Source organism: Euprymna scolopes, chromosome 29, assembly GCF_053919585.1.
Source record: "Euprymna scolopes isolate OS-2025 chromosome 29, ASM5391958v1, whole genome shotgun sequence".
Classification (NCBI taxonomy): Eukaryota; Metazoa; Mollusca; class Cephalopoda; order Sepiida; family Sepiolidae; genus Euprymna; species Euprymna scolopes.
In genome coordinates this window covers 24,782,639-24,854,727 of record NC_136510.1, presented here as the reverse complement: position 1 = coordinate 24,854,727, position 72,089 = coordinate 24,782,639, and the positions used below count along the sequence as shown (strand labels likewise).

The 72,089-nt window shown below is 34.0% G+C and overlaps 1 protein-coding gene across 2 annotated transcripts; it reads left to right on the top strand.

The window, feature by feature from the left end:
- Positions 1-30,290: 30,290 nt before the first annotated feature.
- Positions 30,291-58,433, top strand: LOC145252550 (uncharacterized). Of its 2 annotated transcripts, XM_080112103.1 has the most exons (4): positions 30,319-31,271; positions 46,191-46,322; positions 49,440-49,670; positions 56,337-58,433. In XM_080112103.1, exons 1-4 carry the CDS (start codon positions 31,020-31,022, stop codon positions 56,496-56,498), a joined length of 777 nt encoding a protein of 258 aa, XP_079968229.1. In that variant the 5' UTR covers positions 30,319-31,019; the 3' UTR covers positions 56,499-58,433. The 2 variants fall into 2 exon arrangements, with proteins under 2 accessions (XP_079968230.1, XP_079968229.1); XM_080112104.1 differs by lacking the exon at positions 46,191-46,322 and having other exon boundaries at positions 30,291-31,271.
- Positions 58,434-72,089: the final 13,656 nt, after the last annotated feature.

The window sequence follows — 72,089 nt, the reverse complement described above, 5'->3', positions numbered from 1 at the left end:
TTCACCTCCGACTGCAATCATTTTATGGCCATGCTGAATGCCAGGTCGGATATTCCTCCACCCTGTATTAAATGTTCTTCAAATCTCAGTTACTTTGTAGTATTTTCATAAAAATCAGATGACGACACATATTTTTCTTTTTGTTTGTAGTGTAATCGGTTTCCAATCTGGTTCACCTCTGACTGCAATCATTTTATGGCCATGTTGAATGCCAGGTCGGATATTCCTCCACCCTGTATTAAATGTTCTTCAAATCTCAGTTACTTTGTAGTATTTTCATAAAAATCAGATGACGACACATATTTTTCTTTTTGTTTGTAGTGTAATCGGGTTCCAATCTGGTTCACCTCAGACTGCAATCATTTTATGGCCATGTTGAATGCCAGGTCGGATATTCCTCCACCCTGTATTAAATGTTCTTCAAATCTCTGTTACTTTGTAGTATTTTCATAAAAATCAGATGACGACACATATTTGAACTTTCTCTGGACACAATTAGAAGGTGAAGTAGAAATAGTTCCCACATTTTGACATGCGATCTTCTTAGTCACGCAAGTGCAGCTTCTGAGCAATCATTAAATTGCATATCAGTCTGTCCGATCAGACAGTCAAAAGTATGTTTGCGAGCTGAACGTGTGGAAGACTGAATCACAGAAAGACTCCCAGCTTGAATACTGTCTGGTCTCGAACTTGTAGTTTTGAAATTTGCAACCCATACCTGTATTGATTTTTCTATCTGGAACAGCTTCATGGCGACCCAACTCGTAATGAACTCGCAAAGCTCTTTCTCTGGTTTTTATGTTTTAATTGTTCGATTCGGAACAAAGGGAGATAACCATGAAATTTTCTTCAGATATGGGCTGAATCCTATGTAAATAAATTGGGCGGACGTTTAGGAAATCGTTCCCCCCCCACCTCTAAATTCCACAATTTATACCCTTCCACCCTCTCTTTGTCAAGTTAATCTCATCGATTACAAACTTAACTTTCAGATCAAAAAATTAAAAAAAAAACTTTAAAAAATATTTTTTATCACTTTTATCGTACGGGATCCGGTTCCAATTAAAACGTTCTACTAAATTGAATTCATACTTTGTAAGTATCATCGAGAAAAAATATTGTTTTTTTTTTAAGAAGTCCCCTTTTAGACTTTTATTTAAATACAATGAGTCAAACTCAACGATATATACGTGAAATGAAAATAAGAAAAAACATGGAATGATTTCACTGAAAGACTATAGTGTTTTTTAAATCTGTAGTTTTACTCAGTCAACGTTTAATTTAGGGGGGGGAACAGTGTACGCGTATATAAGGCAATGGCTGAAACCTTAGAAAATGACCTCCACTCTATAATGGAATGGGGAGGAAAATGGAAGGTAACATTGAATGCTCCTAAGACTAAGCTTCTATCCTTTAACAATTATAATAAACATTTTAAACCATCGATTGTCATGATTAATAAAACCCTCATCGATCAAACTCCTTGGCTTACATTAACAGGCAAGATAAATTGGAAGAAATACATTGAAGACATTGCCAAGACTGCTGCAAACAAGATGAGCCCCCCCCCTCTGCCTTACTCGACAACTACTCCCACCTGAGAGTATACTGTATCTCTACATATCCACCATCCGCCCATGCATGGAGTATTGTTGTTACATCCATCACTAGTCTCTCCCTATTAAGCAAAGTCAAAAGAAGAGTTTCCTGTCTATTAAGTCCCACACTGTCACTCAAGCTCTAACCACTGGCCCATCAACACAATGTTGCATCGCTGTGCCTGTTTTACAAGTGATTTAATGAAAAGTGTTCTGATGATCTCGTAGCACTTGCGGCTTCTCGATGTAAATATCGACAACTAATTTGACAAGCAGCAAAATTCCACCCCTTAACTCCCTAGGCGTCAGAAAGCCTTCTATTCTATGAGATTCTTTTCTCAAACTGTTAAACTTTGGAATTGCCTCCAAGTTTCCTGCTTCCATGACTAAGCTAACATATTGAAATTTAAATGAAACGCTTCTCAACTTCCTACATAATTCCTCGATAAGCATAGTCCCAACTATTAGCCCCTTACATCGACGTAGCAATATTTCTTTTTTTTTTGGGGGGGGAATGAATGAGAGTACAGAAAAAAGATGTAGAAGCAACTTACAATTCATAAAATAACAGAGAAACAAAATAAAAATGAAGTTAAGATAAAAATATCAGAAAACGAATTACAAAAATATTTTTTATTGATAGAAAAACAATACATACTGATATAATACTTAACAATCGATACAAAAATAAAATATATTTCGAATAAATTTATATAAAAAATTAATTTAAGAATAATATATGAAGCTTGAAACGCTTCAACTTTTTGAAATGACAAACATATGTCATTGTTGTGTACGCTTATGTAAGCATATAAAAAAAAAGTATTCACAATCCAAGACTTACAAATGTAGGCCATGGACGTGTGCGCGTACTGCGCTTAATAAACAATATCTAGAAATATTTACATCTTATCTCCTGATAATTAGTTGGATTACTCTAAAACAATTAATTTGTCCATTCACATTTCTACAACAAGGCTTTTGATATTTCGGTGAGTTTTTGTTGAATGGAGTTGACTTGATTGAGTGACGTATGCAACATTAGCATGACGAGCCATCGACGATAGAGAAATGGAAGGTTTTGCGGCACAACAACTTGACTGTCCACATTCACATTTGCCAACTCGGAATCGGAAAGCTGCAATAGAAACAAAAGAAAACACATTAGACTCTCAATCAATAAAACAAAACGAAAATCAGACGCCATCTTAACAGATAAACAGAGAATGTTCGGCTGGGAGCGGCAAGTCTTTTGAAGTTTTAGTTTGTTTTAAACGATGGTGGAAAATGGCTAAAATAGGTTCGATCAGTGACTTTTGTTAAATATTCGAGTGGATAGGTTAGCTAGTGGATATATTAGTGCACATTGTCGATTAAAAGGGTTTCTCCACGGAATACGTTTCCGCTGAATAATGGCGGTTTGGATTTGTTTATATAAATAGATATCAAAACGTTGAGATAGAATGAAGAAAGGGCAGTGCTGAAAACTTTTGGTTCATTTTTATTTTTATGTGTGTTTGAACCGACAATTAAAAACAGCTAAAATATGTTCCATCAACGGCTTTTGTTAAATATTCGAGTGGATAGGTTAGCTAACGATTAGCACGACGTAGATGTAAGGTTTGCGTTAAGCAAGCTGGTTTTCCAATCCGACAGCGTGTCGCCGTGAACGAATGTAAACACATAATGGCGATTCGCCTATCCTTTTATAAAGGGGATAACTCCACTTATGCAAAGTCTGAGCGAAAGGGAGATAACTCCTTCCTGGCCTCTACAGTAGACAGATCAGAAATGATAAAAGGGTGTGCAGGTCATAAATGATAAAGGCCTTAATGATGACTGTAGAACCCCATATGCTCAGATCTGAATATTTGGTCGAGGATACTAAAGGTTGCTCTGTTTTAAGTGACGTCGGAAAATGGCTTAAAGGGGTTCCTCAACAGACTTTGTTTCCTACAGAATAATGGCGGTTTTGGCTTGAACAAGAGACATTCAATCAATAATAAAATACCAATATAAGACACCATTAAAAAAAAAGGCTATTAAGCCCTAAACTCCAGTCATGTTAGATCAATTATTGTTGGTAATTAACATTGTAGAAGTTAAGTAGTTATTATCAAACTATCTGCCTATCTATTTATCTATCTCTTTATGATATTCTTAAAATAGTATTATTGGGAGTTATTTATTGTTTATAAAATAAACTGTAGCAATAGATTTTAACTGGAGATGTTTATATAAATTAGCTAGGTTAAATATAAACAAAATAACCTTGGGAAGGCAGACGTGGAAAGGTCACACGTAAGGGTTACGTGTGCTTTTGAATGATGACGTAACGGAACTGAGGTCAGAGGTCGGGAAGTTTAGTCGACAGTTGGAGTTTGATCACGAGAGGGAACAGATGAGAGAGTTGGGGTCTAGTCACACAAGTGAATAGACGTATTTGACGGCCAAGAAGAGAGCTGGGAAGAAGAAACATGTAGAAGAAATGCAGACCCTGTGAAATTATTTGAGATAACTGAAATAAATTTATATTATAAAAATATAGTGTTGTCTTGTGGTTTCACAAAAGAAAGAACAGATGTCTCAATTGGATGGTGCTAGTCGTTTCGTGGTTGCGCCACGGAGCTCAGCAAGTGAAGATACAAGAACTCTTCAAGAAAAAAAGCATGAAGCATATATTATTATTATTATTATTATTATTATTATTATTATTATTATTATTATTATTATTATTATTATTATATATGAACTGTAAAATATACTCGTGTGACAACTCTGATACACCATGACTTAGATTACACGTCAATATCATATCCTCCTGGCTGGACAAATATACGTACGATTTATACGTTTTTAATAATAAAAAAATATCATTAACAAAATATCAAACCCAACATATAACATATGACACATTTTATAATATATATCTCCCACCTGACTATATAACATTATTACACAAAATTCTCCATAACAATGTTTGTTATAATTTTTCTATTTTGTCCTATAAGCGTAAAAAATATGAACACGGTATGTATTTTAGGCGACGGAGTGAGAAAATGTCCACACTATATTTTTGTAAACCTTACTATTTAGAAAGGTTTCAATAAAAAAACATTATAATTTAAAAGTTATGCTAAATGTATTGCTTATAACTTATACCTATATCGTTGAGCCTGGGTGACCATTTGGAAATTCTAAGCGCTGTATATGCTCTCCGCTTATCTCGGCATTGTTTTCAGTCGTCCTTAACCTCCACTTGCCACTGGTATTTAACAATGCTTACTCAGGAGAGGTGTGGCCGAGGATTGCACAATTCTTGTCACAAAAATTCCACGCACAGGCACCCTTACAGTGAGTATCCATAGTCTGTCAAAACTGATGAAGACACCTACCATCTATGTAAGTTATTTTCTTTTAATTAATTCTGTTAATTAATTCTTTTAATTATTTTTTGTAGACTTATTGCATTTTGTTAGGACGATTCAAAAGTATAATGCGAAAGGGAGTAACTCTTTACTTCTTTGGGTAAAGTTGCCTCACCTTTGTCCGTAGTCCTAAACTTTAAATTCTCGCGATTCCTCGCGAGATCAACGACCGGAAGTATAGACAGTGACTTTCAAAATGGCGAAATGAACATCATTTCGGTTCGTTCCTGTTATCATACTTGGACATCTAACCTGTCATGTATTATGTCTGAATTGTCGTTACGTGCGCGCGTGTGCGTGCGTGTGTGTCTCTATAATAAACGTATATCGTCATGTAACAGCGAGTGATTTTCTTATTTGTTCATAATTATTCCATTCTTTTATCATGTACTGCATACATACATACCCACATGAAGTCTGGGCATCCTGCGGTAAGATATTTTATGTTATATTGGTTTTAACGCATCCCATGATATAACACATTTATTAAATAGTCCAATGTGTGTGTGTGTGTGTGTGTGTGTGTGTGTGTGTGTGTGTGTGTGTGTGTGTGTGTGTGTGTGTGTGTGTGTGTGCGCGCGCGCGCGATGTTCATTTCATTTTATGGGACTGTTATTCAATTAATAAAAAAAAAAATGTCTGAAAAACACGTAAATTTGTAAGGAATTAATATAAGAAGATTGTTGACACCCACCGGTAATTCGAGAATCGTTTTCAAGTTTTTCAGATAATGATAGGCGGCGTTGAGATTGCAGTACAAGATGGCGGAATCGTTGTCAGAAAGAGTGGAACAGAATTTCGGAAAATGGCATCCGGCTTTAATTTTTATTGCAGGCTCACAGACAATCTTATATTCCACATCCAAATGTTGTTTTATTAAACCCAGGTATTCGTTCACTGTTCGACTCATGTTCACTACTGCCGCCTGAAATAGAAAAAATAGTAAATAGTAAAAATAGTGAAATAGTACAAGGAAAATTATTTGAATTTTGATAAATTTTACTATTCGAAATATTTAAAAAGCGATCAAGCAAGCAGTCACACACTGTCTTTGAAATCTTTCTTTCTATGTTCTGAAAGGGATTTAATCTTAACTAGCGGGACCTGTGGAAATTCCATAGCGGCCTCTTTCATATGTAATAAATTGATGTTGGCGTTCTGTGGATGTTCAGTGTAAATGGAGACGTCATAATATTAGTGTTGCTTTTTTGTTAAAACTGCAGAAGTATTTATCTAAGCTAGCACGAACGCCCGGCAAAGTCCGGTCGTAAAGTACGCTACAATATGATATTTTAATTCTTGCAGATTTCATATATATTATTATAAACTTATTTATCTAAGCAAGCCTGGTCGTAAAATACGCTTAAATATGGTATTTTAATTCATGCAGATTTCGTATATATTATTATAGAGTCAATTTCCTATCGATTCATATATATTATAAAGTTGTGATTTCAATACACACACACACACACACACACACACACACACACACATATATATATATATATATATATATGTATATATATATATATCCATATGACTTGCGTGCATCAGCTTGAATAAAAACCAAAACCAAAACTTATAAAGAAAAAAAAAAATATATATATATATATATATATATAACTTGAGTTCCTTCGGCTATAATCGAAACCAAATCCAACACTTATGAAGAATTCTTCGTAAAATTATTTATTACAAGAAATGGAAAGTCATAATAATTAAACGATAGTCACTCGGAAGAAAAAAATGTAAACGCACACGCTATCGTATTAATATATAGATTATTTCTCTTGAAAGTTGACGAACAAATATTCTTTTTTCTTGATATTTGATCATTTGTAATTACTGCTAATATTGATAAAATTATTGCGCATATATATATATATACTAGCAGGGATACGCGACGTTGCCCGGGATTGAATGATATTCAACGAATATTTCACACTCCTACATTTTATTGTCATCGAAATCTGTGAAATCGTCCGGAAGGAAGCTTCACATGCCTCCATGCAGTAACTTAGTCCAAAATATCTTTCATAAAATTATTTTATGTAAACTTCTTTCCAGTTAACTAAAAAAGAAAAAAAGAAAGAAAGAAATTTACCTGCGGAGTTTGAACATACATACCAGGTCATGCAAAAAAAAAAAAAAAAAAAAAAAACACTATCAATTTACCCACAATAGAAAGTAGAATTTTCACAGCCCGTTGTTCTATCATTGTTGCTAAGCGACGACATGGAAAAAATGGCTTTACCGATGATAGATAAATTAAAATAACGGTTTCGATTATCGATTATCGGTAATTATCGGGGGTATTCTAAGACAAACCTTAACTAAGATCACTCCCAGACTAATACATTAAAGTTCTGTGAATTTTAAAGAAAATCTGTTCAGCCGTTTCGGAGTCTATAAGGAACGAAATCACACACAGACAAAGTTGTGTTTAAATAATTGTAGATAGATAGATAGATAGATAGATAGATAGATAGATAGATAGATTACTAAATTTACATTTTGAATTTGCATTTAATAACGCTTTTGTCACGGAGAAAACATATCCTTATATAAGTTTTACGTGCGACCGCGCGAATCTCCTAACCTGGACATTTAGTATATCACCGTTGATAAAAACGAGCGGGTCTCAAGTAGTTAATAAAATATGTTAAAAAAACACTTTGAAAAAGAATTAAAAACACATTTAATGTTAAAAAGAAAACACTAAATAAGTGGATAGTCCTTAATCTGCGGAGTTTCGAAGAAATACTTTCCTTCTCATCAGAGGGTAGGATTTAGCAAAATGCGGGATCGGATTTTGCTTGCAAAAGTATTAAATGAAACTACAAGTAAGTCATAAATCTTACTTGATAACAAAAAGTGAAGTAGATGGGAATGGGGTGAATAAAATGTGATTTCACTTTTTCTTAAACTTTTTCTTCTAGGGGATGGGACATCCAACCAGATGTCTGACATTTACCCCTATTTTAGTGAGTCCAACCAAGAGATCTTTTCAGGATTCTAGCCGTCCCTTTCAGTGCAATCGTTTGTATTTCACTTGCACTTGGTTCACCGGGTATGCTTGCTATGTACTTTTTAAAGTTCTTTTTCATAAGCCCAGTTGCTCCTATGATGACTGGTATAATTGAAACGTCTTTTAATTTCCAATTTCGTTTCATATCATACATAAGTCCTTGATACTTTGTAATCTTTTCCCTCTCAACTCTGTTAAGCCCTGTATCATTGGGTACACTGACCTCTATTACGGTCGCTTTTTTGTTTGCTCTGTCCAAAATCACTATATCTGGTTTAACAGCTGCATTTTCAAGATATGTAGCAGTAGGGATTATGTAGTCATAGTGAATGGATAGTCTGGTGAAGGGTAAAATCCAAAGATGCAGAATCCAAGAAAGTTAGTTTAAATTTTATATACATTTATATATATATATATATATATATATATATATATATATATATATAATGTGTATGTGTGTGTGTGTATGTATGTTTACATAGCCAGTATATGTTGCTACACAGTCACGAGCATGTTTCGGTCAGCTAGTTACTAGTAACTAGAGACTTCTTCAGGCGATACAGCTTATACGAAAGCAAAATGAAAATATCAGGTTTTTCCACTTTATAGGGAATCAGTATCAGGAGGCTCCGTCAAATGTTGTCAAAAGTAGGAATAAAGAACGAGATTTGGTTGTATGTGAAGCAGAACCAAATAGCGGTGTGGATTAGGGCCCGTATTGAGATATAGGATTAAAGAGAAAAGGATGGAGGGGTTAAAAAGAACTTTATTGATTTCTTTACCTCTGAAAAATAATAATAATAATAATATATATATATATATATATATATATATATATATATATATATATATATATATATATACATATAATAAAAACATTCAACCCTTTTTTTTCCCCTCTCTTCTTCTTCATTCGTTTTTCTTAATTACGCCTTGTCTCGACAGCCGTGTTTAACGCATATCTTATTTTTCTTTTAATAATATTATTGGATTTCTTTCCTCTTTTCCTTGTACCTATTTCTGAATTATTTCACGGATTTCGGCCTTTTGGATTATTTTGGACCATCTTCCAATTACGCGATTCCCTTGGATTTTACTTGTGCGAATGGAAATTTAACTAACTTTCTTGGATTTGCATTTTTGGATTTTACCGTCATTGGATACTTTCACCAGACTATCCATTCACGTGAAATCACCTTTTTCTTCACCATATTCCCTCTACTTCACTTTTTGTCAGTAAGACTTTGACTTACTTGCAGTTTCATCAAATACTTTTGCATGCAAAATCCGATCCCGCATTTTACTAAATCCTACCCTCTGATTAGAAGGAAAGTATTTGTTCGAAACTCCGCGGATTAAGGACTATTCACTTTTTTAGTGTTTCCTTTTCAAATTAAATATGTTTTTAACTCTTTTTCAAAGTGATTTTAACATGTTTTTTTTTAACTATTTGCTCTTATATATATATATATATATATATATATATATATATATATATATATATATATATATATGTATATATATATATATATATATATATATATATATATATATATATATATATATAATTTAAAGTTTTTATTTCGGTTTCGATCAAGGTAATTCACCCAAATCATATGGATACATACTTTTTTACTTTTTGAAATCGCAACTTTATAATATATAAAAATCGATAGAACATTAACTCTCTAATAATATATACGAAATCTGCACGAATTAAAATATACTGTACGGTACTTTACGGCCGAACTTTTCCGGGCGTTCGTGTTAGCTTAGACAATTACTTTTGCAGTTTTAACAAAAAAGTTACAATAATATCAAAGCGTCTCCATTTACACTGAACATCTTCAGAATGTCAATATCAATATATTACATATGAATGAGTCCCCTGTGGAATATCCACAGGTCCCGCTAGTTTAAATTAATAATACAGCGTAAAATTTTAAATTACTGTATATATAACTTATTATTTAAATTACTGTATATATAACACAGACGAAAGAACCACAAAACAGCTCTTTGGAGGTTTAATCTGCATAACTATATTTTAAACAGATTATAATAATTTATGCTTGGTTTTATTCATTTGTAATTTTATTGTTCCATTATCGTATATATATATATATATATATATATATATATATATATATATATATATATATATATATATATATATACAGGGTGTCCGTAAAGTTACTATACAGTCTTATTGTTTTACAATATCTTACTGTACTGTTAATATATTACAGGGTGTCTGTATAGTAACTTGTAAGACTGTATGGTAACTTTACGGACACCCTGTATATATATATATATATATATATATATATATATATATATATATATATATATATATATATATATATATATATATATATATATATAACTTAAATTCCTTCAGCCATAATCGAAACCGAAATAAAAACTTATGAAAATTTTTTGATAAACTTATTTATAAAAAAAGAAATAGATGACTTAAGTGTCATCAGTTATAATTTTTGGTAAAATTATTTATGACAAGAAATGGAAGTACATAAGAATTAAACGACCCGGATGTAAGCGTGACACAGAAAATAACACATGCTATCGTATTAATATATATATATATATATATATATATATATATATATATATATATATATATATATATATATATATATAACACTATCGAAGGGCGCCCGGCTTTTTCCGGTTGTAAAATACGTTTAAGTATGATATTTTGATTTGTATATATATATATATAATTTTAATTTACCTTGCTTGATTGGATATCTTTCCAATTCAATTTATTTTCGATAGCAACTTTTGGTAGTTGAATATCCGACCCACAATTCAACATGTCTATGAAACGAGTGCAGACGGAGGTGAACCAGATTGGAACGTGTTTGCACTACAAAAAAGTAAAAAATAATTTTTTTTAAATAAAAAAATCTTTCAACAATTAGTGATAATAATAAAAAAACTTTTGAGCCAACTCTGTATACTGAGTTCACGTAATTATGAAATGATTAAACAGATATTTTTAAAGGGATATGAAAATTTTTCTATTGGTTCAATTATTACGATATTTTCAGGGTCAGTGTGAAATTTTATGCTCTTTCCAATAAACCGAATATAATATTTTAGACAAACGTTTTTTTTTTTATTCACCCCCCCCCCATTTTTAAATGTCTATTCAAATTTAAATAATTAATTTACTCACCAAAGTTTTATATATCACAAATTGAAGATAAAAGATTAATAAATAAAATATTCTAATTTAAAACAAAAAAAGAAGTGTTTTTTGGGGAATTTATCTGTAAAGTCCAAAATGTAAAACCTTTTTTTTTTTAAATGAAAGCTCATGTTATGCTTATATCGTCAAGTAAATACCGGATGCTGACGACAATTTTTTCTATTTCATTCAATGTTTTCTGTTTTTAGATATTAAAAAAAAAATTCACTCGATAAAGTAGAAAAAAAAAATAATCAAAAACTCGTGTATTTCATTAAGAGAATTTTAAAAAATCGGTCGACAGTATTTTTTTGTTAAACGGCAAAAACTTATAAGTGAATGTGTGTTTTTTTTCACCCACGAGGCCCAAAAATACTAATTTTGGTTAACAGCCCGCAATAAAAAGAGACATTAATTATGCCCCTTTGACGAATCCGTATTTGATAAGTTTCAAATTAGAAGCAACACCGCTTTAAGCTAATGCCGTAAAACGAGTTACAAAAATGCAATTTTCTGGGACCCTTGCTTTAAAAAATCCTTTTATTTAAAAAAAAAAATACATGGAATATAAAATATAAATATGGAGAATTCTTATAAATGAAGAATTGAAGCAGCCATTGCTTAGGTTTTATTTTTTTTACAGGTAAGTGATTTTTTGACATTTATATATATTTAATAGATTTTGGTATCAGTTAAAATTTGCTGAATTTCGTGAAATGTTTTTTTTTTTTTTTTTAAAACGATGAAAAAAATATTGTATTTTTTTCGATTAAACCGTTCATTATTTTAAAATTTGGTCTTTCCTCATTTTCAGGAAAAAAAAAATTACGATTTGAAATTACATTTTCATATTGATTATAAGCTTCGAAACAGAGACAGAGATGTTTATTCAAGTTTTCAATGGCGGCTTCTGATATTCCTAGCTAGAGCGTAATTAGCATTGAAAATTCTTTTCATTAAAAATTTCATTAAAAATAATATTTTTCAAATACTTACGTAAGTGAGGAAACTGGTGTTTATTGCTCTCATCGTGTACGTCGTGATTTCCGTGGCTAAATCTATATCTCTTTTTAAATCTTTTCGGTTTGTTTCGTCTGGGGTCGATGTCGGTGCCCCTTTGATGAATGACGCATGCGCAATCAATGTGAGGACGACGAAAGCGAAAAAAGTGGGTTTAATTGTGACAAGATACACTGAAAGAAAAGAAAGGAACGAGATGTTATTAATATACTTTGACGACAATAGTCACACAAATAATAATAATAATAATAATAATAATAATAATAATAATAATAATAATAATAATAATAACAGCAACAACAACAACAAAAAGGTATCAGTCTCGGCAGATATCCCACAAAATAGCTGTGAAATGTCAATAGGGTGGACAGATCGAGGAGGGAGAGCACTAACCAGACCTCCACTGGAAGTGTGCGAAGAGATCTGGGACCTTGGGGAAGCTTATTGTCACCAGAATCCGAGTGAAGACCAACGGTCGTTCCAGCGAGAAATCACTGGTAAGTGGTTGTTGCGATAATGCAAAGTCATTTGCAAAGTTTATTGAAAGTGGTGAAGAATACTGAAAAATATGGGAAGATTTATTGTCACTCAGACTCCAGGGAACACCACAGGTCATTACCAGTAGGTAATCTCTAATGATGATCTATGGTGAGAACTCTTGCTGAGCACAAAAAAAAAAAATAATGCAAAATAAAGAATAGAAACTTGTCGAGCACTTACTTTTTCGAATGGTAAGGTTTTGTTTTAGATGAAGAAATTTTCAGAGATGCTTCGTTTGTGGTAAAAAATTTTAAATACAAAATTGTGTTTATATGAGGTAATCTGTTTATGGAGACAAAAACTTTCGAAGGGAACAACTTTTCACTTCAACTGTTGATATGAAAATGATGTTAGTGAAATGTGTGTTTCTTATATAGAGGATAGTTCTGAAAATTCCATGTCCAAAAAAAGATTGGGAAACTTGTTTTTGTCCTCTTAAAATACGGGATACGAAAGTGAAACGAGGTTTGATGTTTGATGATTTTATTCAATAAAAATACGTTCGGAAACATCGATATTTTTCACTTATATTTTCGACTATTACGGCCCACATATTTTCAGTTTCGCCTAATAATATATCACTAAGTCTGACAGTGTGTGTTTGTGCGTGTTTATGTGTGTGTGTGTGTGTGTGTGTGCGTGTGTGTGTGTGTGTGCGTGTATGTGTGCGTGTGTGTGTGTGTGTGTGTGTGTGTGTGTGTGTGTGTGTGTGTGTGTGTGTGTAAGTGTGCGTGTGTGTGTGTGGAGGCGCGTGTGTGTTTCTGCCTGTGCGTGCTGCGTGACTGCGTGACTGCGTGAGTGTGTACGTGTCTCTCTGTATGCGCGTGTGTGTGTGGCTGTGTACGTGTGTGTGTGTGTTTCCGTGTGTGCGTGTGTCTATGTGTGTGTGTGTGTGTGTGTGTGTGTGTGTGTGTGTGTGTGTGTGTGTGTGTGTGTGTGTGTGTGTGTGTGTGAATCTGTGTCAGTGTGCAGTGCAGGCAGAGGTGTCTGCGCGTGTGTGTGCGCGTCTGTGCGTGTGTCTGTGAGCGTGTGTGTGTGCGTATGTGCATGTGTGTGCGTGTGTGTATGCGTATGTGTGGGTTTTTGTGTGCGCGTATGCGCGTATGTTTGTGCGTGTGTGTGTGTGTATGCGTGTGTTCTGTGTACACGCGTGTGTGTGAGCGTGTATGTGTGTGTGTCTGTGTTCGTGTGTGTGCGTGTGTATGTGTGTGTGATGGCATCCGCTGCAATTGCGATAAGACTTCACTAAAACGAAACAAAGGGCCAATTGTGATTAGACGATCTGACGATCTGACGGTCATTAATTCATGTTACAATAAAACCCGTTAATTTCGGGATAAGATCAAAGTGTAGTATCTGTTCTTCAGATGCTGCACTTCTATTCCTTGTTCTCTTTCGGTGGAGGAGAAATCCTTCACGACTGAGACAATTTTTATTTTTGTACCTTTTCTCCACGTTAAAAAACGACCCTGGTGTCTAACTCTGTCCCGTGGGGAGGCATAGTAAATAGGTATATTTATTTATTTTTTAAAAATTATTTGCCTGTAAAGAGGTGGTGTGAGAAAGGGGCGCAGAGAAAGGGGGAGGGACAAGAAAGTTTACTGGTTATATATAAATATGCGACAACACTCTCGTCAGATTTATGAATGAATGACGTTTACTACAACATTTTACTACGGTTTGTGATCGACTTGTTGTTATCTAGGTACGGGCAAAATGAATGCCGATGCTGAAAATGTATAAACATTTTGACCCCTCACTTTACTTAAAAATTCACCAAAAGTCAGGGAATTTTAATGAAACTTTCAGTATTTATCAAATAATGATCGCGGAATATAATGAATTAATTATTTTTTATTTAAATCTTAGTGGAAATGTATTATTTTGTTTAAACAAAGAATACCTTTACTAAAGTTATGTTTTTCAGTAGTAAATAAAAAACGGAGGAATTTATTTTTGCTTTTTTTATCTAAATAAAAAGCATCGTAATTTGTAATAATAAAAATAAATTAAAATAATTTTTACAGGAACATTACGAATAAAGCCCTAAAGTCCGTATTAATGAATTCGATATAACGCGAAGAAAAATGAATTTCTCGAACTACCGATATTACCATTGAATTAAGTATTGTTTATTTAATATTTTCACACACAAAAAAAAATATAATAGAAAAATATTTCTACTTTTTTTTTAAATTACAGATTTCGCATATGCAAGATTTTAATAATTTCCTTGCTCATAAGAACGTGGAACTTTCGGCGTAACATACTTTTTATATAATCTCGAACAATAATTAAAAAAAATTAATTTAAAAACAGGAACATAAAAAATAATTAAATTAAAAAAATGATAAAAATTGATGCAAACGTTCCGAATAGGAATGTATGGATGCACGTCTAGGGAGAAAAAAAAAAGAAGAAATCTGACACCCTTACCTCCTTTACTATCATGACTTCATTTTGAAACAGCGTTTTGATTCGCTGAAATTTTGGGCTTCCGTATATTCGTGTTTACAAACTGTTATCGGTTGCGTTTTGCCGAACGGCATAATTACTTGCTTTTTGGGGGCTAATTAAGCTGTACTTTGTATAAACAAGGTGTTTTTTTTTAATTCAATATCTTAGGACTTTACTTTACTAAATATCTTTGAAATAGACACAGAAAACTGAAATTAACTTTTTAAATGATTTTTACAATGAATTTATTTAACTTCAAAATTTAGCTGAATTGGTTATCTCGCCGTGAAAACATTTCCATAACTTTTTTTTTTTTTTCACGTGTACAAATATTTTTTTCCTTTTAGGAAATTAACTTTAGTTTCTAATCTTTCAAATGCAATCAAAAAGTAGTCGGAAACCTACAAAAGAATTATGATAAATCGGGTTTCAAAACTAGGCCCCCCTATTTTTATCCGCCCATTTTTGCTCGTACCTATAAATATCCGACAACACTCGTCAGATTTATGAATGAATGACGTTTACTACAACATTTTACTACAGTTTGTGATCGACTTGCTGACCTGGCTGCCTTCACGGTTTAAAAGACGCGAGGAAAAAAAAACGTGCGGAGAAATAAAAAATCTTATGTTGAAATTTAAACAGAGTAGTACATACATCGCTACTTGAGATGCTACAGCTTGTTTACGTTATGGAACTCTCTCACATACACAGTGCCTTATATATATATATATATATATATATATATATATATATATATATATATATATATGATGAGTGCAACGTCTTGTCAGACGAGTGCCATTCCCTCAGACACTTAAAATCCATGAGTCCAAAAATGACTTCTTTTTTTTTAGTCCTACCGGTGAATTCACACGCTCAAGCAGGCATGACACTGAAGATGGTCATTGAGATCAATTATTACATGCTTCCAGCATTTCAAGCCTCCATGCGTCACAACTTTTCCATCGCCACAAAACCACTTTTATAGACTTTTTATAATGCCTGAGGAAGTATCTATACACAGATGATGTCACAGAGTCTTAGCTTTGTACGACAGCTAAGTCTCTCTCTCTCTCTCTCGGTTCAAAATGTTGAGATCCAGCAACAAGCAAGAGCAAGATAGCCAGCGACAAGTTAAACTGCAGACCAGCTTAATGCGGGTACTGGTCTCCCGCTTTATGGTTTTTTAAATCAGAGATTTGCTTCTCCTAGAAAGGTTGCCTTCACCACGGCTTACAGGAGTCCTTTCCACCCCAACACACACATACATACACACAAACACACACGGTGCTAGTTGGCCATTGACCTCGAAAAAGGGTTCATTCGCCCTTTGGAAGGTCTTGTTTTTAATCCTTCAGGGAGACTAGCCAAAAAGTCTGGTGGGGGTACCAGTTCAGTCGCCGGTGACCCGACCATGAGGCAGGTAGTACTGGGTTACATGGTACCAGTAGCATATGACACGACCTGACACACAATATATATACATATACATACATATACATACATATATATATACCTATATAATATATACATATATATATACATATATAATATATACATATATATGCATATATATATATATACATATATATATATACATATATATACATATATATATACAAATATATATACATATATATACATATATATGAGTCGTTTTAAATTCTTTTTTCTACGGACATCTTATCTTCTTTTTAATAATATTATTTGAACTCATTCCCTTTTCCTTGTACCTATTTGTGAATTATTCCACGGATTTCTGCCTTTTTGATTACTTTGGGCCATCTTCCAATTGCGCGATTCCCTTGGATTTTACTTGTGGAACCGGAAACTAAACCAACTTTTTTTTGGATTTTGATTTTTAGACTTTACCGTCATTGATTCGAATATCTATGTATCTCATATAGAGTTCAAGTGTTAGCCCCTGGTTATGGGCCCTTTGATTCTGAGAACTTCGACTGAAGTAAAATAAAACAAAAAGGGAAATCACCTTTTTCTTCACCCTATTCCCTCTGCTTCACTTTTTGTTATCAAGTAAGATTTATGACTTACTTGTAGTTTCATAAAATACTTTTGCAAGCAAAATCCGATCCCGCATTTTGCTAAATCCTACCCTCTGATGAGACGGAAAATATTTCTTCGAAACTCAGCGGATTAAGGACTGTCCACTTATTAAATGTTTCTAACTCTTTTTCAAAGTGTTTTTTAACATATTTTATTAACTACTTGTTCTTATACATACATGAGAGCGAGAGAAAGAGGGAGAGAGAGAAAAAAATCAATAAAGAAAGAAAATGACGATATAAAACTATGTAGTAATATATATATAGAGATTTATTCATTTATTCAATAAGGGTGCATATCTGTTGGGGGTGTAAGGTAAGTGAATACCATGGTATTTCAAAGCCTAGTGCTTCTCATCAGAAGAGTGGAGAAGATGCTAGGTAACATTATAGAGATGCGACGTCTAGCAATAGTTATATATATATATATATATATATATATATATATATATATATATATATATATATATATATATATATATATATATATATATATATAACGAAAGTTATATAAGCTCCAGAACAATTTGTTGAGCTTTGCATTATCCCGATAAGTCTTCTCTTAATAAAAATTATTTGCCTTTAACTCCCCCATCCGGGTGTTTTGAGGTGTATGCTGAGCAAAAAAAAAAAAAAAGTCAATTTTTTTTTAACTTTGACCCCTATTATGACTCCTTAAAATTTGTTGTTTAGGGCTCAAATAAAGTTATAACCTTAGATCTATGTCCAAGGAACCTATATCTAAAATTTCACGTCTTTAGACCAAAAATTCTAGGAGGAGTTTGGTAGAGTTGACAAAGGTCAAATCGTTAAACTTTGACCCCTTAATCGCCAAATTTCTGTCTGAAAACCGATCACATCGATTTTCTCAAATCTCAGTACCCCGTATATCAAATTTTGAGTCTGTAGACTAAAAATTGACAGAGTTATTTTGTAGAGAAATGTACACACACACACACACACACACACACACACACACACACACACACACACACGTTCACTTTTATATATATACTAGCTATGGGTGCCTGGCGTTGCCCGGGTGTTTGGAGGTGTATGCTGAGCAAAAATAAAATAAAAACAACAAAAAAAAACGGTAATTTTTTTTTTCACGTTGCCCCCTATTATGACCCCTTAATGTTTATTGCTTTTAGCTCAAATCAAGTTATTAAGTTAGATCCGTGTCCACGGAACCTATATATACAATGTCACGTGTTTAGACCCAAAATTGTAGGAGGAGTTTGGTAGAGTTCTCAAAGGTCAAATCGTTGAACGTTGACCCCTTAATCGCCAAATTTCTGGCCAAAAACTGATCACATCGATTTTCCCAAATCTCAGTAACATGTATATCAAATTTCGAGTCTGTAGACTAAAAATTGACAGAGTTATTGCGTAGGGAAACGTACACAGACACACACACAGACACGTTCACTTTTATACATATATATAGATAGAAGATATATATATATATATATATATATATATATATATATATATATATATATATATATATATATATATATCGACAAGGGGTAAAACCATGTCCGACACAGATTTTTTTCAAATTTGCTACACTTATAGATCTCCATGAAAGGAATTGAATGGCCTTCGTTAAACATTTAAAGATCTAGGGGTTTCTGAGATATGACCTTGACCTCTTACAAAAATGTGAATTTTTATGTAGAAGTGACCAACTTTAAAAGACGATATCTCTGTTATTTATGGGCCTACAAAGTTCATTCATATATCATTTTAAAGTATTGAATAGATCTATAATTTTATCTGGGAATTTTTTTTTAAGGTCAAATTTTAACAAGTTGACCTTGACCTTGACTTTTTACCTGAATATTTTTTTTTTAAAAAAAAGGTTATTTTAATTTTTTTGTAATTTTGACAAAAGATTTGTCTATCTTTTGACAGTATATATTCCAAATTTCATGATTGGTTTTCCACTAGAATCATTCCTACAAGCATTTTAAAGAAGTGGCCTCAATTAAAAATGGCGGAATGTAGTATCTGCTTCTCCATATAAAACATTTTGATATTTCACAATATAGCCATGTCTGATATCTTTGTAAAGCTATTTTAATGCTGATTAATATATACATAAAACCATGGCCACAAAATCCATATAAAAAAAATTTAATATATTATTTCATTTGAATTCATTATTGAGATGAGTATTATTTATTAATTTTATTTTTGTTGCAGACGATTATTCTCATCTTATTTTAGTTGTTTCACGACGTTTCGGCCAACAAAAAAAAACGTGGTAAGACGACAACAACTACGGAAGGCAGTAATTGCAGTGAATGCAGTTAGGAGATTCAGAGTTCCTATCCGTCACGGTTACCACCTGGCGTAGGCCAGAGGAATGCATGTCTGGGGGGAGGAGAAGAAAACTGACGCCCCTACCTCCTTTTAATATCATGAATTCATTTTGAAACAGCGTTTTGATTGGCTGTAATTTTGCTTCTTCTTTTTTTTTTTAGGGCTAATTAAGCTATTTTTTGTACAAATAAGGTGTGGGGTTTTTTTTTCAATTAATATATTAGGACTTTACTTTACTAATCATCTTTGAAATAGACCAAGAAAACTAATATTTATCTTTTAAAGGATTTCTACAATGAATTTGTTTAACTTCAAACTTTAGCTGAATTGGTTATCTCGCCGTGAAAATATTTTTCATAACTTTTCTTTTTTTCGCGCGTACAAATATTTTTTTCTTTAGGAAATTAAATTTAATCTTTAATCTTTCAAATACAATAAAGAATTAGTCGAAAACCTACACAAAATTATCACAAATCGGCTTTCAAAACTAGGTCTCTCTATCTCTATCCGCCCATTTTTTGCCCGTACCTATATAACCATATCGTGTCAGCCATTTTTTCTTGTTCTCACATAACACTCAACACTTGAAATTTGTAAATAAATTTTCCCAATTTTTTGCAGTATAACATTTTTTTTAAGTAAAAATCTTTTTGTTGCAAAAAATTATAAGCTGTGGCCGACAGCGATTAAATCATTGAAATAAGTTTCCATTTTCAAGACTTAATAAATATAATTGAATGGTAAATATTGGCTTTAGCTACAACAGAACACCGAGCACTCAAATTTGTTTTTTAGGGGTATTCGAGGTTGCTGACAATGAATCTGATGATTAAATAAACCAAGCGCATGGTAGCATAAACAAATTTACATTTGCTTGCTCCACTTGCATAATTTTCTTTAAAATGATGACTTTTATAGGTTTTCGGCTATGCTGAAAACGAATATCACAGTTACTTTTATAGTAAACTAGCGAGGAGTACCCGGCGTTGCCCGGGTGTTTGGGGGGGGGGGGTAAAAAAGTAAGTATGAGGATCGAACCCGAACCGCTGAGGCAAAGTTGTGAAAAAAAAAAACGTGCGACGTTAATCATTGCCCCACCGCGACATGCTTACGGAAACACGTTTGAATTTATTTAATTAGTTGGATTTAGCAGGTGCTCGTTTTAATGAGTTAATGAGGTTAGTTTGACTGCGGGATTTCATTTACTGCTGAACGCTCCCCCCCCCAAGATGTTATAGGAAAAAGATTAACCCACATGCGGCGAACGACAAATATTGAATATTTATCTTCCCGAAATCGAGCAAATTAAATAGACAGGCGAGCTTCGTTGTTAACTGTGAGATATTACGATTTGTATGTGATATAAAAAGTTTTAAAAAGTTGTTAAGCGACCGCTTCTCTGAAAGAAGCCTTTTGTAGACACACAGAAAAAGCGAACACACATACATACATACATACATGCATACATACATACATTTTCGCTTTTATATTTATAGAAGGTATTCACATTAGGTCCACCTCCACAATTTTTCTTTAAAATGACGACTTGTATAAGTATTCGACTATGCTGAATCAGAAATCTAAGTGCGATAAACAAATCTACTTTTCTGCAACCGACACTGCCCCCAATAGTATTATTTATACAACTCACCATTTAAAAGAACGATGTGGAGGTGGACCTAATGTAAATATTTACTAAAAAGTTATCCACGCATGTAAATTAAAAACGTATGTAAAATTGAGAAATTATCAATAAATGGTTAATTTTCTTTTTAATATTCATTCAAAAAGTTAAGCCAATATAAGTAAATAAATTTTTTTAAAAATGTTATCAGCGCATGCGTTAGCCTTTGTAGAGGAGCGACTAATAAACAAATAGGCCAGGTCGTTGTTGAACTCAATGCTCAAAGAGTACTAAAAATGTAGAATACCACTTTTGTTTAAGAGAATTTTGCTGAAGACTTATTTAAAAAAAAAAAAGAAAGAACTAGAAAAATACATAATGCAAAACACTGAAAGGATAATTATGGCAGCGAGAGATACGGAGAAAACCAACAAAACAGAAAACAGAGAGACAAATGACAAAACGAGAAAACGAGAAATGGGAAGAGAAACAACTCCACGGAAGATTCATAAGAATGACAAAAGATGAGAATAACGAAAACACCTGGACATGGATGCGAAAAGGACATATAAACCGAGAAACTGAATCTCTAATAACTGCAGCACAACATATCTCGATAAGAACCAACCATATCAAAGCAAGGATCGATAAAACACAAGAAAACATCAAATGCAGACTCTGTGGACAAAGAGACGAGACGATAAACCATATAGTAAGTGAATGCAGCAAACTGGCTCAAAAGGAGTACAAAAACAGGCATGACCAACTGGGGAGGGCGGTGCACTGGGAATTGTGCAAACCGCTGCATTTTGAGCGTACAGATAAATGGTACAAGCATAAACTCGCAACAACACTCAAAAAACGAGAACCACAAAATCCTATGGGACATGGACATACAGACGGACAAACCCATCCAAGCAAGAAGACCAGATGTCGTAATAATTGACAAGAAAGAAAAATTCTGTCAAATCGTAGACTTTGCTGTCCCAGCTGACCACAGGGTGAGTATGAAAGAAAAGAAGAAACGAAGCAAATACACAGAGCTAGCCAGAGAGTTAAAAAGGATTTGGATGATGAAGAAAATCAAAATAGTACCGATAATAGTAGGAGCACTAGGAACAATTCCGAAAAACTTCGAAAAAAGAATGGCAGAAATTGGAATTAGAAGAATAACTGCAAAAATACAACGCCTAATGATAATGAAAACGGCTGAAATATTAAGGAACCCCCTAGAATGTGAGGAATAACACAAGACAATATAACAAAAAAGTGTTACAGGGAATGAAGAACGCCGAAGCTGCATATCTACAAGTTCTACACCCCCATCATGCATCCCTCCATTGTTTCATCACCGCCCCCCCCCAGGTAGAAAAGTGATACCAAAGAGCCGAGAAAGGTCACGGAGGATGGAAAGACCGAGGAGAGAGCGCTGGCCAGACCTCTGCTGGACAAGCGCGAAGAGAACTGGAATCTTGGGGAGGCTTAGTGCCACTCAAATTCCAGTATAAACCAATGGCCACTACCAGCGAGAAATCAATGGTGTGAGGCTGTTGCGATGACGCAAATTTATTTGCAAAGGCTATCGAAGGAGGTGGAGAGAGCTGGACGTCTGGAGAGACTTGTTGTCACTCAGCTTCCAGAGAACACCACAGGTCCCCATACCGATCGCTTGTTGACTTGTGTGAAAGCTCATTGTGAGCCAATAATAATAGTGGTAGTAAGTAGTTTTATATAGTCAAAATATCTTCAATTCTACATTTATATGAAAATATATAGAAAAGAGTAATATTTTTTCGAATGGCATATTAGGCTAAAAATTTTCTGATTCTGATACCTCAAAATGTTCCGATTTCCAGATTCCGATTAATTGTCCCAACACTAATTATGTCACTTTTTTCCATAACAAAATCTGTGTTGCATTAAAAACCAAAAATGAAGAAAATTCAGTTTCATCAACATAAATTTTTTATATGGATTTTGTGACCATGGTTTTATGTATATGTTAATCGGCATTAAAATAGCGTTACAAAGATATCAGACATGGCCACATTGTGAAATATCCAAATGTTTTTATATGAAGTAGCAGGTACTACACTCTGCCATTTTGAATTGAGCCTACTTCTTTAAAATGATTGTAGGAATGGTTCTAGTGTAAAAACGACCATGAAATTTGGAATATATACTGTCATATGATAGACAAAGTTTTTGTCAAAATTACAAAAAAATTAAAACGGCCTTTTTTGGAGATAATTCAGGTAAAAGGTCAATGTTAAGGACAACTTGTTAAAATTGACATTGAAAAAAAATTCCCAGATAAAATTATAGATCAACCCAAGTACTTTAGAATGATATATGAATGTAGGCCCATAAATAACAGAGATATCGTCTTTTAAAGTTGATCACCTCTCCATAAAAATTCACATTTTTGTAAAAAGGTCAAGGTCATATTTCAGAAACTCCTTGACCTTGAGATGTGTAACAGGTGCCATTCAATTCCTTTCATGGAGATCTATAAGTGTAGCAAATTTGAAAAAAATCTGTGCCGGACATGGTTTTACCTCTTGTCGATTTGATACATATAATTGGGTTGGTGCAAAAACAATGTTTTTTATCAGATATATACATACGTCAACAAACGATACTATTTTTGCACTAACGGTTAACGCGCCGGACTGTGATACATTGTCCGGAGTTTGATTCCTAGAAACAGTCAAGCTACGCTGACGAGAGGTCGTTTCCTTTAAACATGCGTCTACGTAGATTACTGTTTTAAAAATAATAAAAATAAATAAAATGTTGTATACGTCCAAATAAATTATGGGCGACTTTCTAAGTAAAAATAAAAATGACCTTCCAGGTGAAGCCACTATTTAACCGCATTTATCGTTAAAACACACACACACACACACACACACACACACACACACACACACACACACGCATATATATATATATATATATATATATATATATATATATATATATATATATATATATATATATATATATATATAGTAAGGCTTCCTTCAGTCTTGACAGACTATGGATACCCACTGTAAGGGTGCCTGCGCGTGAAATTTGTGTGGCAAGAGTTGCGCAATCTCCAACCACGCCTCTCCTGAGTCAACATTGTTGCATACCAGTGGCAAGTGGATGTACAGAACAGCTGGAAACAATGCCGAGATGAGCAGAGAGCACATACAATATATATATATATATATATATATATATATATATATATATATATATATATATATATATATATTAGAATCGACACGATTAATCAGAATCAGAAAAATCATAAGTTTTTGTGGTATCAGAATCGGGAAATTTTGAGCCTAATATCCGATTCCAAAAAACGATTCTTGATGAAACAAAGACAACATTTACGACATTACAGCATAAACCTAAATGTCACAAGTTATAAAATCTATTCGCAGATTTAGCACTTACTCTCCAAGTAAAATTTATTTATTTTTATTGAATCTAATCTTATATATATATATATATAAGGCAAACTGTGTGTTAGTATGTTTGTGTGTTAGTATGTGTGTGTGCATTTTTCTGTATGTCCGGCAAAGGCTTTTTTCCGAGTGCTTCTCGGGTGGCTTACTCATTCTTATAACTTTTTATATGCCACCGAGATGATAGTATCTAACACTTACGAAACGACGTCGTAAAAATCTTTTATTTCAGCGGTTTTAATCTTACAAAACTCGAGCTGCGAATTCGTTCTCTCTGCTACTGCTGCTGCTACGGTGTGAGATTTGACCTAAAAACCACCTTCGTTTTTAAACGCTTATTTTCCACACTTTTCAAGTCTTTCCCTTCGTGGCGTCATGCTATGTCATCAGACTATTAAATTCAAGGATTTGGGTTCGAGCCTACCTCCCTCCAAAAAAAACACACACACACACGCTGTTTTTTGTTTGTTTTTGTTTTTAACCTTTAAACAGGGTTTTGTTTTGATCTACCACCACCATCGGGTTCGAGCCTACCTTCCTACAAAACCTTTTTTCTTTTTTTATCTAACCCCACCCACACACACACACACACACATGCAAACGCCCGGGAAACGCCAGGTACCCCTGCTAGTCTATATATAAAAGGCAAATGCGGCTCGCGCATTTTTGTATGTCCGAGAAAGGCTTTTTTTCACCGGTGTTCTCCGGAGGGGGGGTGTTACTATGTGTTAGAACTGTATATATACCCCCTAAATCATAATGTGTACGATTTGCAAAGGGACGTTGTGTCTAGATTTATTCAGGCTTGAACCCGTACCGTAAAAGAGGAAAAGAACGGAAAAAAACTGACGTCTTTGCTGTTACGGCCACCGCTAAACCGAAAGTGACGTAGGTTTTAATTAAGGTTAGACAATTGAAAGGAGAGGATGACTTTCGGAAATATCAGCGAAAAACGCGACCCCCCCCCTCCACTCTGTTGAAAAGTTCCCAGCTGAGGGTGAAGATTTAATGCTTAGCCAATTTTTCGATATTTGTCGTCTGAAAGGTCGACTTCAAACGATACTGATCTTGTAAAAATCCGTCGCCTCTGTCGAAAGTTTTAGGCAGACATGCAAACATACATACATACATACATACATACATACATACATACATACATACATTTATATATTGGTAACTCAGATTTTCGGCCCAACCCCATTAAAAAGCCTGCCCTATATCTGAATACCCTTTATGTAAAATTTCAAATGTTTAAACCAGAAATTGTCTGAGTAATTCGGTAGACACCACAGCGGTCAATTTTTTTTTTTAACTTTTACCCCTACCATGACCCTTTAACAAATATTGTTTTGAAATTATATTATAATTTAAAAATTGTTTAACATTATAATTTAAAAATTGTTTGACATTATAATTTAAAAATTGTTTGAAATTACAATTAAAAATTTGGTTAACATTATAATTTAAAAATTGTTTGAAATTATGATTTAAAAATTGGTTAACATTATAATTTAAAAATTGTTTGACATTATAATTTAGAAATTGTCTGACATTATAATTTTAAAATTGTTTGATATTATAATTAAAAATTGTTTGGAATTATTATTTAAAAATTGTTTGTAATTAAAATTTAAGAATTGTTTAAAATTGTAATTTACAAAATTGTTTCAAATTATAATTTAAAAATTATTTGAAATTAGATTATAGTTTAAAAATGGTTTGACATTATAATTTAAAAATTGTTTAAATTTATAATTTTAAAATTGTTTGAAATGAAAATGTAAAAATTGTTTAAAATTATAATTTAAACATTTTTTGAAATTATAATTTAAAATTTATTTGAAATTATATTATAATTTAAAAATTATTTGACATTATAATTTAAAAATCGTTTAAAATTATAATTAAAAAATTGGTTAACATTACAATTTTAAAATTGTTTGAAATTATAATTTTAAAATTATTTGACATTATTATTTAAAAATTGTTTGAAATTATAATTTAAAAATTGTTTGTAATTAAAAGTTAAGAATTGTTTAAAATCATAATCTCAAAATTGTTTGAAATTATAATTTAAAAATTATTTAAAATTACATTATAATTTAAAAATTGTTTGACATTATAATTTTAAAATTGTTTGAATTTATAATTTTAAAAATCGTTTGAAATAATTTAATTATTTAAAAATCGTTTGACATTATAATTTTAAAATTGTGTAAACTTATAATTAAAAAATTGGTTAACATTATAATTTAAAAATTGTTTGACATAAATTTAAAAAAATTTTGACATAATAATTTAAAAAATTGTTTGAAATTTTAATTTAAAAATTGTTTGTAATTAAAATTTTTAAATTGTTTAAAATTATCATTTAAAAATTGTTTGAAATAATAATTTAAAAATTATTTGAAATTATATTAGAATTTAAAAATGTTTTAACATTATAACTTAAAATTTGTTTGAAATTATAATTTTAAAATTGTTTGAAATGATAATTTAAAATTGTTTAACGTTATAATTTTAAAATTGTTTGACACTATAATTTAAAAATAGTTTGACATTATAATTTAAAAATTGTTTGATATTATCATTTAAAAATTGTTTGAAATTATAAGTTAAAAATTGTTGAAATTATAATTAAAGATTTAAATTATATTATAGTTTAAAAATTATTTAATATTATATTTTAAAAATTGTTTGAAATTATAATTAAAAATAGTTTGAAATTATAATTAAAAATTGTTTGAAATTATATTATAAAAATTGTTTGACATTATAATTTAAAAATTGTTTAAAATTATAATTATAAAATTGTTTTATATTATAATTTAAAAATTGTTTGATATTATAATTTAAAAATTGTTTGACATTATAATTTAAAAACTGTTTGAAATTATAATTTTAAACATTAAGTGGGTGTATTTAGTATGAGTGTAAAAAATATTATCGAATTAAAAGATACAAATAAATAAAAAAAATTACTGGATAATTCCAGAGAAGAATCGATTCCTCGCCACTGTTGTTTTTATTATTATTTTTAAATGTTGATCGATCAGCATAGATTCTTTGAAACGTTTATCGATCAGTGTAGATTCCATGAAACGTTGATCGATCAACGTAGATGGAGATTTGGGAAAATCTTTGTAATCGGTTTTCAGCCATAAATTTGGCTGTTAAGGGGTCAAAGTTCAACGATTTGACCTTTGAGAACTCTACCAAACTCCTCCGACAATTTTGGGTCTAAAAACTTGAAATTTTGAATACAGTTGCCTTGGACATGGATCTAACTTGATAACTTGATTTGAGCCCAAAACAATAATTGTAAAGGGGTCATAATAGAGGTAAAGTTAAAAAAAAATTGACCGCTTCAGTCTCTACCGAATTACTCAGACAATTTCTGGTCTAAACATTTGAAATTTTACATAAAGGGTATTCAGAGATAGGGCAAGCTTTTTCGTAGGTTTGGGTCGAAAATCTGAGTTACCAATATATAAATGTATGTATGTATGTTTGTATGTATGTATGTATGTTTGCCGAAAACTTTCGACAGAGACGACTGATTTTTACAAGATCAGTATCGTTTTGAAGTTCGACCTTCCAGACGACAAATATCGAAAAATGGACTAAAAACATTAATATCTTCATCCTCAATTGGGCACTTTTCAACCGGGGGAGGGGGCGTTTTTCGCTGATATTTTCGAAAGTCATCCTCTCCTTTCGATTGTCTATCCTTAATTAAAACTTGCGTCACTTTCTGGTCTAAACATTTGAAATTTTACATAAAGGGTATTCAGAGATAGAGCAAGCTTTTTAATCGATTTGGGTCGAAATTTTGAGTTACCAATATATAAATGTATGTATGTTTGCATGTCTGCCTAAAACTTTCGACAGAGGCGTCGGTTTTTTACTAGATCAGTATCGTTTTAAGTTCGACCTTTCAGACAACAAATATAAAAAAATTGGCTAAAAACATTAATATCTTCACCTTCAACTGGGCACTTTTCAACAGGGGGGGGGCGCTTTTTTCGCCGATAGTTTCGAAAGTCATCCTCTCCTTTCGATTGTCTAGCCTTAATTAAAACCTACGTCACTTCCGGTTTGGCGGTGGTCGTAACAGCAAAGACGTCATGTTTTTTCCCGTTCTTTTCCTTCTTTTGTGGTACGGGTTCGAGCCTGCCTTCCTACTACACTTTTTTTTTTTTTTTGCTCAACATACACCTCCAAACACCCGGGCAACGCCGAGCTTAAATGATAGTATATCTATAAAAGAGAAAGTGTGTGTGTGTGTGTGTGTGTGTGTGTGTGTGTGTGTGTGTGTGTGTGTGCACATTTCCCTACGCAATAACTTTGTCATTTTTCAGTCTACAGACTCAAAATTTGATATATAGGGTACGGAGATTTGTAAAAATCTTTGTAATCGGTTTTCGGCCAGAAATTTTGCTGTTAAGGAGTCAAAGTTCAACGATTTGACCTTTGAGAACTCTTCCAAACTCCTCCGACAATTTTGGGTCTAGACACTTGAAATTTTAGATGTAGGTTCCTTGGACATGGATCTAACTTAATAACTTGATTTGAGCCCAAAACAATAAATGTTAAGAAGTCATAATAGGGGTCAAAATTAAAAAAAAAAATTGATCGCTTCAGTCTCTACCGAATTACTCAGACAATTTCTGGTCTAAACATTTGAAATTTTACATAAAGGGTATTCAGAGATAGGGCAAGCTTTTTAATCGATTTGGGTGGAAATTCTGAGTTACTAATATATAACTGTATGTATAAATGTATGTATATGTATGTATGTTTGCATGTCTGCCTAAAACTTTCGACAGAGGCGACGGATTTTTACAAGATCAGTATCGTTTTGAAGCTCGGCCCTTCAGACGACAGACATCGAAAAATTGGCTAAAAACAGTAATTTCTTCACCTTTAACTGGGCACTTTTCAACAGGGGAGGTCGCGTTTTTCGCTGATATTTTCGAAAGTCATCCTCTCCTTTCGATTGTCTAGCCTTATTTAAAACCTAAGTCAATTTCGGTTTGGCGGTGGTCGTAACAGCAAAGACGTCAGGTTTTCCTATACTTTTCCTTCTTTGCGGTACGGGTTCGAGCCTGCCTTCCTACTATCACTTCTTTTTTTTTTTTTTTTTTTTTGCTCAATATACACCTCCAAACACCCGGGCAATGCCGGTCACCCATGCTAGTATATATATATATATATATATATATATATATATATATATATATATATATATATATATATATATATATCCTAGGAATAATTCAATATTCCTATTATAGGCGGTGTGACAAAAGGTATTACAGGGGGGGGGGGGCATTTCGGCTGGGGGCAAAAATAGCCAAGAACGAATTTATCAATTTTTCTCATTAAGCGCCCCCCACATAGACGACTGGTAATTAATTATTCTAAAGTGGTAGGTAATGCCTGGAAGAGTGCACGTACTAGACGAACGATACTTCATTTTGATAATAAGGGTGGCCCGCACCTAGTGGCCCGGGCCACATCGTCCAAACCCTTAAAAACAGAATAATGCTAAAGTGTGAACCAGACCGATGTCGGTACGCGACGGAGAAACCGGAAAATTGGAAATCGATTTGAAAAGTGCGTCAGCGTTAGTCAGAACATTTGAAAGCGAAACTATTCTATTGCAACGGCAACGGCTGGCTGCACACACGCAAAAAAAAAATCCCCTTTTTTTTATTGTTTGTATTTCACTTTCGTTTTGTTATGCATAAGCTGTAAAACCGGACGTTAAATACGACAGCAGTTCGTCCGTTAACCAGTCGTCGCAAATAACAAGCAAGACTACTAACGTTCCTCGTTCCAGAAAAAATATCGAATGTTCAGGAGTTTTTATAAAATATTATTATTATTATTTCTACGATAACATACGATAAAAGTTTAAATATTTATAAGTTCGATTTCATCATCCCCGTTGTATTATCATATTAGTCGACCCCGACGGTTAGTCAATACATTTAGTTTGGTATTTGTGTAGAAAAGCAACAACTCATAGTTTACGATACATACATTAAAAAAAAAAAATAATAATCCTTGATTGTCAAGATTGCCGAATCTGACTCCAAACTTCACAGCAATCCTATACCCTTAAGTATTAAGAAAAAATAAACTGCTTTTCTTCTTTTATTTATTTATTAGCATATTTTATCATTTCCGCCAAACTCATTCTTCTTATTAGTTTTTGCGAATAACCGTTCACCTGTTACGATGACAGCCAGCGATGTTTATTTGATCCGTTCAACCTCGGATCTTACAGAGGAAACAAGTGTTCGTCGAGGCTGTTGGAATACCCGAAAGAAGAAAACAGCTCTAGCAGGATTCGGGAGCATCATCTTCATTTCTCTTGTCGTTTTCTTGATATTTGAATCACAAAAAGGCGAGCCGACGCTAATCAGGCGGGATTTCGAACCGTTGTACAACCTGACAATATCAACCATGTATGAAACTATGGACGTTTATGTAAGTAGACCATTAAATTTACTAGTTTTGTAAGGACATGTTTGATACACGAGCGGATAATATACATCCCTTCATTTTTTTTTTTTTCAATATGAGAGAGCATACGCTTGCTCATCAATATTAGACACACCCATTGTAAAATCGGTCATATTATAACACAGATAGACACATACAATCTATTCAACAGGGTATATTATAGCACATCAACACAACATATTATACGCACTCATTCTTAAACAGACATAGTATACAAATTCAATATTCGATAGAGTATATTACACACACAAACCAAGCAACCGCGCATACACACTTACTGTTCAATAGGCCGTATTATACACACTTACTGTTTAATAGGCCGTATTATACACACTTACTGTTTAATAGGCCGTATTATACACACTGTTTAATAGGCCGTTATACACAGTTTAATAGGCTGTATTATACACACTTACTGTTTAATAGGCTGTATTATACACACTTACTGTTTAATAGGCTGTATTATACACACTGTTTAATAGGCTGTATTATACACACTTTTTGTTTAATAGGCCGTATTATACACACCCACTGTTCAACTGAAACTACTGTGAATAATTTTCCCCACTCTTTATCTGTGCCTAAATCCAAACGTAGATTCCATGAGCAAAGCTTCTTTCTTAGAACTGCACGCCAGTGGAACTCTCTGCCGCTTGCCTGTTTCCCACATGACTACAACTTGGATGTCTTCAAGTCCAACATAAACAAATTCCTTGCAAACTGCCCTCTTAAGTAAACATTCTATCAAATCTCCAATACTAATGATTACTACAATACTATCTTATTGATTACTGTACACGCAATAACCCTTATCTCTGAGTGGCTTTCGGGCCTTGATAAGTGGTGACCCCCATGTAAAAAGAAAAAGGGGAAAAAATAGGCCGTATTATACACACCCACTGTTTAACAGACTATATTATACACGCATCCACTTTCAGCAAAGCATATTATGCGCACACATTGCAACAGCGTCTATTAGACACACTCACTGTTCAAAAGAGGCATATTATACGCACTAATTCTTCAACAACACATACACACACATGCTCCTCAAGTGTGTATATTAAACACATACAATGCTCAAATAGACCATATCACACACACTGTTCAATGAGCCATATTATGTATACCGGCTTGTCAACAGAGCATATTATACACACTCATCGTTCAATAACTCGTACACACCCACTCTTCAACAGGACATATCATACATATTATACATACACACGTTACATTATAATTTAACTTATTTAGAGATTAACCTGTTCTTCTCTCACGATATCTTGATCAACTCCCCCGCTCTTATTTTATACCGTCTCTCTCTCTCTCTCTCTCTCTCTCTCTCTCTCTCTCTCTCTCTCTCTCTCTCTCTCCATATTGTCTTCGGATTTTTTACTGTTTTTAGGCGTTTACTAACCCTCATGACTACACACACAAGTTTACAGACTGACGTACATCACGTGACGAATTTAGGAAAACTCGTCCATTATTAAATAAATATCGATTGAAAACACATTTTATGACCGTTCTTGAAGGAGATATTGTTTTTAAAAGAGAATTCACATCACAATATTTTTTAAAAATATTTTTACTTGTTTATTGTTAAAAAAAAAAATGATTTTTCTAAGTGTTCGTTTTCTAGCTTTGTAAGTTTTTAGTGGGGCAACTTATTTTAAAGAGTTTATTTAGTATTAAAAAAACAAGTCATTTCGAGTGTTACTTTTGAACAAAAAAGGTCCGCCATGAGAGGATCACGTCTTAGGAGTCTCGACAATCGCTCAAAAATAAAAAATTAAAGAAAATATTGAGGTAGATATAGTTTTAAAACGAGCCCCCCCCCCTCCAAAAGGAAATAAATTTGTATATTGTTTATGTAATGTCCAAGATCACTACTCGGAAGAAAAAAAAAAAAAAAAAAAGCTACCGGAAGTGGATACGGTTGGTTATATAACGAAACCGAACGGAAGACACGAAAAACAAAACCATATATTTATTAAAAAAATATATATATATTATTTTAGTTTTTAACACTTCTTGTGTGATTACGAAAAAGAAAGAAAACACTTCTTGTATTACCAAATAATAAAACAAATATTGGTAATTTTTTACGACGTGACGTCCCAGCGTCGTTTAACCCCTAAAAAGGAAAAAAAAAAATTTCTTTTTTTTTTTTTCCTAATACTGTTAAAATAAGCGTATGGTGGCGAGAAAGAAACGGACAAACAACATAAGTTTAATTGGTGCTTCTACAGTTTATCGCCAAAACTGGAGACGCCATTTTATTTCGCGCACCTGTCGTTGTAATCCAAGGGAGAAATCAGTATTTTAAACTATGACCGAAGTTAGAAATAAATAACAAAAAAAATAAACTAGATATTAATTACTTCCGGAAAAAAAACATGAAAAAAAAAGCAAATAAAGAAAGTGAAAGAGAACATATATCCTTCATTGTTTAATTGAAAATAGTTCGATTTAATTCATGAAAACGGGAATGTTTTTCATGAAACATATATATATATATATATATATATATATATATATATATATATATATATATATATTATATATATTATATATATATATATTATATATATATATATATTATATATATATATATATTATATATATATATATATTATATATATATATATATTATATATATATATATATATATATTATATATATATATATATATATATATATATATATATATATATATATATATATATATATATATATATATATATATATATATATATACGTATATATGTGTGTGTGTTTCGTGAAAAACTTAGGAGTAATCCTGTGGTGACTTTTGGCAGTCCCTAAGGGTCAACAACAAATTAATTTAAATGAAACCGAAAAACTAGTATCTAGTTTAATTTTGTTATTTATTTCATGCTTGCTTCAGCCATAGTTAAAAATACTGATTTCTCCCTTGGATTTCAATGACAGGTGCGCGAAAAAAAATGGCGTGTCCGGTTTCGGCGATAAAGTGTAGAAGTACCGTTTAATTTTAAGTGATTGATTTAAGATAAACTAATAAAATAAAATAAAATAAAAGGTGTTGTCTTTTCAATAACATAGTTGTCCCTGCTGTTTGGGTGCCCGGAAAACTCGTCTCCGGAAAACCCGTACCCGGAAAAATCCCCACTTTTTGCTAGGTAGGAAAACTGGTCCCTTATTGAATAAATATCGATTGAAAACACATTTTATTACCCGTTCTTGAAGAGGATATTGTTTTTAAGAGACTATGCACCCCCATATTTTTTTAAAATCATTCTTAACTCTTGCTTAAAAAAAAAAAATAAACTTGATCACGGAGTTAAGATACGAAAAACGAAATCATATTTATTTTAAAAAATACTCTAGTTTTAACACTTTTTGTGTCATTACGAAACAAAAATAAAGAAAGAAAACACGTATTATCAAAGAAAGCAATTATTTTATTTAGAAGAATTAATTCAGTTTAAATAATTCTTGTGTTATTACAAAACAACAAAAAAGAAAACACGGTCTTATGTAATTTTGGTACCGCGCTGAAATGAAGTTATTATTTCGAAAGCCAGGCGGGGGAGGGTATCGTTTAAAAGTCATTTCGGGGGCACTTGTGAAGTACTTAAAAATATACCAACTTATTTTATTTTGGAGGTGGGACAGGCTCGTTTTAAAACTATATCTCAGTATTTTTTTTAATTTTCGGACATTTTTTGTTAAAAATTATTTACTAAGTAATGTCGAGTGCGAAATTACTTGCTATTTCTTTTTAAACTCTTTAAAGAGTTTAAACACCAAAAAGTTACAAAGCTAGGTAGAAAACGAAAACTTAGAAAAATCAATTTAATTTTTTTAAAACAATAAACATGTAAAAATATTTTTAAAAATATTATGGGATGTGCATTAATTACCTAAAAATATACAAATTTATTTTCTTTTGGAGGCGGGAGCTCGTTTTAAAACTATATCTACCTTAATATTTTCTTTAATTTTCTATTTTTGAGCAATTATCCTCCTAAAACGTGATCCTCTTAAGTCGGACATTTTTTGTTCGACATTACTTTTTTTTTTTTTTTTTTTTCAACTAAAAAAGTTGGTAAAACTATACAAACACCGTGACAGCGAATTAACCCTAACCCTAACCCTAAACCCTAACCCTAACCCTAATCCTAACCCTAACCCTAACGCTGTCACGGTGTTTGTATAATAATACCAAAAAGTTGAAAGATCAAAAACTTTCAAAGCTAGGTAGAAAACGAAAACTTAGAAAAATTAATTTAATTTTTTTTAAAACAACAGTAAATATATATATATTTTTTTTTTAATATTATGGGATGTGTATTCTTTTTTAAAGACAATATCTTCTTCAAGAACGGTCATAAAATGTGTTTTCAATCGATATTTATTCAATAAGGCACTAGTTTTCCTACCTAGCAAAAGGGGACGAGTTTTCCGGAGACGAGTTTTCCTAAATTCGCTGTTTGATATTGCATTAATAGCAGTAGTCCTTGCTGTTGGTAGTATCAGCGTCAAAAGTAGCCGCGTCCTGAATATTTGTTTTGAATTTTAAAATTGAAAAAATTATTTTAATCGTCAAACACGACACATAGCAGAAATTCTTTATGAGTTCCAAACGAGGTGACCGGTGGTGGCTGTTGTACTGTCCCGGTGGAGATACTGGGGATTTCTCCGCGATGGGCGGTGTCGTTCCGGTGAGGATCGCTTATGTCAACAGAAACTCCGATCTAGGGGAGATAATCAGCATAGCCATAACAAAACTAAGCATATTTTCAAAGTTATAATTTGAGATGCTTTTTAATTAACGTACACAAAACAAAAGTAAATAACCTGTTACACTAAAAATATACTAATTAATCAAAAACAAAAATTGGTACTTCTACAGTTTATTGCCGAAAACAGAGAAGCCATTTTTTTTTCGGGAACCTGTCATTAAAATCAGAGGGAGAAATCAGTATTTTAAACTGTGACCGAAGTAGGAAACAAAAAAAATTTACAAAATTGTTTTATTAAAATTATATTTTCTTACGCAGCCTTTTCAATAAATGTCTTTACAATTATATTTTGATACATTTTTATACAATAAATGTTTTGGTTTTCAAATGGCGCTCGCCCACTTTAAACAATTATGAATATGTCATTTTCATTTTCTGTTTTTGAAAAAAAACATTGCCTTTTTTCTGTTGTTCTTGGCCTTCGGGCCAGGATCAAAGTGTAGTATCTGTTTCGGCAGATACTGCACTTAAGATAATTTGTACCAGTCAATGGAGGGGAAACCCTCTATACTGGGACAATTATTATTTTTGGTAACCAGAGTGCCCCCTTTTTGCCTACTTTTAGGGGAGCTGGTTTTTACCTCACATTAAAAACGGCCTTGTGCCTAATTTGCTCAGTGGGGGAGCAAATAAACACCATCTGTTTCGGCAGATACTGCAAGCAAAGACCATATAAGACCTTGGTCAATGTAGGGGCAACCCTTCATACCAATTATCACTATCCAGCTCTCCTACTCCCCGGGGAGTTGGTCCCCATTTCCCCTTCACTCCTCACATTAAAAATCGGCCTTGTGCCTAATTTGCTCGGTGGGGGAGCAAATAAATACCACTGGGTGTGTTTAACCACTGGTTTGACACGGGATCCATCCCGAGTCAGGTTACCAAAGGAGTGGTCACACTTCTGAAGAAGAAGGATACACATGTTGGGGGGTTGGATGATTTTAGGCCCATCACGTTGTTGAATACGGATTTGAAAATCCTGGCCCGAGTTCTGGCGAATCGTTTGCAGGTTGTTATCACTGACTTGATCGAACCGGATCAGAATTACCCTGTGAAGGGGATATCAATTCAAAACAATTTGCATTTGATTCATACAGTCCTAGGAGACGACACTGAAGCTGCGCTGATCAATTTAGATCGGTCCAAGGCGTTTGATAGGGTTGATCATCGTTTCCTGATGGCTGTTTTAGAGACCGCCGGCTTTGGGTCGAGCTTCTGCAGATGGATCTCCATTTTGTATGCTCGAGCGACGGCAGTTGTGCAGGTCAACGGGGTGCGGTCAGCGCCGTTCGCGGTTTCTCGGTCGGTGCGACAGGGGTGTCCGCTGTCGCCCGTGTTATATGTCCTCGCGTTGGAACGATTCCTTAGGAATGTGAGGTCTAGGGTTGCTGGAACGGCCCTGCGCGGTATTGCTCTCCCTGGCGGTGCGCAAGCCAGGGTTTCTGCGTTTGCCGATGATGTCACCGTATTTGTTTCGAGCGTCATAAATATTATTACGGTAATTAAGGCTCTCAAGCGTTATGAAAAAGTTACAGGGGCCGTAGTCAATCTCAGCAAATCCGTTGGCCTGAGGTTGGCCGCTTGGCGGGGCTCGAATGCTCTGCCTGGCGCATTTGTCTGGACGGATGGCCCGGTCCGGATCCTTGGTGTTTTGTTTGGACCCAGTCTCTGTCTAGATAAGAACTGGTCGGAGGTACAGACCAAGGTCGAAGCGTCTGTGAGGGTTTGGCTTTGAAGGGGATTGTCCCTTAAAGGTAGAGCGGAGGCATGTGCTACTTATGTGTTTTCGCTGATCCTTTACCGGCTGGCTGTACTTCCTCTTCCTGCGGTCTGTATGGCGGCCTTAACACGTGCATTCTTTTCACTGTTGTGGAATGAGCGACAGCCGCTTATCCGTAGACAGGTTTGTACTCAACATCTTGTAGATGGGGGCCTGGGGATGCCTGACCTGGCAAGTCATAAAAATGCCGAAAGGTTGGCGTTCCTGGGTAGAACTCTGATTGAGGATTCTGATTGGGGTCCCGCAGTTGGTGAAGCATTTCCCAACCTTATCCCCAATCACTTAATCGAATGCCAAAGAAGACCTAGAGGGCAGTCAAAATTCCTCAACGAATGTCGAAATGCTCTTAGAGCGATGCCAGGGTCCCTTGATCTTGCACGGCCTAGAAGGGCATTGTATCGGGGTTTAGTGGTGGAGACCGCTTCGGACCCGCTTGGGGAGCGACTGCAGCTGTCGGAGGGGGAGGTCCGCTCTCTATGGAATTGGGCGCCAGGCCGGGGATATCTTAACAATTCCGAATTTTCCCTGACCTGGCGATTGGTTAGAAACGCTTTAAAAAGTCATTGTAAATATTGTTCATATCATCTGGGGCTTTAAGTAGATCCAACCCCTAGAGTGCATGAGATATTGTGGTGACTGCAACTAGTTATAGGGAATAGACCAAGTGGACGACTCTCGACCCCCATTCTCCCCCCACACCCTTTTTGGCCTCATACCACATTTGGAAAGATTCATTTTCATATTTTATATTATTTTTCCTGAAAAAATTATAAAAAGTCTGAAATATATTTTTGAATAAATATTTAAATACCCTGGCCTTCGGGCCGGGATCAAAGTGTAGTATCTGTTCCGGCAGATACTGCAAGCAAAGACCATATGTGGGGGCAAACCCACATGTAAGACCTTGGTCAATGTAGGGGAAACCCTTCATAGAAAACAATTTTTTTTTATTAAATAATATTTATTAAATACAGGATTTTTTTTTTTAATTATTTTTAGCAGTTTAGATCATTTTTTTTTTTTTAAAGAATTCCTGTATTTAATCAAAAAATATTGTTTTCTAATATTGTCAATTCTACAAATTAGATCATACAGTATCATTGGAAGAATGCTTAACATAATTAAATCCTTCTTAGATAAGATAAAAATCCAGGTTGTCCTCGACGGTCGTACATCCAAACACTATTATATAAATGCGGGAGTGCCTCAAGGGTCTATCCTTGGACCTCTATTGTTCCTAATATTCATAAATGACCTTCCCAACAAAATTGCCTCTGAGATGTGTATATATGCTGATGACACCACACTCTATAACAGACACGACAGGAAAACAAATGAACACATATCTTAAGAAATGGCAGAAACATTAGAGGATGACCTCCAATCTGTAGTGGAATGGGGACAAAAATGGATGGTCACATTCAATGCTGCCAAAACTAAACTTGTTTCCTTCTATAATTACAAGAAACATTCTCTACCACCAAAAGCAATGGCCAGTGACTCTTTATCTGAAAGTACATCTTTTAAACTCCTTGACCTAACGTTCACAGGAAACATGAGTTGGAATAATTATATGAAAAGCATTGCCAGGACCGCTGCGAAAAAGGTAGGCTTCTCTACCGTGCTAGAAAACTACTAACACCCGAAAGTATCCTGTACCTCTATAAGACCACCATTCGCCCACGTATGGAGTATTGTTGTCATATTTGGGCTGGTGCATCTGCTATTAGTCTCTCGCTCCTAGACAAGGTTCAAAAGAGAGTTGCCAATCTGATAGGTCCTGAACTGTCATCTAAGCTTCAGCCTCTGTCCCATCGACGAAATGTTGCATCCCTCTGCCTGTTCTACAAGTATTTTAATGGTGAATGACAAACTGCAAGCACTTGTGCCCCCACGACATAAACAAACCCGACAGGCAACTAAATCCCACCCCCGCACAGTAGAGATCCCTAGATGTAAAAGATCTTTCTACTCCAATAGTTTCTTCCCCAGAACTGCTAGACTCTGGAATTCCATTCCAGGTCCCTGCTTCCCCAACTGTACTGACATGCAGAAGTTCAAGTTTAACTTGAACCAACATCTTGCTGCCCAACTCCCTACATTCCTACATAGTACCCCAGTAGCTGTTGCCTCTGATAGTAGCCCTCTACACCAAAATGGCAATGTGCCTTGTTTGGGGTGAAAATGTAATAAAAAAAAAAAAATTCAATATTTCATTTTATTTATGAAATGATGCCAATTTCACTATTCAATCAAGTGGCATTCTTTCTACCGGTGTAACATGACTTATGTCCCACTTTCTTCTTCATATTTTAGTTTCCTTAAACTGTCTTTCTTTATTTTAGTTAATCGGTCAGCGTCAGGATAATTAAAACTTTTTTGAAGGAGATTTGGAAGTATTTAAACTGTCAATATCTGGCTATGATCAAAGTTTAAAGTCAAGCATTATAAATTAATCAGAATTATTTAGACAAACAAAAAAGGAATGAAAGAAAGTGTGATTTTATTTACATAAAACATCGTACTCTTGTAGAGAAAAGATCGTGCTGACATGATAACATTATTTTGAAATCCATTTTTAACATGGGGAGGGTTTGTTTGTTTGTTTTTTTAACTATTCTGTAGTTTCACCTAGCAATTTAATAAACAAAAAATATCGTAAAAATTTAATTTAATAAATAAAAAACTAGCACGGTCCTTTCTCTACCTGAGTACCTGTTAATATTTCTACTTTTTTTTTTAATTGGCATAATTTTTATATGTAAGATTTTAATATTTTCCTTGCTTAAATGAATGTGAAACTTTCAGCGTAACATAATTTTTATATAATATTGAACAAAAATTTTTTTTTAATTACTTTAAAAACAGCAACATAGAAAAATAATTAAATTAAAAAATGGTAAAAATTATACAAACGTTCAGGATAGGAATGTACGGATGCACGTCTGGGAAAAAAAAACTAGCACCCGCCTTTCTCCCTTTTAATTACATGACGTCATTTTCACAGTTTTTCAACTGGCTGAAATTTTGAGCTTCCATATATTCCATGTTTACAAAACTTTCATTTGTTGCGTTTTTGCAAACGGCAGAATCACTTGGTTTTTGGTCTAATTAAGCTATTTTTTGTACAAAGGTGTTTTTTTATTATTATTTAATTCAATATCTTAGGACTTTACTTTACTAATAATCTTTGAAATAGACCCAGAAAACTAATATTTATATTTTAAAGGATTTTTACAATGAATTTATTTAACTTAAAAATTTAGCTGAATTGGTTAACATTTTTCATAACTTTTTTTTTTCACGTGTAAAAATATTGTTTTCCTTTTGGAAATTAACTTTAGGCTTTAATCTTTCAAATACAATCAAAAAGTAGTCGGAAACCTACAAAAGAAATTATGATAAATTGGCTTTCAAAACTAGGTCCCCCATCTTTATTCGTCCATTTTTGCTTGTACCTAGTTTTTACGATTTACTAAAATAAAAAAAAACAAATTTCTTATTTTTAAATGAAGGTTTTTGGTGTCATGCCAAGAGAGACATCCGAAAATTGTTGAGATGTTCCACCTTCATCTCATGAAGTTTCTTTGGCGGAAAAGGAAAAACGGAGAAGTATTCCACACACACCCCCACCCCCCGCATAATTATTGCCATCAGGGAGCAATATGTGATATGATTTTTTTAGTTTCGTTAATTAACAGGTTTATTTAATTTTTGTTGTTGAATTAATTAACATTGTTTCATTGTAACAAGTCGTTTACATCTTTTTTGTGCACGTTAATTAATCATTAATTAATTAATAAGTTTATTTTGTTACTTAACATGGTTATATTAAGGTCGTTGATTAACTTGGTTTCTTTTTGAAATTTCCGGGACTAACTTTACCTGGAGCTTGCAGGTATAATTTTTTTTTTGTTTGTTTTTTACTGCTTCAGATATTTCTGTGACTAACCTCATGTTGTGTTGTTATATCATAAAGGGGATCGTGTGTGACCGTCTAGTCAGAGTTAACATTGTGTGATCATCTAGTTGTTCTGTCTATTTGTTCATATGCCATCGTATGTGTGTGTGGTACATGTATTTTTCAACATACCTTCGCGCGTTGTCGATGTTGGTCTACCTGGAATCATCTCATGTCTTGGGAGGACTGGTACCTGTTGGACGAAGATTAATTTCACTCCAAGACAAGGAATTGGTTTTATAGTTTTTATTCACTTTTCCAGATGTCTCGCAGAAGGATGGAAAGTGAATCTCTGGCCTGCGTGGTTTCTCTTTGTCTCATTTCTACACACGTCAGCGTCCCCTCCCCTCCCCAGTGAAGGGGAGGAGACGTCTGCGAAGCCATCCGTCGCCTCCCAAGTCCAAACCAATTCTCCACGATTCAGCTAACCTGATCACGTGACTCACACGCAATTCAATTAGCTGATCCTGACTTCCGGTCAACATGTCTCAATATAATTTACACACCTTCCTCTCACTCTCTTGATCCATTCTCTAGCACACATACAGGTATAGTTTGATTGTTAACTTGTTTCCTTTTCATGTAATTATTTTTTTCATCTAACATTCTTTCATTGTTCTGTAGGAATTAATTTATGACAAGATGGGAATCTTAACTAACATGTTCGATGCTCTCTGTTGAAGGCAAGAAATGAAACAATCACAAAACAACAAACCCTACTTGTAAGATTCAAGACAAACTTTATTGATACACAGGATATTATTGCAAAATAGTGCACCCATCTTGCATCCAACGAATGGAGCTGGTAATTTTTAGTCCTTTTGCAATCCACATGCTGTCGTAGTCTGTTGCAGGGAAGGATGAATTTAACCATGTTTCATTGGACCTTATGGCTCTAAAAAATTGGTAAAAACCGAAGATGAAAAGTTCACAATGATAAGAAAGGTCCGTAATGCGGTTGTAGACATTCCGTCTTCTAAGTAAGCCTAATTTGTAGGCTTTTACAAATATGTTCTATACTTCATCCATAGCTGACATCTGAAGCATAGAATGCACTAATGTTAGCGCCCAAGTCTCCTTCCTAGAAGACATAATAAAAATGGGTCCTTCCTCCTTCACTGATCTGGAACGAACTGAAGAAAACTGAAAAGGAAATAGAAATTGGCGCCGAAGGCACGTGACATATCTGGTTAGATTCGACCAATCAAATCGACCGATTCAATGGCAGTTAGGGCTTGTACGATGACTGAATAATTTCTTACAGTTCTACTGATTATTTAGCATCCCAAATTATACCTTGGAAAATATGCTTAGTTTGGTTATCTCCTTTAGATCAGTTTCTATTGACACAAGCGCCCTGGGGGATTGATCCATGGTGACCGGTTAAGATGCTGGGGATTTTTCTTGGATGACCGGTGGCGTTCCGGTGAAGTTGCTAGGGATTGACCCGTGTGGGTGACCGATGTACTTCTTATCATGTTTGTGATTTCCAAGACCCATGCCCAAATCGGCCAGGGTTAATTTTAGTTATTCTCTTGTGTCTTGGTTCTGATTGTCAAGGGTTCGTCTGGCATATACCGTATTCTCTTGAGCATATCTCTTCCATGAGCTTGGCTCTTTTCTATTTAAATATAAAATTAGTAGGTGCCCGGCTCCTACGGCAAGTTTCTTCTGATTGGTTTAAGTTGGATTTTGACAGCCAATCAAATTGCTAGATATTAACCAATCAGAGTTGAGTATTTATATAAATTCGTAAAGCTTGTCGCTGTTCTTTGCTGCTGCTGTTGCTACTGCTGCTGCTTTTATCTTGTCGTTTTCATAGTTGGGGCTGCTCCTGCTAATTTGTTGACTTGTTAACTTTGAATAATGAATTGCGTTAATTATTAGTTTCAAGAACGCTTCATAAATCGAAATGAGATCTTGCATTAAACCTCGTAACAATACGTTTAAACAGCCCTTATAAATAATATGAAAGAAGAAATTTTGATAAAAAAAAAACATAAAATTTAACATTTTAGAGTGGGAGATCACTTTTCTATATACATTTAACTTAAAATGAGCATCCACTTTTTGGCCATCTAGCGTTCAAGACATGTCACCCCTAGCATTTTCCAAGTTTGGCGATTGGGAGGCGGGGGGGGGGCAAACATGACAAATTCAAATTTTTTTGCGGGGAAGGAATTAAATTTGAAACAAGAAATAACACGATAAATTTAATTTTTTATTTGAGACCATTCTGTAATTTCACCTAACAATTTCATAAACAAAACAGGTCCCACGACATGACAATTTGAGGCGGTGGGGTGGGGAGAATTACATTTGAAACATAAAATAACGATCAATCTCACTAAAATATTTTGGGTGTTGCTGGTGGCGGGAGCGAAGTGAAATTAAAATTGAAACATAAAATAACACAATAAATTGAATTAATTTTGGGTAAATGTGGTCTGGGAGACCAACACATAACTTACCTTTAAAAATTTTTTCTAGGATTTTTGGGTGTACTGAAAATGAATATTGCATTTAAAATTGAGGCCGGCAACTAGTTTTCACAATATTGCAGACCTAACTTTCCACATGTTTCTTGTCGCAATGTAAAGTGGTGGTTGTAAAAAATAGTAGTAGTAGTAGTGAAGGGGGATAAAAACAACAGTAGGCAGCCCGGGTGGAGAGAGATTAAAAAAAAAAAGTGGTAATAGGAAGGCAGGCTCGGACCCATAACGCAAAGGAGAAAAAAAAAAGGTTAAAAGAAACGTGACGTCTTAGTCGATGTCTCCAACGTTGAAATTAAGCATAATCAATCTAACCAAGATGATGACTTTGTGAAAATATCAACGCAAAAACCGACCCCTCCTTGTAAAAAAACTGCCCACTTGAGGGTGTAGGAATTAATGTTTTTGGCCAATTTTTCGATATTTGTCGTCCGAAAGATCGAGCTCGAAAACGATACTGGTCAGGATCTGTCGTGTGTGTCGAAAGTTTTTGGCAGACATACAAACACAAACACACATTTTGCCTTTTATATATTAGAGTAGCGGGGGTACCCGGCGTTGCCCGGGTGTGTAGTAAGGGGGAAAGGAGAGAGATGTTAAAGAAAAAGTGGTAGTGTTAGAGAGTGGATCGAGAGAGAGAGAGAAGGAGGTATAAATTATATTGTAGACACGTTGACCGGAAATCAGGATCAGCTGATCGGATTGCGTGTGAGTCACGTGATCAAGTTAGCTGAATCGTTGAGATTTGGTTTGGACTTAGAAGGCGACGGACGGCTTCACCGTTGTCTCCTCCCCTTCACGGGGGGGGGGGCGCTGACGTGTGTGGAAATGAGACCAAGAAATGAAACCACGCAGGCCAGAGATTCACTTTCCATCCTTCTGCGAGACATCTGGAAAAGTGAATAAAATCTATAAAACCAATTCCTTGTCTTGGAGTGAAATGAATCTTCGTCCAACAGATACAAGTCTTCCTTCCAAGAGACGAGATGTTTCCAGATGGACCAACATCGAAGACGCAGAAAGTATGTCGAAAAATACATGTAACACACACACACACACACACACACACACACACACACACACAACGGCATATGAACAAATAGACAGAACAACTAGATGATCACTCAACGTTAACTCTGTCTAGATGATCACACACGATTCCCTTTATGATAGACAACGCAACAGTAGTAGCAGGGGGAATCAAAACAATAGTAGGCAGTTTGGGTGGAGAGAGGTGTTAAAAAAAGTGGTAGTAGGTAGGCAGGCTCGAACCTGTAATGCAAAGGAGGAAAAGAAAGTGAAAAAAACATAACGTCTATGGCCAAACCGGAAGTGGAGAGTGTTGAAATTAAGCCTAGTCAATCAGAAAGAAAACAATGACTTGTGAAAATGTCAAAAAAAAACCCTCCCCTCCTTGTAAAAAACAGCCGAGTTTAGGGTGAAGGAATTAATATTTTTGGCCAAAGTTTTATATATTTGTCATCCGAAGGATGGAGCTTGAAAACGATACTGATTTTGTCAGGATCCGTCATCTGTCGAAAGTTTTTTGCGATACATACAAACACACACACACTCACACATATACGCACACACATACACACATATACACACATTTGGCCTTTTATATATTAAACTAGTGGGGATGCTCGGCGTTACCCGGGTGTGTCAAGGTGGTGTAGTAAGAAACCCGGGAGGAGAGGGAGGGGTACAAAAATAAGTAATAGTAGCAGGGAATGAAAAATGTATACAACACTTGAAGTTGTCTTATCATTTTATTAATATAGATTATCTAGTCCTCAAATGTTTATTTGTTTGTTTATTTCTATGTTTGTTTATTTCTATGTTTGTTTATTTGTATAGTGTACGCAAGTGCCACTGCTGTTTACTGACGACTGCGACAAATTCATAAACCGATTCCTGACACGAATGACCTCCAAACCTCCGCAACTAATATTGCCACCTGAATCCAACGACAAAAAGGTGTACAACAACGTAAGTTTACAAACCTTTTTTTCTGCACATTTTTAATAGTAACAAACACTTACCTCGCTAGGCGAGAAGAGGGTCCCTTGATCTTAAGAGTCGAGGTTATTGTTGAGGTGGCTTTTTTCTCTGTTGACTGAGGTATGGTCCGTATGGTCCTGTGCAGTTCTATGAGGTCCACCCTCCCAGGCTTTGCCTTCTCACCCTTTGAGAAGGGGTTACTTTATTAATAATCGCTGGAGACGCCCCGACCGGGGAATGCTGACGGGGCTGCCCACGCAATTTTTACAGGCTAGAGTGCTCTTCCTCTTGCTTTTCAAGTCCCATTTTCCCGACACTTGTGTCACATCTTCTCTTCTCATTGTGCTGAGACGGAGATAAAGAGTAGAAGGCTTTCTTACATCTAGGGATCTCTACTGTGAAGGAGTGGGATTTAGCTGCTTGTCTGGTTTGTCAGGTGTATTTTCGTCGAGGGGGTACAAGTGCAGAGCGTTCACCATTAAAGTACTTGTAGAGCAGGTAGAGGGATGCAACATTTCGTTGCTGGGACAGAGGCTGAAACCTAGATGACAGTTCAGAACCTATCAGGTTGGCGACTCTCTTTTGAACCAAAATTTATTCACAGATATTTATTTACTGGTATTTTCCTGTTGCCTTCGGCCACCATGCATGACACATCTATCTCTGTCCATCTCTGAGATGATCCTCAAATACCTTTTGAGTACCGTTCCCCTTCTCTGATGTTATCCCCAGTCTGTGCACACGTTCTTTCTTCTTCTCCTTTGCTGTGACGTCATTTTGCACACGGTTCGGTCATTTGTATACAGCTGCCATCTGCATATCCGCACTCTGTTACACACGTACAAGTGCCTACTAAACACAATTCTTGAGTGTTTAAGCACAAGCTAAAATGAGGATACTTTCCTCTCCCCTCTACAAGTAAACCCTTACAAAATACTCATGATAATATAATATTTGCAGCCAATTTAAAATTTAAGATTCCCTCCCCTCACCGGTTTGACTACCCTAGAAGTGACTTATATGTTGCACATGCATGCACTCTGTTTGTCACCTGAATCCAACTTTAACGACAGTTGAGTTGAAAGCCATGTTTAGTTTCAGAACAGTTAATGATGGTCAGTTGTTCTATACAAGTCCTGGAGGTGACTGGTTCTCAGCAGACAGAACAGTTCCCGATGGTTAGTTGTTCTATACAAGTCCTGGAGGTGACTGGTTCTCAGTAGACAGAACAGTTCCCGATGGTTAGTTGTTCTATACAAGTCCTGGAGGTGACTGGTTCTCAGTAGACAGAACAGTTCCCGATGGTCAGTTGTTCTATACAAGTCCTGGAGGTGACTGGTTCTCAGCAGACAGAACAGTTCCCGATGGTCAGTTGTTCTATACAAGTCCTGGAGGTGACTGGTTCTCAGCAGACAGAACAGTTCCCGATGGTTAGTTGTTCTATACAAGTCCTGGAGGTGACTGGTTCTCAGTAGACAGTTCTTGAGTTGAAAGCCACAGAGCAAAAGATTCTTCCTGTGTTGCCACGAAGCAAACATATGCGAGGTTGCTACAGAAAAGGTTTAATTTTTATGAAGTAATTCTGGTTTCTGATTGGTTGGTAGCAGAACGTGAATTAATCTGACATCTTAGCCGATGTCTCCATGACACGACCGGAAGTCAAAAGCGTTGAAACTAACCAAAGTTAATCTAACGGTGACAATGACTTGCTAAAATGTCGGCGAAAAAAATCCACCCTCCTTGTACAAAACGGCCGAGTTTAGGGTGAAGGAATTAATGTTTTTGGACAATTTTTTTATACTTGTTGTCCGAGACATTCAACTTCAAAATGATACCAATCTTACCAGGATCCGTTGCCTCTGTCGAAAGATTTTGCAAGATATGCAAACATACATACATACATACATACATACATACATACATACATACATACATACATAATACATACATAAACTAAAACTCAGGAAGCCTCCAAGCACTAATTAAAATTAAGGAGGCCCTGCTAAAAGCACTGCTAAAACCAAATTTCTAACTCCCTCTCTCCTTGAAAAGAAAATATTTTTTAAGTAAGACCTGAAAAAAAAAAATCGTCAGAATCCATAGAAGTGTTACTAAAAGCAGTTAATATGGTTATAAATATAATTACAGTTACATATTGTATATTTATATTTAAATCAGTTTTTCCTTATAAATAAATGTAATTTAACCCCGTTGAATGTACATTACATTTATTTGTAAGGAAAACATGTTAAAATAAGTTAAAACAAAACTATATTGTTGACCTTGTGTATGCTTTGAATAGCAGCAGTGGCTTTTAATATCGGTCTTAAGACAGGGCAGCCATGAAATAGGTAAGCAGACAAATTTTTTTAAACCGGAAGTCAGAAACTGGATGGACGGTTTAAACGCCAAAGAAAGTAAGCTTATCCGAGTTTTATAATTATATAGATATCTGCATATAAAATTAACCGAAATTTTGAAATATATACATATATGGATATAAGTGAAGGTGTGTGTATTTCCCTACGCAATAACTCTGTCAATTTAAAGTCTACAGACTCGAAATTTGATATACAGGGTACTGAGATTTGGGAACATCTTTGTAATCGGTTTTCAGCTAGAAATTTGGCTGTTAAGGGGTCAAAGTTCAACGATTTGATCTTTGAGAACTCTACCAAACTCCTCCGACAATTTTGGGTCTAAACACTTTAAATTTTAGATATAGGTTCCTTGGACATGGGTCTAACTTAATAACTTGATTTGAGCCCAAAACAATAAATGTTAAGGGGTCATAGTAGGGGTCAAATTTAAAAATATTGACCACTTTTTTTTTTTTTTTTTTGCTCAACATACATCTCCAAACACACGGGCAACGCCGGGCAAAAATGCTAGTATATATATATATAATTTTAGTCATTCAATGAATTTAAAAATTTATGATGTTAAATGTTTAAATTTCAAATCAAAAGATTTTTATTATTCTATGTAAGACAAAGAATACATTTGAAATATATATATATATATATATATATATATATATATATATATATATATATATATATATATATGAGACATAATGAAATATTGCATTTTGTTTTTTTTTAGGCGTTGCTAATTAATATGGCAGACCTGATGAGAAAGTACATCTTTATATTCGATCAGCTTATGGAACAAGAACATTACATCTTGTGCAATTCGTCTGTGGTCAATGGAATCAAATGTATTTTTCCGAAATCCTGCGCAGATCAGCAAAACGAGAGCGAAGCCATGCTTTATTGTGGACTCCATTCTATTCATTATTACCTCACAGAAGTGAAGAAATTTTCTGAGAAAGGGGTAAGGCTTTACTATTTGCAAATCTCTTTATATAAACATTGCTTTAATGATCATGTCAGTTTGTACTTTTATATCCCAGAGGATTTTATGCTTTTCATTTTCCAATATTGTCTCCAAGGTGTGTGTGTACCATTATTTACATGTTTTAAATGCAGCCGTTTGCATAGTTCCCGGTGGAATACCTTCTCCACACAACCGTGTCCATTGTTTTGTATTTTTTCTTGGGGTGGGGGCTATTTTTGTATCCAGATATGTGATTTATCGTTTCATCTCTTTGTCCACAGTGTCTATATTTACTGTTTTCCTGTGTTGTTAACACTGATATAATTCGTTTTCATCGCGTTGATTATTATTATTATCATTATTATCATTATTATTATTATTATTATCATTATTATCATTAGCATTATTATCATTATCATTATTTTTATTATTATTATCATTATTATTATTATTGTTATTATTATTGTTATCATTATTATTATTGTTATCATTATTATTATTATCATTATTATTATTATTATTATTATTGTTATTATTATTGTTATTATTATCGTTATTATTATTATTATTATTATTATTATTATTATTATTTGTACTCACTAGGAGTTCTCACACAGGATATCACCAAAGATTACTCACTGATAATAACCGGTGGTGTTTACTGAAGTGTGTGTGATACCAAGTCCCTCCATATGTACAGTATTCTTCTCTCTTTTGATAGCCTTTACAAATGACTTTGAGTTATCGTAACAGTCGCTCTTTATTAGACATATTGATACCTGCGGTTTCAGAAAGTTTGAGAAATATGGCCAGTTGGGATAAAAAATAACTACAGCTTGATCATCAGTTATCCATTAGAGTCAACGGATATCTACCCCCCCCCCTCTTTCTTTCATTTGATGGATGACATCATCCATTGGGCACAGTTATCCACAAACACCTTCATCCTTTAGCAACATCATATTTTACAATACCACCATATCACATAATTGAGTACAAGAGAAAAAAGACAAGGTTTGAAATGACTTATATACCATTACGACCATGTAATCCCTACAGCCACCTATCTTGAAAATGCTGTTGTCAAACCTGACATAGTTATATGGATTAAGTCAGAGAGGGGTGCAACCTTGGTTGAAGTGAGTGTTCCTAATGATGGAGGTTTGAACAGAGCTGAAAAAGAGAAACAGACCAAATATCAAGGTCTCATGTATGATTTGAAAAGAAACTGGAATCTTAGAGAGATATCAATCATACCAGTTATTATAGGTGTCACAGGGGTTATGAAGAAGAACCTGAAGTCCTACCTAACTAATATTCCTGGTGAACTAAGTGCAAAAGAGATCCAGACAATTGCACTTAAGGGAACAACAAGGATACTAAAAAGAGCTCACGGTTGGTTTCAATAAAAAGCAGGGCAATGTTGGCAGCTGGTTTGGCTGCTCCATCTCCAGCGTTACAATCTTCAATGGAAGAACATTAAAAAAAAATAATAATAATAAATATAAATAAAATCTACGATATATATCGTTCCTTCAGATACTTGAAGATCTTTGGCAAGATGCCGCATTAATGATACAGGATTTTCGTTGATCATTCCATACACCCTTCAGACAAACTCAGTGAGTCAGAACGTTGGCAATGCTGTTTTTTCTTGCTGGTGGCAAATTCATCACCATTGTTTAAATTTAGCTAATTTCCTGAAGTTTGTATGATAAGTATCCCCAGATTTCATGTACGCTCCATCTCTTTTGATAACCTTTGCAAATGACTTTGCATTATTCCAACAGCTGCTTACAATTGATTTCTTGCTGGCAACGACCATGGTTTTCATTTGTGGCATCATAGCTACGATAACCAGTAGTGATGATAGTTTCCTTCGAATATTCTTCTCTGTATTCTTATCTCCGTCAGATGTTGTCCTCCGGCTGTCATTACCAGTCTCCATTGCTTTCTTAATAATATTAACTAGCAGGACTCGTGGAAATTTCACTGGATTAAGAAATATATTTAATCAATAAATATTTTTTCTGGATAGCTCAAAAAATCAGTTTTTTGGACACAAAAACAAATAACCCACAGCAAATATGAGTCTATTAACATTTCTATGAAAATAGTGTTCATTGTATTTTAAATATACAACTGACTCAAATGAGATAAATTAATAAATAATAATAAATACTCAGAAAGTAATATTGTGCTACATAGTTCAATACAAATAATAAAATCACATTGTAAGAGAGAATCTTTAATTTACTCCTGCAATCCAGCATCTCTTGACAGGCAATGTTCTTCTTTCTTTTCTGTTTTTTGCCTAGTCTTTCGAATGTTCCCTTTTTTATGTAATGTTTCACTGATATCTTTCATTGATGAACCACTGCAAGTCGAAATTATTACAATTCCTTTCTTACACCATTGCAACAATGATCATATATGATCATCAAAATGATATTCAAAGACGAAGCTACGTTACAGGGAAGTTACTCTCATATTTTTGTCCAGGGCTGCCAAATTGGCCATTTTTAAGGCCAAATTTCGTGAATTTGTTGTTCTTTAGAATTAGTTTAGCTTCAACAATTTTATTTGGCTTTTTTACAAAGCATGGCGTACGGACTAACTAAAGAACAAGCAGAATATTGTGTCGATAATATTGTTGGATAGTTTGTATATTTTTACGAATATATATATATATCCATACTTGGTAGATTCTATATTATTTAATTGGAATTCATTAATGAGATAAGTATTATTCATTAATTTATTATTGCTGACGATTATCCTCATTTTTCTTAGATGCTGTTTCACAACGTTTCGGCCAACTATTCCTCTGGCCTTCGTCAGGTGGTAACCACGATGGGATAGAAACTCTGAATCTCCTAACTGCATTCTCAGCAATCGTCTCACGACGTTTTGGCCAAGTAAGCCAAAACGTGGTGAGACGACAACTATGGATGGCAGTTGGAGTTCCTATCCCATCGTGGTTACCACCTGATGAAGGCCAGAGGAATAGTTGGCCGAAACGTTGTGAAACAACATCTAAGAAAGATGAAGATAATAGTCCGCAATAATAAATTAATTGGTAGATTCTGTTGTAGGTTTTCTTATAGTTTTTCTTCTTCTTCTTCTTCTTCTTCTTCTTCTTCTTATTATTATTATTATTATTATTATTGTTATTATTATTTACTCACTAGGAGTAGTCACACAAGCTATCATCAAAGATTTCTCTCTGAGAACAACCTGTGGTGTTCCCTTGAGTCTGAGTGACAACAAGTCTCCTCAGATTTCCAGTACTTTCCACTTCGATAATCTTTGCAGATAAATTTGCAGTATCGCAACAGCTTCATACCATTGATTTCTCGTGTTGTATACTAGTGTACCAAATCGATGTATGTTATTTTATGGTACCAAATCAATATACAAACATGTTATGTGATGGAGAGGTTCATAGCAATGACATGTGATTGTGCATTGTGTTACTAAATGTCTATAATGGGGTTCTTTAGTATCTAAACCATCTGTTACTCTTACAGTCTATGCTCCATGATTGTCTGCGTTGTGTGCGTGTGTGTCAGACATAATTACATAAACATTTATTTGACAACATACCTGGTTTTCTGCTGTTGACCTCTGGAAGATATTCAGCCAATCTTAGGGAGAAGGATTCTGTGTAAATATAAATGAAGATGCTTCAACGGAGATATCAAGATGCTGTATATTTTTATTTGGTTTATTTCATTCCCAGGCATGACGTCCATCAGAGGAGTGATCGACGATCTTTGCTCGGGTGGTTAATTCTCGTTTCCATTCTGAGACATGTCAGCTTCCTCCCCGGGGAGGGGGGGGCGCCTGTTAAACCGTCTGCTCTGTTTTTTAATTCATCTATTTTCTCAGCTAACTAGAATATGTAACAGACAGACATGTACTTCCGATCAACTGATCAGATGCTTCGGGTGGAAACTTGATCGGCACCGAGTTTGATATATTTTGACAACTTTATTAAAACAACCTCATGTCTCATTTCTTGCTCACCTCGCCAGTTAGATAGATAGATAGATAGATCGATAGATGAATATATTGATAACCAGATACAAAGACAGAGAGAAAACTAGCTCGATAGATAACTAAATAACAGATAATTTCTCTTCTGTTCCACAACATTGGTCTTCACTGGAATTTGGGTGGCAAAAGCCTCCCCAAGGTCCCAGTCCTCTTTGTATTCATCCAGTGGAGGTCTGGTTAGTGCTTTCTCTCCTCGATCTTTCTATCCTCCTTGATTCTCCTCACTTATTTGGTGTGGTGCCAGTTTATGGTAACATACACACACCCACACACACAGAGTAAAGGGAGGCAAGTGGTGGGAGGGCAGGGGCACGTGGAAGGCAGGTGCGTGCAGAGGTTAACTTATAATTATGCAATTTTAGTTTTCATAATTCCATGTGATGCTTATTTGTGTTTTACATCTGTAGCAGTTTCTGTATGTCCAGCTCGTGCATGTAGCTCATGTGTATTAGTTTCTGCATTCAAAGATTTTCCTTAATATTTCAGCCGTTTTCATTATTGTTATCTGTTGTATCTTCTCACTCATCCCTCTGATTCCAATTTTTCCCATTTTTTATTAAAGTTTTTAGCTATTGCTCCTAGTGCTCCTACTATTAATGATATTATTATCATCTTATCTATATATTAATACAATACTGTGTGTTATTTTGTGTGTCACATTTACATCTTTTTTCTTCTAAGTGACTGTCGTTTAATTGTTATGACCTTCCATTTCTTGTAATAATTTTTCAAACAATTCTTCCTAAGTTTTGGTTCCAGATTATAGTTGATGGCACTCAAGCCATCTATTTTTTATAAATAATTTTACCATGAATTCTTTATAAGCTTTGGTTTTGGTTTCGATTATAGCTGAAGAAACTCAAGTTATATATATATATATATATATATATATATATATATATATATATATATATAATTTAAAGGAGATTAGAATAATAGTCTAAAGAGCTAAGTGTATTTTAATGTAACAGTGAAATTACTAGTTTAATTAAAATACAGGAAATGCTCGTTGTAATTTAGATATATAATAAGCTCGATAGTTAAATGTCCTTAACTTTACTTAATATATATATATATATATATATATATATATATATATGCTCATGTTAACGTCCCATCCTATTTACCCTGCCCAAGGACAGACTGATGATCTCCCCTGGTATCGGGAGAGTGCCGCCAGGGGACGGAAGGGAAATAGGCAGTTCAGAGATCATCAGTCTGTCCTTGGGCAGGGTAAATAGGATGAAACGTTAACGGTACATATATATGCACATATATTTTTCTTCATAAGTTTTGTTTTCAGTTTCGATTCAAGCTGATGTATACGAAATTTGCATAAATTAAAATATCATATTTAAGTATATTTTACAACCGGGTTATGCCGGGCGTCCCTGCCAGCTTAGATAAATACTTTTGCATTTTTAACAAAAGAGCTACAATAATATCAGAGCGTCTCCATTTACGCTGAACATCTACAGAATGCCAACATCAATATATTACATATGAATGAGTCTCCTGTGGAATTTCCACAGGTTTTTTGTTGTTTTTTTTTTTTTTTACATAGGCATAACCACTTATCAAGGCCAGAGACCACTCAAGGATAAGGGTTAATAGTGTACAGTAGTCAATTGGACAATATAGTAATCGTTAGTAATGGAAATTCAGTAAATTTGTTAACTTAAGTGGAACGGCTCATCAAGAACTTGTTTATGTTGGACTTGAAGACAACCATATTGTAGTCAGCTGGAAAGCAGGAAAACGGAAGACAATTCTACAGGCATGCAGTTCTAAGAAAGAAGCTTTGCTCATGGAATCTACGTTTAGGTTTAGGCACAGATAAAGAGTGGGGAGAATTATTGATAGTGTTTTCAGCTAGACGAGTATTTCTTGTGAAAGTTTGGCGAGGGGGGACCATAGATTGAAGTTCAGTCGAGCACTTGCTATGAAAATAACGATAAAGCAGAGACAAACTCGCAACACCTCTTCTGTGAGATAAAGGTTGCAGGAAATAGAAAAGGACATCTCCTACAAGGCTACGAACTCTATTTTGAACTCTATCAAGGCAGGACAAGTCCTTTCTAGCAGTTCCTGCCCAGATGTGGCAACAGTACTCCATCCTTGGACGTACCTGGCTCTTATATAGATAGAGAATTGCATCAGCAATGAGATATCTTCTGGATCGATAGAAAGATCCCACCATTTTTCCAGCAGCCTTGGCAACAGATTTGATGTACATGTTCCATTTAAAATCAGGAGTAACGGTCAAGCCTAGAAGCTTGTCAAAACAGGGGGCCTCCCCAAGACGAGAGCCATTCATTTCAATTGGTGCCAGATGGGCACAAAACGTTGATTGTGTAAAGATAGAAGCTTGGTTTTAGATGCATTAAAAGTAACCAGCCACTCCTTTCCCCATTGTACCATGTGCTCAACATCAGAGGCAAGAGAATCAAAGAGAACTTGGTTGTTTACGGTCTTAGACGTGCTACCATAGATGGTGAGGTTCCGCTAGTTATTATTATTATTATTATTACTATTACTATTACTATTATTATTATTATTATTATTATTATTATTATTATTATTGTCTATGTTCCTCTATTTCAGATTCCTGGCACTATAGCATCACATCCTTTGACTGATGAAGTTCCATATTTTTCGCAAGGAGCACCATCTGGTTTTCGACGCTGGTATTCAATGGCAACTATCAAAGTAGCAATTAACCAAGTGACAGTCTTCCGTAATTTACTAGAAATGGCGCAAAAATAATCTTGTTTTATAATGAAAACTGGACTAAATTCACCTCTTTTTTTATTATTGACTAGCGAGGGTGCCCGGCGTTTCCTGGGTGTTTGTAGGTGTGTATGTTGGGGGAAGGGAGGGAGGTAAAACAAATATGATAAAATAAAAAATAAATAAATAAAAGATTTGGTAGGTAGGTAGAATCGAACCAGAAGCCTTGAGGAAATGTGGTGGAAAATAAAGTGTGAAAAAACCCTGGCATGTTACCACTTGGCCAGCAAGGGAGAGTAACAGGAAGACGGTTGAATTTATTTAACCATTAAAAATCGAATTGACAGGTGCATGAATTTAATGAGGTCAAATAGAAATTCCGCAGTTAAATTTTACTGCGAGGCAGTTTTTTGGGTTTGTTTACCCACCTTTGGCTGGTTTTGTTTCCTTAAGATGTTGGGGGAGGGGGGGCCCGCTTCCCATAAATGAATAGCAATTGTCTGAATTGTCTGATATAAGGGGTTTCCCCCGCATTGATCAAAGCTTTATTGCTATCTGGACGTTCCTGGCACAAGAGCCTAGAACACTGCCCTTGCTTCAGATTAGTTTCGTTTTTATACAAAAAAGCTGAACACACATGAGGGGAGCCGAAATAGCAAGAATTTTGTAAAAGTCGATGTAAATAAATCTAGACGCGATGCACAATTGCAAATCGTAGATATTACAATCTACACTGTGTATAAAAAGTTCTAAAAAGTAGTAACCCCACGGAGAATACCCCTCAAAAAAGCCTTTGCCAAACATGCAAAAATATGTGCACACACATTTTGCCTTTTATATATATAGATTAGATTAATTTCAATCATTAAATTACAGGGGGGGGTTCTTTTCTTTTTCTTGTATATTGTCGAAATAGAATTGCAATATAAAAAAAAATTAAACCGAAATGAAAAAAAATTCCTGCACAAAAAATTGTTCTCTTTCTTTTATAGCTAATTCTTTTTTCTTTTTTTTTTTTTTTTTTTGCCTTCTAAGATTATTCCCAGTGTTCTTAATATCACTGTGAAAGATTTTTTTATTATTTACGTAAACTCATACAAGTTGTATTCGTGCTTGGCGAAACGTTTGCTTGTTTTAAAAACAAAGCAAAGAAGAGAAAAAAAAAGGGGTCGTTTCTGAATTTTTCTTAGCAATCAGCATTCTATTTATTCACCCTCGCCGCCGCTACCGCCGCCACCGCCACTGTAATTCTCTTTCCGTCCTCTTCTCAACTGACAGCAATCTCACGTGCACAAGATAAAAAAAAAAGTGACAGGCTCCCTATCGAACAAAATAAACGTCCTTTTATACTGTCACCTCGAACCACGATAGCGCCTAAATTTTCATGTATCTTCTTAGTTTTCATATCAGACGGGTTCCGAGTTCGAATGCCAGGGCTTCTCCATAGAGGGAACACGCCAACCATAGCCGCTCATTGTTTTGTCTCTCCACATCGTCATTACACGCTGGTGCCGCGGTAATTTTATCTATGTTCCGTATTCAACTCAACGGCAAGTCATACGTGCTTACTTATTTAGCAGAGTGGGTTAGGGTTAGGGTGCAAAAGCTTAGCCATATGCGAAGAAAAAAATGATTTAAAAAAAGCGTGTGCACAGACTGATGATCATGTTAGAGATGTCGATGACGTTCGAGAGGACAATTGTCAGAGAGAAGAAGCATGATCACGGTATATTTTGAGAATGTACCCAGAAATAAATGTTGTTGTTACAACACGAAAAAGTGAGTTCAGGTTATTTTTTTTTGTCTTGGTCTCCTTTGCGGTGTAGACTGCTACAACGTGTTGGGTCCCATGTGCAACATTACATATCTCGAAAATGTCGCTGAAGCCATTGTTATTAAATATGTAAATTTTCATCCCATTGTTTTTAATGAATGTTTTGTACCAATAAAATATATTTATTCACTAATCAAGTGATTGTTTGGTTTTTAGTCTTTTTAATGTTTGCTTGTACATTTCATGCCTTTATAATAAGCTTATTATATCGGTTGGAAATGTTTTTAGTCCCCCCGACAAAAGGAGGGTGGACCTGTAAATTCACCCTTGTCCATTTTTCCGTTCGTCTGTCCGCGCTTTTCTCAATAACTACGCCTTGGAATTTTTTGAAATTTTGCACAAATATAAAACATGATATCAGTAAAAAAGTAACAGAACGGATTTTCCAGGAAAACTCCAGTTGCCCTCTCCCTGTAGGGGTGCCTTTCAAGTTAAAATAGCTAAAATTGACACTTCTGTGCTTATTAAAAAAAAATTGATGCCTTGGATTTTTATAAAACTTTCTGAAAAGTTGTAACTAACTGATTTCTATATAATTTTATTTGTCTATACTTTGCGATAATTCTTGGCTCTTTTAGGGCTAATAAAAACACTCAATTTTTGGGACTATTTTACCATATTTGTTCAAAATTTTCTGTGTATGTCTATTTAGCAGTTTTGCATAGTTCTGAACTCAAATGTAAATATGTTAAAGCCTTGGGGACATTTGGGGCTAAATAGAGGCAAATGATGGACTTAGTCATTTTTTTTTTTTTTTTGCATGATGCAGAACTCAAATTTGCATATGTTAAAGCCTTAAACTGCACCGTTTGTTCATTTTCACCAGGATTTGACGTCCCCTGGGGACTTTTGGGGCTAAATGAGGGAGGGGGGGGGGAATGCTGAACTTAGTTATTTTTTTTATGCCTCGTTCACTGTGCACTCACGGGGGACCATGCATGCTTCACTTTTTGTTGTTGTTGTTGTTGTTGTTGTTGTTGTTGATGCGTATTAGCTTTTATTTTTACAAATGAGTCACCACTTATCAAGGCCCAGAGGCCACTCGAGAATAAGGGTTAATGAGTGTACAGTAGTCAATGGGAAACTGTTGTAGTAATCGTTAGTATTGCGAATTGAGTAAACTGGATTATTAAAGGGGTGACTCATCAAGAACTTATTTACATTGGACTTGAAGGTGACCAAATTGTAGTCGATTGGAAAGCAGGAAAATGGAACAGTTCCACAGGTGTGCAGTTCTTAGAAAGAAGTTTTGTTCATGGAATCTACGTTTAGGTTTAGGAACAGCTTATTAATTTATTTTTTTATATACTGATGGATCATTGCCTATCAAGGCATGGGATCTACTCGAGAATATGTGAATGGGTTGGGCAGAAGATTACTTAAAGGGGTTTGATTATCCAAGAGAACAAACTCATCAATTATTTGGAGATGTGAGAGACGTCATTGCTGCAACGAGAATTCACTCATTGGCGGAGAAACGAGGAAATAAATGTCGTTGTTACATGAAAGAGCGAGTTATTCTTTGTCTTGATCTGCTTGGCGACGTAGACTGTGTACAACGCGTTAGATCTACGTGTGTAACATGTGTGTAAACATGTGTAACGTTATACTTATTTTTTGTGGATTTGTAATGCTTACGAGAAGCCGAAACGTGAACGTATAAGATAGAATTAAGAAACAAAAAAGTGAGAGAAGAAGAAATGAGAGAAATAAAAAGGCTTTAATATAAATAATTTTTACTAGCGGGACCTGTGGAAATTCCACAGGGGACTCATTCATATGTAATATATTGATGTTGCCATTCTGTGGATGTTTAGTGAGAATGAAGACGCCCTGATATTATTGTAGCTCTTTTGTTAAAACTGCAAACATATTTATCAAAGCTAGCAGGGACGTCCGGCATAGTCCGGTCATAAATATGATACTTTAATTCTTGCAGATTTCATATATATTATTATAGAGTCAATTTTCTATCGATTCTTATATATTATAAAGTTGTGATTTCCAAAATAAAAAAATATATATCTTAATGACTTGCATGCATCAGCTTGAATCGAAACCGAAACCAAAACTTACGAAGAAAAATATACAAACTATTAAAAATATACAAACGTATTAAGCGATGCTCTTTGTTTAAACAAATGTAGCTTAGGTATTTGGACAATATCAAAACATATCAGCAGCTGAATAGCATAACATTTAGAAGTGCCGACTGTTTCAATCCTAGCTTTAGATAGTTGCTTGTTTAGCCGCACTGATGAGTTGTGATACAGCAAAACATTACTGTATGTGGATGACTATATATATATATATATATATATATATATATATATATATATATATATATATATATATATATATATATAATGAAATAAGAATTACAATTAACTTTACAAAGATAATGCAAAATAGCAAACATATGTCTGGTCACGAATAGGCTCCTATATGATTGACTATTATAAAAAACTGATCACATATAATGATAGCTGTATCGAAACACAGGAATGGGTATGTTTGATCTGGCAGAACATTGGCTCATTAAAATTGTGGGGTCTGCGTTCGTGTCTGGTTCACAACGTATGGAAATAAAAAATTTAAAACTTAAAATAAAACGTTTACAAGTGTTTTTGATATAGATGTACATAATAATACTTTGATAAGTATGTTTTAACTTAAATAGGGGTGGTGTAATAAAATTGTTGGGTCTGCGTTCTCGCCTGACCTCCATAGAATGGAAATTTTAATAAAGACTTTTTATAACTATCTGCGTAAGTATACTTTGATAATCATGTTTCAGTTTGAAGAAATATAGTATAATAAAATTATGGGGTGTTCATTCGCGCCTGACCTCCATAGAATGGAAATATGTCACAAAGTTTAACAAGGGTTTTTAATATAGATCCACAGAATTTTGTGATAAGTTGTTTCAGTGTGAACAGGTATGGTATAATAAATTATGGGGTTTATCTATTTTATTTTTACTTTCATCCTATTTTGCTTTGGTTTTGATACCCCCAAATTCGAAGCTATCTCTTTACAACCCTTCCTTTTCATAACCTATCATACTTTCATAAATCAGAGTCCATTTTCTGTAGGCTGTTTTTGAACCCAGTCAACGACGGGTACTTTTGCTAGTATGTATATATTATGTATGTATATTATATATATATATATATATATATTATAGTGTGTATATATATATATATTATAGTGTGTGTATATATATATTATAGTGTGTGTATATATATATATATTATAGTGTGTGTGTGTGTATATATATTATAGTGTGTGTGTGTATATATATATACATATATTATAGTGTATATATATATATATTATAGTGTGCACATATACATATATATATTATAGTATATATATATTATAGTATGTATATATATATTATAGTATATATTATAGTATATATATATATTATAGTATATATATATATATATATATATATATATATATATATATATATATATATATACTAGCAAAACTACCCGTCGTTGACTGGGTTCAAAAACAGCCTACAGAAAATGGACTCTGATTTATGAAAGTGTGATAGGTTATGAAAAGGAAGGGTTGTAAAGAAATAGCTTCGAATTTGGGGGTATCAAAACCAAAGCAAAATATGATGAAAGTAAAAATAAAATAGATAAACCCCATAATTTATTATACCATACCTGTTCTCACTGAAACACTTATCACAATATTCTGTGGATCTATAGTATAAAAACTTGTTAAACTTTGTGACATATTTCCATTCTATGGAGATCAGGCGCGAACGAAACTCCCATAATTTTATTATTCCATATTTCTTCAAACTGAAACATAATTATCAAAGTATACTTATGCAGATAGATATGAAAAGTCTTTATTAAAGTTTGTGTCTATTTCCATTCTATGGAGGCCAGGCGCGAACGCAGACCCCACAATTTTATTATACCATCCCTATTTAAGTTAAAACATACTTATCAAAGTATTCTTATGTACATCTATATCAAAAACACTTGTAAACGTTTTATTTTAATTTTTAATTTTTTTATTTCCATACTTTGTGAACCAGGCGCGTACGTAGACCTCACAATTTTAATGAATCATCATTATGCCAGATTAAACATGCCCATTCCTGTGTCTCGATACATCTTCTATCATTATATGTGATCAGTATTCTATAATATTCAATCATATAGTAGCCTATTCGTGACCAGACGCACACACCGACGTTCAGCTTTATATTAATACTAAACAGATAAAAACACCCGCATTTTTGTACTTCTGCAATTATTTTTCTTTGAGTGACGCTGAGACATAAAGCGATACCCCATCCCCCCGAAAAAAAAAAACCATAATTACGTCGAAACTCACCCACACAAATATATATTATCAACTAAATCAATTACCCAGACAGGAAAACATATAAGATCTTTCTCAAAAGAAAATCGAAGAAAAAAAAAGTAAAAAAAAAAAAAAAAAACGCGTAGGAATATATCTGATATAAAAAGCATTACTTTATCTTGTTTCTTTTTCAAAGTATTATGGAAACGATAATAAAATTCAGACAGTCAAGTGAATAGTTGAAAAATGATTTTAAAATCGTCCGTAGGAAATAAATTTTAACCTTTTGGTAAACGTGCTCACATCTTACAATGAATCGACATTTATAGCCGAGACTTTAATAGAGGGCTAACGATTTAAAATATTTCGTCGAAAAATAAAATCATCCTTAGCCTAATTATTTATTTTTTTATCAATATTTGTAACTTTTACATTTCTAGAAAATAAATAATTAAAACAAATCATTTTATCACCATATCTCTCGATTTGGTTAAAAACTATATCCGTTCATAACCGGAAGTGAAATATCAGTGAAAATTACTTAAAATGTGCCAGTTTAGCAAATAGTACAAATAACTTGAATTAAAATAATTTAAATAAATCAACTTTAAATAATACTCTTAAATAGAACAATTACATCAATTACATTACTATAATCAGTTATTTTAATTGAGCGAATTATTTTTAAAAAATTTCTTTAATATAATATGCAAATTAGATTAGTTCTATTATGTACATTGCCTTCAGTATAGTGTATATATATTGATCGTGATGCTATTTATTTATATAGAAAATCTTATAGTAAATAAAATTTATATAGATAACCGTTTTCAGCAGGAAGTTTTGTATATATTAATCAAATTGTGAACAAACAAACAGACAGGATTACGGATTTATATATATATATATATAATAGATTATAGTATATATATTTTTTTTTTTAAATCCCCGAAACAGTGTTTCATGGTAAACAACTGATGATCCCTTGAAAAATAAATTATTGGTATTATAGTAAATTCGAGAGTGAGTTGATGCAGTGATTGCAGGTGATTAAATGACTTACTGACTAGATGGTTTTCTAACGAATGATAAAAAATATTTTTTGTATAGTTTTAAAGATTAAAAACTTCAAAGACTATATATATATTATAGTATATATATGTATATATATATTATAGTATATATATATATATATTATAATATATATATATTATAGTATATATATATTATAGTGTATATATATATTATAGTGTATATATATTATAGTGTATATATATATATATATATATACAAAGGATTAATATCTATCTATCTATATATATATATATATATATATATATACATATATATATATATATACATACATATATACATACATGCATATATATATATATATATATATACATATATACATACATGCATATATATATATATATATATATATATATATATATATATGAGCTGTGATACAGCTCATCAGTGCGGCTAGACAATCAAGGCTTTGAACCATTACGCTAATCAGCAGCTGCTATGCGGGTAGGGAATTAACAATGTTTTGGCATCGTTCGAATACCTAAGCTCTATTTATTTACACAAAGAACATCGCTATAAATGCTAATGGTATATCGTGTAACAGTAACACTTCCCAATATGCTCAACTCAAGATAAGGAGCATTAGCATCCACATAAAGTACTGTTTCGCTGTATCACATCTCACCAGTGCAACTAGACAGGCAACTACCTCAAGCCAGGATCGAAACCTGACCACCCGTACGACAGTCAAGGCTTTGAATCATTAACTTGAGTTCTTCCAGCTATAATCGAAACCGAAACCAAAACTTATGAAAAATTCTTGGTAAAATTAGTTATTACAAGAAATGGAATGTCATAACAATTAAACGACAGTCACTCAGAAGAAAAAAGATGTAAGCATGATATGCTAAATAACACATATACTATCGTATTAATAATTCTAATAGGCAATAAATAATTGTTCTTTATCCATCCACTCTGAAATATGTTTATTTTAATCATATATGAATACCTCAGACAAGAAAACAACTGATATGAGAAACACAATATGATATAATCTTTTAGATCAAGTAGGTTTCAAGAATCCCAGAAAATAAGCCAAATGAATGAGGTGACTTATGGTCTACACCGGTTGACCTTCGATGTACGTGACACTTGTAAACAAACAAACAAAAAAATTCGAGTTGCTTGTTTTTTCGTTAGAAGATAGATTTTTAATATTGGTGTAGCAGCGATCAAAGGGGAGAGAACTAAATAAAGAAAGTAAGAGTTATTGCCCTTTATAAATCCTAATTCCTTTTTAAGAGAATGACACTGACAGGACAATATGGCGGCTTCGACATTAAATATCCTTCTGTAAATTATTAATATTCTTCCGTGAATAAATTGTATTTAAATCACAATAAGCTATTTTTTTACTAATTATTTGAATTTCGATGATTCTGACATCCCATTTTTTGTAAAAGAGTTCTTTTTTTCTTCTTTTCTTCTTGAAATTTGACAGAAAGAATATTGAAAATAGTTTTTTGGGGTTCTTTTTTTTTCTTCTTCTTTTCAGAAATCTTGCCAGACTGAGGAAATTTTAAGAAAAATAATTCAGATACGCCCTTTTTTTCGGGAAAAATTCGATAAGAATCCGAAAAGGGAAAATGTTGAAAAACATAGCCTAAAAGGCTAAATATAGCTTTTAATATTCGTTTTCTTTGAATTTATATTATGAATGAAACATCATTTGAGCTCAAGAAACCTTTCGTTAACTTTCTTATTAGAGAATACTTTGAAACAGTCTTCTTGTTTCATTCTCTGGTATTCTTTTTATTATCGGCTCACATGGAGCTTTCACACAAGTCAACAAACGATCTGATTGGAAACCTGTGGTGTTCTCTGGAGGCTGAGTGACAACAAGTCTCCCCAGATGTCCAGTTCTCTCCACCGCCTTCGATAGCATTTGCAAATGAATTTGCATCATCGTAACAGCCCCTTACCATTGATTTCTCGCCGGCAGTGGCCATTGGTTTATACTGGAGTTTAAGTGGCACTAAGCCTCCCCAAGGTCCCAGTTCTCTTTGCGCTTATCCAGTCGAGGTCTGGCTTGCTCCTCGGTCTTTCAGTCCTTCTTGACCCTTCTCAGCTCTTTGGTGTCACTTTTTTATTGGGAGGAGCGGAGCGGTGATGAAACGATGGTGGGGGTGCATGATGGGGGTGTAGAACTTGTAGATATGCAGCTTCGGTGTTCTTCATTCCCTGTAATGCTTATTTGTTATATTGACTTCTTGTATTATTCTCCGCATTCAAGGGTTTTCCTTAATATTTCAGTCGTTTTCATTATCGTTAGTCGTTGCACTTTTGCAGTTATTCCTCTGATTCCAATTTCTGACATTCTTTTTTCGAAGTTTTTCGGAATTGTTCCTAGTGCTCCTACTATTATCGGTACTATTTTGATTTTCTCCTCCTCCTCCTCCTCCTCCTCCTCATCATCATCATCATCATCATCATCATTATCATCATCATTACGATAAATAATTAATACTCCTTTTAACAATTTACACACTGCCAACAAAATATCGGATTTTCTATCTGAAGGATTAATAGTTCCCTCTGGGACCTCCATTCAAGGTTTACTGAAAATATTTTTCATATTTTGGATCTCTTCCAATATATTTTCAAACAAATATTGCAATATTGCAATTCCTCTTAATATTTTAACTCTGTCAAAATATTTAATTTTTACTCAGGTCAACTTCCCGGTAGAAAGGTTTTTGTTTTTTTTTTCTTTACAAAAGGATATCAAAGCTCAAATGAATCAATTTTGAGATCAATTGTCTCGACTTGTTCCGAAATTTTTATAAAAATTTTAACGAAGAAACATTTTTAAAAGGGGTAGAAATGTTTCTCTGGAGACTAGAAAATGGCCGAACCAAACAGTTCCGAAATATTTTCCAATCTAATTATATTTGTTAATTTTACTAAATAAGAAAACTTCTGTTTTCTTTATTTACATCACGTGACTCCAAACAGCCAATGAGAAGGCCCCAAAAAGATCGTCTGCCGAATTCAATAAAACCGGCCAAAAATTCACACATCTTGAAAAAAATCTTTAATCTGTTAAAAAATAAATTTTACAAACTTTTCTTTTTTGCTGAACCCTTCTTTTTTAAATGAGATAATCTATTTCAAATAAATTCAAAATATTCAAGTATTACCAAAAAACCAGCAAAGTTCGCTCACAATATTATAAAAAAGAAACTGCAAACATTAATCAAATTGACCCTTCGAGGGTATTCTAGATGTAATAACCCATTGTGTATTTTTTATTTAAAATAAATTCTGAAACAGCGATATTTTTTTTTAAATCAAAACATTAAAAATAGAAAGCTACGACGAATTCTTTTAAATGTACATCATAATTAATGTTGGAATTTTTTTGTACTAATAATGGTGCATGCCCCCCTGTTTACGTTTATTATTTTTTATCTGGTTCTTATATATGATTTTCTGTATTTCGTATTCTTTATGATTTTTAGTTTCGTATATCTTGGATTTGTACGAAACTCCCTTTAATTTGAGAAAAGGGAAATGCTAGCTCTGTAATGACGTCACGAGCCCAGTGCGAGATTCTTCCTCTTTTGAAATTCTGCTGGCGTGGAGATTGAACGTGTTGTTCATTGCCCGAAAATAGAATTTTGACGAGCCTCCTTCAAAGAAGAAAACCCGGCAAGAAATTAATACCCGGAAACGTGACGAGACGTACGTCTGGAAACTATTTACGTGACTACGGTTTTGCACGTATTTTAGAAGGAGTGAAATTATTTTAAAGAAAATACTTTGTTTTTACGTGACAAGGAACTTTGGAATCTCCTACAAAGAAGAAAACCCGGTAAAAAAAGAAAGAATCCGGACAAGCGACGAGGTCTTGCTTCTGAAATTCATCTGTGTGTCTATGGTTTGCAAGCATGGAGGGAGAGAAAATTCTAAAAGGACTTTAAAGAAAAAAAAAGAAAAAGGCACGTGCCTGACTGGCTTTCAATTTGTGAGTACGCTCCTAAAATTAATTTCATATGCGAGTGTGATTAGGAAATACTATTTTGAATATTATTATTGAATTCGTTAATGGATACACACAACTTCTTTGTAAGAACCAGTGGTATTTTTTTTTCATAATATGTTACTTTGGCGTTTCATAAGTTTAATGCCCGCAAAGGGAAAAATTTGCAACTTATTATTGTAAATAAAGTTTCTTCTTCGTTTCAAAGCAAGACCTTTATATTTTATTCTCTACCCCCTTCCCCTCTTTTGTTTCATGTCATTTTTTTTTTCAGATTAGTTACTTTAACGTCGAATTTATCTGGCAGCAAAATAAAATTCCGACATTAATGATGTTAAAACCAACGAACCAACGATATTTTTATTAGATGAAAACATTTTAAAAAGAAGCTGCGGCTTTTTTTAAGTAAATAAGTAAGTTTTTTTTAATATCCTTTAATCTTAAAAATACAAAGAATGAAACTCTTTGATAATTTTTTTTAAACCTTACCATAATATTTACTTTTTAATATAAAAAAGTTGCCGCAGCTTCTTTTTCATCTAATGAAAATATCGTTAGTTTTAGCGTTGTAAATTATGATATGAAAACAGAAACGATTTTCTTCATAGTCGCGTAAAGACTACATTTTGTATTATTAATGTTATCAACTTTTTTTGCAATTCTTCTATAACTATCGTCGATTTTCATTGTTTGTAATGTTAAAATCTAGCTGTTGGTGTTATCAATATTATAAGCTTTGTTATAGTTGTAGCAGAAACAAATTGGACTTTTTTCTTCCTCGAATCAATGCCTCTCCCCTGTGCTATTCGGCCACATCTTGACCAGTCAGGGGTACGGCGCATTGATACTTCCTATCCCCAAAAGAAATCGGCCAGCATCCGGTTTGAAGAAGAACAACTCATTCTTACGCAGAGAGACACCAAACGGAACGGACCTCCTTTTCCTCTCTCTCTCTCTCTCTCTCTCTCTCGCTCTCTCTCTCTCTCTCTCCACCTCAGTGTTATCTCTACGGTATCGACGATTCCACTGGAATAACTACCGCGATAATACCAGGTGCCGGAGTCCAGCTTTCTACAAGGAAAATGCCACATTCTCCTCAATAAACCTTTTCTGTGACCTTTTACGAAAAATGAAGGCTCGCCATTCAGAATGCTTGTATATCGCGTCGCGGGCACCATTTTAGAAGCTTGTATCGAATTATTTATTTTATTAGGGTGTGCCCTAAATGCATTACAAAACCATAAATATTTAAAAAAAAAAAAAAAAAAAAAAAAGTCACCGCGGATTTAAAAGTTTCATCCTTGCTTTATTAAAGAGTTTCATTCTTGGTATTTTTTTAAGGTTAAAGACTAATGTTTAAAAAAAAAACCCTTAACATAACATTTACTTTGTTGCGGGGGCCGGTCGTCCGTGGACAATCGACCCAACAACTAACAAGGTAGACACGGGCAAAAAGTAAACAGCAAGAAGACAAAGAAGAATGACAGACACAGGTTGTTTGGTTAAAGACGAGGGTTCGCCTTTTATTTGCAAAGAAAGCGAAAAATCGTATGATCTGTATGCTGGTTGTCCGGAAGGTGGCACGTCACCGGAGCCTAAGGTCTGGAGGGCTAGAATAGGTATTCTAGACGTAGCGTGGTTTATGGTTGCTCGCTGGGTCTGGAACGGACAGTGGACACTGAGAACGCGGTGGTCGGTGTTAAGGAACGGACGACACTGAGAACGTAGGATCAGTGTTAAGAAACGGACGACATTGAGAACGTAGGGTCAGTGTTAAGGAACGGACGGTCAGTAGGGAGCCTGGTGCAGGCGAGGTTGCAGACCGAAGGAGCAAGGTGCATGCGAGATTGCAGGCTGGAGGAGCAAGGTGCAGACGAGGTTGTAGGCCGGAGGAGCGCGGTACAGGCGAGGTGGCTGGGAAGCTGCAGGAGTGAGCTGGAGGCACCAAGGGCTGGAAGGCTGCGGGAATGAGCAGGAAGGCTGCAGGAGTGAGCGGGAAGCACTGGAGACTGGAAGTGAAGTTCGCTGCTAATAGGTCTCAGGAGCAAAGCAGTAGTGAATCGCATTAGTAAAAAAAACTTATTAGCCCTGATAAAGACTGTTTGAACTGCTGCTGAAATGTTGGAATTTTTTTTGTACCGATAATAGTGCCCCCCCCTGTTTACATTTATTATTTTTTATCTGGTTCTTGTATTTGATTTTTTGTATTTTGTATCATTTTTTTTTAATTCTTAGTTTCGTACATTTTGGGTTTGTACGAAACTCCCTTTAATTGGAAGAAAAGGGAAATGCTAGCTCCGTGATAACGTCACGAGCCCAGCGCGAGATTCGCCCTCTTTTGAATTTACGAAAATAAATATGAAATACGAAGGCATCAAAGGGACATAAATAATTATTTCAAAAACGTTTGCGACCGTCGACCGTTTGTGTGTGACAGAACGGTAATCATTTTCGGTTGTCTTCCCTTTGTCTTTATGCCATGTGCCTTCCTTATCTCCCTTTTGTATTTTTGACATATTTCATTTCAGCTACAAAGTGGTCAGTATGTGCCACCATATTTGAAAAATAATAACATTTCACTTTTCGATTTTGGCTGATTAAAAAAAAATTCGCTCCACCAAATTTCCATTTTTTTATTCTCTTAAAGAAATATATGAATTTTTGATTTAATATATTTCATTTCTTCTTTATCGAGTGATTTTTTTTAATATCTAAAAAAAGAAAACATTGAATGAAATAGAAAAAATTTCGTCAGCGTCCGATATTTACTTGACGATCTAAGCATAACATGAACTTTCACTAAAAAAATCAACGTGATTTAAAAAAAAAAAGAAGGATTTTACACTTTGGACTTTACAGGTAAATTTCCAAATAACACTTCTTTTTTTGTTGTTTTAAATTATAATATTTTATTTATTGATCTTTTATCTTCAGTTTGTGATATATAAAACTTTGGTGAGTAAATTAATTATTTAAATTTTAATAGACATTCAAAATAGGGGGGGTAAAAAAAGTTTGTCTAAAATATTATATTCAGTTTATTGGAAAGAGCATAAAATTTCACATTGATCCTGAAAATATCGTAAAAATTGAACCTATAGAAAAATTTTGATAGATTTTTAAAGTTTAAAAACTGAAAAAAAAATTAACTCGTAAAATTCAATTGATTTCATACGTAAAAAGAATGACTGCATGAACGCGCACTGGCACTTTGTAAACACTGTTTTTTTTTTTTAAATAATATTTCTATTATTTTTTAAACAACTTTAATAGTTTATTTTGGAAGTATATTCCATAAAAAAAATAAACAACTCACTTTAAAAAAAAAGAAATTACAAGTTTTTTATATTTTATTCGCAGTTTTGTGTTAGGGTGTCCAAAATTCCCAGAAAATTCTGATACACCTAGCCCTGTGGTAAAAACATCATGCTACGTATCGAGTGGTGGTGAGTTCGAGTCCCAATAAGTTTAGCCATACTGACGAGAAGTGAAAGTTCGAATAATGTCTATAGATAATTTTATACACGTAAAAATATTTAAATAATACATTATATATATATATATATATATATATATATATATATATATATATATATGTTTGTATGTATCAGGAGTCTTTGTCTAACGCAAAGCAACAAAACTTTTTGGTTAAAACGTCAAACAGAGGTTCGCTAGTCACAAGTCGAGTAGAGTTCACGTCGACGTTCTCTATTCGCATGTCTTAGACGCTTCTCTCACTCCTCCCAGCGACTCGCCTTTTATAATGTTTTGGGAACATCTAATTTGCATATACTACACGAGACTACTCGAGATCTACGCGTGACCGGAAGCTTTAAAAGACAACAGCCGCCATCTTGGCCTGCCGAGACAGATTCTCGCCCGTTTCTGAGGTAGGTCCTCTCTATGTCTATCACAATATATATATATATATATATATATATATATATATATATATATATATATATATATAGAGAGAGAGAGAGAGAGAGAGAGAGAGAGAGAGAGAGAGAGAGAGAGAGAGAAATTATAGGTTTTATATATATATGAGGACTGTTTTCTTCTGTAGAAAGCAACCGTTTATTAAGTCGCCTGACGAATACTTCTGGTTTTAACCGACTATTTGTTTGAAACATTAGCATGTCCACTGTCAAGGCCATGTAAATTAAATCAATAAAAATTGGAAGTGTGGACTGAACATATAAGGCTGTGATGGAAAGCCCTGGAGTTAGGACACTCAGGTCCCAAGTTGCGAGAGATGCTAGAAAAAATACGGTGAACATCGCCTGGTCGTTTAAGATCCGCGGGTTTGGAGAAGAGAACTCTGGACGTGTACTAAAGCCCTCAGAGGTAGTACCTCGCTGGGCAATAGTTAAACTAC

Excerpts from the sequence above, each read along its gene's own strand:
- LOC145252550 (XM_080112103.1), top strand. The coding sequence starts at position 31,020 with ATGACAGCCAGCGATGTTTATTTGATCCGTTCAACCTCGGATCTTACA. Across the intron at positions 31,272-46,190 it reads ATGAAACTATGGACGTTTAT|TGTACGCAAGTGCCACTGCT; the intron begins GTAAGTAGACCA and ends TTATTTGTATAG. Across the intron at positions 46,323-49,439 it reads ACAAAAAGGTGTACAACAAC|GCGTTGCTAATTAATATGGC; the intron begins GTAAGTTTACAA and ends GTTTTTTTTTAG.